General features: G+C 45.7%; 1 long non-coding RNA gene across 3 annotated transcripts; it reads right to left on the reverse strand.

Moving 5' to 3' along the window:
* Positions 1-12,030: 12,030 nt before the first annotated feature.
* LOC112444174 (uncharacterized) lies at positions 12,031-59,122 on the reverse strand. Of its 3 annotated transcripts, none has more exons than XR_009492683.1 (10): positions 58,782-59,122; positions 28,169-28,231; positions 27,791-27,891; positions 26,588-26,736; positions 25,324-25,436; positions 25,167-25,233; positions 24,843-25,000; positions 22,542-22,677; positions 14,072-14,209; positions 12,031-12,725 (listed from the first exon to the last, which is right to left on the reverse strand). It is a non-coding gene; the product is annotated as an uncharacterized lncRNA (long non-coding RNA). The 3 variants fall into 3 exon arrangements; XR_009492681.1 differs by having other exon boundaries at positions 26,535-26,736; XR_009492682.1 differs by having other exon boundaries at positions 24,843-25,003; positions 26,535-26,736.
* Positions 59,123-72,089: the final 12,967 nt, after the last annotated feature.

Here is a 72,089-nt window from a genome sequence, read left to right on the forward strand (position 1 = left end):
AATCCCACGGACAGAGGAGCCTGGCAGGTTTCAGCCCATAGGGTCGCAGAGTCGGACACGGCTGACTTAGAGTGCACACGCGGACTTTTGTGCAGGTCTCAAGTTTATAAGTTACAGCTACCTGGCCTGAGGGAGATATTGGGCCTCACTCTGCATCTTTTCTTATTTTCATAACCAGGATAGTTACTTGAGTTCTGAATGAGCAGCCTTCTCTTTCTCTCACTTGGAAGGTCTTTGTTGATTTCGCAAGACGAAACCTCCCTTTGTTTTCTTAGCCCAGATGAACATGCATTGCTGCATGCTTGCTTCTGGTTAATAGTTTGCTCTATGATGAATAGATGGCTCCATAGATACATTGACAGATAGTTTGCCATACCTATCAATCTGTATACTTGTGGGTACAATAGAAACCTTGCTGTAAGTTTATAACATGGGCCAAATAAGGTTTTCTTGGGATTTCTCACTGCAGCTAGTTTTGACTTTGCTTTCTTGAAACTCTCCCAGGAAAAATTCTTTTTACAATTGTTCCTTTGTTTGGTTTTTTGAGGGCTTTCATGGTGGGATAAAGTTTGGCGATGAGATTTGGGGAGGGTGGAGCTGTGGCTTTCTTTTGTAAAGCGAGAGAAGAGTGATTGTAAAAGCAACAGGGACAGACGTGGGAAAGCAGAGGACACACTCAAGGCATCGCATAGAAAGAGTCACTTCTGTGAAGCGGAGTGCTCACAGTTGGTGCCATATGGCCCCATCCCTGCGTGTGCTACATGGCCTTCTCTGCCGCCACCCTGCTGAAGAAGGGGGCTCCAAAAGGACTCCAGGGAGGCAGGGAGAAGCATCACGAAGCTGCTCTAGAGGAGTAAGGAGCAAGCTGGGGGTGGCTTCATTTGCAGTCAAGGTGATAAAGATCAGTGGAAACCAGGATATATGGTAAAGTCAGAGCTAAAAGAAATTACCTACAGACTGAATGGGAGGTAAGATAAGCAGAGATCAGAAGTTGTTTATGGTCGGAGCAAGAGCATGCACAGCGCTGCCCCTCACTGGACAGGAAAGGGGACGTGTGGACAGGGGAGCTGAGGACATCGATAGTTGTGTTGGCCACGTTGAGACCGAGGACTTTACTTGATGTCCAAGCATTAGGGCCATTGCATATGTTAGCCCAGAACTCGGAAATGGCGACCTTTCCGGATAGAGAATTTCAGAGTCAATTAATGCACAGGTGATACTTAAAATCAAGTGACTGAAGGACCTGGTCAAGAAAAGAGAGAAGAGGGGTCCCAAGCCCTCCATCCCCTCAGCAGGGACTGGTCGGAAAGAACAGGACACAGTAAGGGCAGAAGGGCAGGAGGCCCTGGGGTTGACGGCCGGGGGAGCTGCTCCCTGGGAGCTGAGAGGACAGGCGGACAGTGATGCTGACGCAAGCTGAAAAGCCGCTGAACAGGAGTAGACGTGGCGTGACGGCACGGCACCACGTATGCGGCTGCCCTGACAGCGAAGGACCACGTCTGGTTTCCTACCCTTCCAGGCTCGAAGCCTCGCAGAGAGACGGACACACGTGGAATTAAGCCCCACCTTCCTGACCCCGTGGGAGTGGTCAGTGAGGGGAAACTCGGCTCCCATTCTCCGGGGCAGTTAACGGCAACCTGGGTCTGAGCTAGGCTTGGAAAGCCCAGTCAAAATCTTACTGGGCTGATTTTCAGAGCAGCGTGTTTATGGAGAAAGAACAGAAACAGAAGAACACAGACATGGGAGGCGCGGTGCTAAAGACACTGGCCTGAGCAGTGATGGCGATCAGGGGAAACGGAACGTGGGGTCGGGCTGCAGGTGGAGCAAGGCCTTCTGCAATGCGCGGAGGAGACGCGACGGAAAGAGCACCCCTCCCTGCCATATGGCCTGTGGCTTGGTCTCAGCACTGACAGCGCCGGAGACACTCACCGAGGATTCCCGCGCACTCACCTCCTCACCCGTCAAGGACCCAGAGACCCGCCCAGGCCACTCTGAGCCGGGCTCGGAGGCTGACTGCAGGCGGAGGACAGGCGGGGCCAAGCACAAGCCCAGCGTTGTCTACATGGCAGGAGCACTCTGGGCGAAGTTTTGGGAGGCTCCAGGGGACTTAGGCCTCACACGCTTTTCCTCTTGTTGTTGTTCAGGCACTCAGTCGTGTCCGACTCTTTGTGACCCCATGGACCGCAGCATGCCAGGCCTCCATGTCCATCACCAGCTCCCAGAGCTTGCTCAGACTCATGTCCATGGAGTCGGTGATGCCATCCATCCGTATGTTCTCTGTCATCCCCTTCTCCTCCTGCCTTCAATGTTTCCCAGCATCAGGGCCTTTTCCAATGAATCAGTTCTTCGCATTAGGTGGCCAAAGTATTGGAGCTTCAGCATCAGTCCTTCCAATGAATATTAAGGACTGATTTCATTTAGGATGGACTGGTTGGATCTCCTTGCAGTCCAAGGGACTCTCAAGAGCCTTCTCCAACACCACAATTCAAAAGCATCAATTCTTCGGTGCTTAGCCTTCTATATGGGCCAACTCTCACATCCACACATGACTACTGGAAAAACCATAGCTTTAACTAGATGGACCTTTGTTGGCAAAGTAATGTCTCTGCTTTTTAATATGCTGTCTAGGTTGGTCATAGCTTTTTTTCCAAGGAGAAAAGTCTTTTAATTTCACGGCTAAAGTCACCATCTGCCGTGATTTTGGAGCCCAAGAAAATAAAGTCTGACACTGTTTCCATTGTTTCCCCATCTATTTGCCATGAAATGATGGCATTTCATCATCATGGGACCACATACCATGATCTTAGTCTTTTGAAGGTTGAGTTTTAAGCCAGCTTTTTCATGTTCCTCTTTACCTTCATCAAGAGGCTCTTTAGTTCATAATCTCAATGAAAACCAGAACATGTAACATATGATTCTATCATTAGGTCTTAGTTAAATCCAGACATTAAATGGTTTTCATCATTATTCGATGATTGAGCCCATGAGTAAAAATTTGTGCTTACTAAAAAGCTGGAAACAACGAATGTAACAATGAACTTGCCTTTAAAATGAAGCCTCTCAGATTCAGTTTTGAACCATGCATGTTAGGACAGACCCTTACTGTTGTCATGAAATCATGATGCACAGGTGAACTTTCTCAGGCTTCTCAGAGAGAACCAGTTAATTTGTTTTGATCATAACAGGTGTCTCAAAATGAATCCAGGAATAACTTTGGCTTTTAGCTATTTCAGAGAAATATAGGGAGAGACACAAGAGGATGAACAAGAGAGAGGGTGACAGGTGTCAGCGAATGCCAAGTGACCCAGGTGAAGCAGGCCCCGTGTAGAGCAGGGTGCTGCCCACCACCGTGTGGACACCAGCTCTCCGTGGAAGGACTGGCTTTCTGCTCCTGGTGGACAGGATGCATGTAGGTGAGTAACTGCAGCTGAAGAGTTTGCTGCTCCAATGTTCCATGCCTGCCAGCGTCCCCACTCCCTAACCTTGCAATTCCTCCCACTGAAGAAAAGCAATGTGCTTCCCCATTTCTTAGCTTTGAGCTTGACCAGTGATCTGCTCTGGTAAATTTCTGGGAAAGACAAGACCCCAAGCCTGGAGAAGCACGAGCCGTGGACTCTCCTCTCTGACCTTCATCTTCATCTGGAAGAGAGGATGCTGTGCTGGCCTCTGGGGCCCCGGGGACCCTCAATCTGACCCCCAGATGCTTGAGCTGGAGCAAATGTCAGAGTCCAGCCCAGTTCTGAGCCCCATGGGGTGATGGCTGATGAAGCTACTGAGTATCTAAGGATGCTCATAACATTAATGTCTATTATGTGATGTTTGCAGCTGTGGGTACCAGATACAGTGGCCAAGCATCAGAATATCCTTTTAGACATGAAGACAAAGCCAGCCAGGAGATGCAGTCAAGAATCACATGTTGTATATTTATGTCAATTTAATAATAAAAATTTGTAATTCTTGTAGTTTACGATGATACATCTAAATACCCAAAGGCTTCAGGAACAATGCATTTTTGCTTTGATGTAAGCTCTGTGGGTGTCAGAGGACATTCATGTTGACACTCATCAATATTTATGGATGTGTAATAGGATTTACATCAGCAGCACAGAAAACCTTCTCGATAAACGCAACTGCCTCACAGTAAAACACAAACATAGGTCAGATCTCATGCAGAAATAGTCATGAATGTGAACTTGGGCACACCTAGAATGTGTCTCATCTACCATCAGGGGACGGATTTACGTAACTTCAGTGGGAACAATAGCAATCCCTGTCTTTCCTACTACTCACAGGATTGTTAACCTGAGCTCCAAATTCTCAGAAGCATCTGTGGGTGGGCTTTGTTGTTGTTCAGTCGCTTAGTCATGTCTGACTCATTGCTACCCCAAGGACGGCAGCACACTAGGCTTCCTTGTCCTTCACCATTTTCTCCCAGACTTTGCTCAAATTCATGTCAATTGAGTCGGTGATGCCATCCAACCATCTCATCCTCTGTCGTCCCCTTCTCCTCCTGCCTTCAATCTTTCCCAGCATGAGGGTCTTTTCCAGTGAGTTGGCTCTTTGCATCAGGTGACCAAAGAACTGGAGCTTCAGCATCAGTCTTTCTAATGAGTATTCAGGGTTGATTTCTTTTAGGATTGAGTGGTCTGCTCTCCTAACAGGTTTCAATTATCCTGCTGCTGCTGCTGCTAAGTCACTTCAGTCGTGTCCCACTCTGTGCAACCCCATAGACGGAAGCCCACCAGGCTCCCCTGTCCTTGGGATTCTCCAGGAAAGAACCCTGGAGTGGGTTGCCATTTCCTTCTCCAATGCATGAAAGTGAAAAGTTAAAGGGAAGTCGCTCAGTCGTGTCTGACTCTGCCATGGTTTATGTCAAGCATTCCTTAATAAAGCTGAATTTAAAATAAAATTTTAAAAAATAGCAACTGTATGAAAAAGAAGAGAGAATGAGAGAGGCATTTGGCCTTGTGACCAGGTTGAGAGTGATGACCAAGCTTCAGGCAGCCTCCCCAGACGCCACGCTAGAGTCAGGGAGCTGGCTCTGACCCACCGTGTGACCTCTCACGGCCTCTGATCAGCCAGAAGGAGGCAGCTCACTTCTTCTGCCAGCCTAGAGGGGCTTCTCTTACCTGACATTATAGCTGCTTTGCTGCTGCTGCTGCTAAGTCACTTCAGTCGTGTCCGACTCTGTGCGGCCCCATAGACGGCAGCCCACCAGGCTCCCCCGTCCCTGGGATTCTCCAGGCAAGAACACTGGAGTGGGTTGCCATTTCCTTCTCCAATGCATGAAAGTGAAAAGTCGAAGTGAAGTCGCTCAGTCGTGTCCGACTCTTCACGACCCCACGGACTGCAGCCTACCAGGCTCCTCCGTCCATGGCATTTTCCAGGCAAGAGTACTGGAGTGGGGTGCCATTGCCTTCTCCGATAGCCGCCTTACAAGACTATATATTATGCTCCTTCAGAAACCAGTCCTATGACTTAGTATCAGTGAGAGGAGAGGGAAGGAAAAATCTTGCAGATGAAGGAGCAAAAATCTGCAGTTATTTCAAAATGAAAATACCTACTCTCCATGCATGGTCAACAGGCAGAAGACTAGAGAATAAGACACGTTATAATATCACCTCCTCCCAGCCTCTGTCCTGGGTTTATTCCACTTTGATCCTCCTAATGATATATGAAAATTCTCTGTTCCACGCAGTCCTCAGTGTGAATGCACAGAGAGAAATAGGAAAAGGAGATGCCCCACCAAGAAGATTACTCTCTCCTCCACCTCTGAGCTGAGCTCCGTGGCACTGGCTCTTTGAGAGATCTAGATAGTACATTTTCTGAAATGATAGATTTGCAGGAATGCACAGCAGAGCCTACAATTAGGAGAATAATCTGAGTCACACCACCCTGTTCTGAGTGCCATCCCCAGCCCTGCAGGAGAAAGAGTAAATTGGGTCTGAGTGGACCAGTGTGGAGGGATGCGCACCCCAAACTCGGGATGTGTCCACCCATTAGAAGCCCGGCGGCCACTGCTGCTCTGTCTGAGGGGCCAGTGTTTCCTGCAAGTCAAAAAAGTTGCTGGGGATGAAGGGAGGCTCGGCGGTGTGCTTCTGTAGGGTTTTCACGTCTGTGAAGTGCCCCAAGCCCGGGATGGCTCAGAGGCTGATGGAAGGGGAACTGGGGACGTGAACTGTCCCCACCCGTGGCTCTGTTTAGACAACCGCTCCCTGTTAGTGACCTTGGCAGCGCTCACAAGATGAATGCTTAAAAACAAAACCGTTTTGAATTGGTGCTTTGATAAATGCCAACTCCTCCAAACCTCGATAAAGTGGACTATGTAAATTAAAATAAACGAGAACAGGCTCTGCCAACTACAGTACTGTCACACCCCCAAAGCAGAGTGAGCCTCAGGAGTGGAAGGAAACGGTAGCCCCCAGACCCTGGTCATTGCAGCGCTGCCGGGAGGTGACCCCTGACAGCCGGGGCCGCTTCCCCGCTGCCTGTGCTGGCCTCACTTACGTTCACACACACAGGCCAGTCTGAGGACACCCTGGCTGACGGCTGCTGTCATGTCTGCACCACAACGGAAGAAAGCTCAAGATTTAGTAGAGGGAACTCATCTGATCCTGAGGACTAGGAATGGCTTGCTCATCAAGTAGATTTTTGGTTCTAAAGTTCTGGGTTCCCGATTTTCATTTATACTAGAAAACATTGAAAATATACTTTGTAAAAATACTGGAAAGAGATTATTATTAATAGTTCCATGGCTGAATTCACTTCTTTATTACCCTTCTTTATGTGATTTTACATTGGTGAAATCTTATTATATATAGTATATAAATTTTATTGGATGTAACACATATATTATATAAATGTAATATATAAAAAAGTAATCCTTACAAGCATCAGTTTACTGGCTCCATGGTGTCCTCCTGGTGCTCTGTTGGCTGGAAGTAAATATTGTTATCTCCAATTTACTGATGAAGTATCTCAAAGAGGCCACGGAATGGTCAAAGGCCACGTGGCCAGACCGTAACTGGCCAGGACCTGTCTCCATAGCTTGGGTACTTTCCCACCCTGTTCTCTTCCCCGGTTCTGGGGTCCCGACCTTCCATGGATCATGGCAATCACTTAAAGCCCTTCCTTGAGGTTCTCTTCCTCATCCCCTTGTGCTGAGACAGTTTAGGCGTAAATCAATCTGGACTTGGGTCCTCTGTGGAGAGTCCTGTTATTTTTCCAGAGGAAGAAAATCACGAGATATTCCTAGCAAACTGGTCACAGTCATGTTCTGATAACACGCGTACCACTCTCCACGTGGACCAGGGGTGATGCCCAGGCAGGAGGAAGCTGGACAAGGAGGTGGGTTCATCTTTGTTTTAAGCAACCAATCAGCACCTCCCTTTGTGAGCAGGTGTCACACCCCTCACAGGGTACCACTTGCTGATGGACTTCATCCCTTCTGCGCGTGAGGAGCCTGGGGGTTGCTGCTCATGCTGGAGGAATTCCGGGGGGAAAGGACAGGTGGGTGGCATCTGCAGACAGAGCCCAAAGCCTCTACCAGCTTCACCTTGGTCATCATTACGTCATGATTCATCTATCTGCATTTTCCAGACCACACGGATGGATGGCTTTCTGTGAGGAAGAGCCGTGTATGTCACTCTGCCCAGGCCACCTGGCTGGAAGGAGCTCACACATGCCCCCTGTCCCCGGGGCTCGGCTGCACCCACACCCATGCACACTCACACAGCCACACCCGAGTGGGTCCACAGCCCTGGGGCGGGACTGGTGGGATCCCCCCCTGCCAGACCATCTCTCCTGACCACAAGGTGACGACTTGGACTGACAACAGACTGACAAATTTATACTTTTCTAAAAAAAAAATTTTTTTTTAAGGTTTATTCTTCATGTCCAGGCTGGTTACATGCATTTAATCCTCACAGAAACCCCGCAAGGTTAGTCATTCTTGTCTCCAGTTTCCAGGCAGGACAGCAAGGCCCGGAGGGATCGTGTGCCTTCTCCAAGTTCCAGGGGTGGGGGGGACCAGGCAGGACCGCGTGGGAGTCCATGTTTCCAACAATGGTGTCATTTGCCTCTTGCAGCCAGTTCCTATACAACTTCTCTTACTAAAGAGGGAAAGAATCAAATATAAGCCAAGCCACAGTCAATATTCCTTATTAAAAAGCAAACCAAAAGCCTCAAATCCCCACTCATTCCCCAGTTCTCACTAAATTGTGTTGCTATAAATCACCAAGAAATACCTCTCGGGTCTAGCCCTCAGGGAAGTGTGAACGCGGAGCCTCCTCCCAGCTCCCTCCAGCAGCAGTGTGCCCTCGGATGGTTCCAGGAAGGAGCAGCAGGGGGCAGAGCCAGCCTGGGTATGGACCAGCCTCCTCTGCTGCTGCTGCTGCTAAGTCACTTCAGTCGTGTTGCTGCTTTTGTTTCAACTTTTTATTTTGTATTGAGATAAGTGGATTAACAGTGTTGTAAGTTTCAGGTGAACAGAGAAGGGACTCAGCCATACATATATATACATCTATCCGTTCCCCTCCAAACCCCACTCCCTTCCAGGCTGCACATAACACTGAGCAGAGCTCCCTGTTCTGTACAGTAGGTCCTTATTGGTCATCCATCTTAAATCTAGCAGTGTGTACGTGTCCATCCCAAACTCCCCAACCATCCCTCCTTCCCACTGCCACAACCAAAAGTTTGGTTCTAAGCCTGTGCGTATCTTTCTGTTCTGTAAGAAAGTTCATTTGTATCATTTCTTTTTAGATTCCAAATATAAGGGATATCAACCATATTTCTCCTTCTCTGTCTCCTGCAGGTTTCTGTTACAGGAAGTCTGTGATCTCCACACAAGTGATTGGGAAATTCAGTATACTAATTTGCCAAAAAAGTTTCTCTTCATACATGCAGAGATATTGATATTTACACGGATCTATACACATTTATATGCATATATATTGATGTGCATGTCTTTCTGTACAAATGGTCATGGTGGTTTAGCTGCTAAGTTGTGTCCAAGTCTTGAGATCCCATGGTCTGCAGCCCTCCAGGCTCCTCTGTCCATGGGAATTCTCCAGGCAGGAATACTGGAATGAGCTTCCATTTCCTTCTCCAGGGGATCTTCCTGACCCAGGGATCAAACCTGCATCTCTTACACTGCAGGCAGATTCTTTATCACTGAGCCACCAGGGAAGACCTCTGTACAAATAGATATAGACACATATAGATAACTAGAACCATAATAGATGGAATCATCGTTAAATTAGGGGAGTATTTGACGAGTTCTTTTAGACATAGTAATTTAAATCAGTATTTTAAATCAGTTTAGGAAATTCTGAGTTGTGTTGCGTAATTAATTGCTTGACTCATCTTTTCTTAATGTCCCAATGGAGTTCTCATGAACATGCAGACAGCATGTAAAGCTGTAATTCTGCTGGAAATCTAGTGTCAATTCATGGTTGTCCAGACGCAGGGAACAATCCCCCCAAAGCCAAGGTAACGCCCAGGGGCCCCACCGCCAAGACTGAGAGTCCTGGGGACCACCCTCCCCAGATCCATCGCCTCCAGGGTTGAGGCCCAGCTCCCAGCACCGCCCTGACCTGATTCCCCTCTCTCAGAGACTCCCCGTGACACGCCGAGCAGTCAGACCCCCCCACCTTAGAAACAAAGCCCCGGGCTCTGGGCGCTGGGAGCGGCACCCGAGAACCATGGCCGCGCGTCTGCCTTTAACCGTGGGTTCCGACGGGGCGGTCGAGGTCTGCGGTCCACACTGCCGGCTCCTCCAGCTGGGTCAGCCGCCGGGAAAAGACAGGAGCGATCAGAGTCGGGGCAGGAGTTTGACAAAGCAACTCGAGTAGAGACGGACAGAACACAGCTGGAACTATGTTCTAAGAAAAACAAAGTTCTGTTTAATTGGTAAAATTCACTTCAATCAATGTTGCTTGAGGAACTACCCTGGGCCTGGTCCGTCCCAGCTTCTGTGGACCCCGTGTTCCCGCAGGAGCTCAGTTTGTCTCTGACTCCGTCTCTGTCTCTCTCTCTCTGGATCTTTCTCTCCCTCTCGACTCTCTCTCTCCAGCTCTGTCTGTCTCTCACAATCTCTAACTGTATCTCCCTCACTGACTCTCTGTCTCTCTCCCCTTCTCTCTATCCCCGTCTCTCTGTCTCTCTCCCCCTCTCTCTGTCTCTCCCCCATCTCTCTGTCTCTCTCCCCCTCTCTCTGTCTCTCTGCCCCCTCTCTGTCTCTCTCCCTCTCTGTCTCTCCCCCTCTGTCTCTCTTCCCCTCTCTCTGTCTCTCTCCCCCTCTCTCTGTCTCTCTCCCCTCTCTGTCTCTCTCCCTCTCTGTCTCTCCCCACTCTGTCTCTCTCCCCTCTCTCTCTCCCCCTCTCTCTGTCTCTCCCCCTCTCTCTGTCTCTCTCCCCCTCTCTGACTCTCTCCCCGCTTCTCTCCCCTCTCCATCTGTATCTCTCTGTCTCTCCCCCTCTCTCTGTCTCTCTCCCCCTCTCTGTCTCTCTCCCTCTCTGTCTCTCCCCACTCTGTCTCTCTTCCCCTCTCTCTCTCTCCCCCTCTCTCTGTCTCTCCCCCTCTCTCTGTCTCTCTCCCCCTCTCTGACTCTCTCCCCGCTTCTCTCCCCCTCTCCATCTGTATCTCTCTGTCTCTCCCCTCTCTCTGTCTCTCTCCCCCTCTCTGTCTCTCTCCCCGCTTCTCTCCCCCTCTCCATCTGTATCTCTGTCTCTACCCCCCTCTGTCTCTCTCCCTGCCTCTCTCCCCCTCTCCATCTGTATCTCTCTGTCTCTCCCCCTCTTTCTGTCTCTCTCCCCCTCTCTGACTCTCTCCCCGCTTCTCTCCCCTCTCCATCTGTATCTCTCTGTCTCTCCCCCATCTCTGTCTCTCTCCCCCCCTCTATCCCCATCTCCATCTGTCTCTCTCTCTCTCTGTCTCTCTCTACCCCCTCTCTGTTTCTCCCCCTCTCTCTGTCTCTCTCCCCCTCTCTCTGTCTCTCCCCCTCTCTCTGTCTCTCTGCTTCTCTCTCCCCCTCTCCCCCTCTCTCTCCCCCTCTCCATCTGTTTCTCACTGTGTCCCTGTCCCCCCATCTGGTCCTGCCACAGGATGGCGTCATGGTCCTCAGCTTCTTCCGTGGCATTAAAGGCCCTGCAGCAAGTGTCCAGAGTCCTCCAGGGCTGGTGACCTTGAGGGAGCTTCCGGGGAAGGCAGGGTTGGTCTGACCTCACCTCTGAGTGAAGCGTCACTTTCTGTGAGATGCCAGCCTGGGGCCACCCGGGATCAGGGAGCATCTCAGAACGACCGCAGTACAGTCAGGGCTTCAGGGCTGGGACGGACCAGAGGCACCTTAGAGAGTGAGGGCGACACCCCGACAACCCCAGATAGCTATGGTCCCCGGCTTGATGGCACCCAGGCCCCAGAGTGCCCACGTTTCACCTGATCTTTCACCCACTGAACTCCTCTGAGCCAACCTAAATGTAGCAGAAAGCATAATAATAAATATATCTGACATAGAAGAGTTAGAGAATGCAGTGGCACCCTACTCCAGCACTCTTGCCTGGAAAATCCCATGGATGGAGGAGCCTGGTAGGCTGCAGTCCGTGGGGTCGTGAAGAGTTGGACACGACTGAGCGACTTCACTTTGACTTTTCACTTTCATGCATTGGAGAAGGAAATGGCAACCCACTCCAGTGTTCTTGCCTGGAGAATCCCAGGGATGGGGGAGCCTGGTGGGCTGCCGCCTATGGGGTCGCAGAGAGTCGGACACGACTGAAGCGACTTAGCAGCAGCAGCAGACATAGAAGAGTTCTAGTGTAACATGAATATTTGAGACTCAAAATGAACTAAACATCAGACAGTGTAAGTAAACATTGTAACTCTGAGTACAACACAAAATATAAATATGCTGATCAAAAGGAGAAATACAGAACAAACATAATGCTACAACTTGAGTCCCGCATCCTAATATAGGAAAACTAGGTCAGGGTTTTATCTGACACGGACGGTACGGGGAAGTTACAGCGTCACTTTGAAGTTGATCAGAACCGTGCGCTGGAGTTCGTGTCCGGCCGTGGGGACAGCGGCCGGTGGGAGAGAGGGCGGCGGGCGGGGCGGAAGGCCCCGCAGGGCTGGGTCTCAGGAGGGTGAGTGGCCCGCGTCTTGCGGGGAGGGTCCCGAGTGTGTGGTTTATAGGTCCTCACTCCAGTGTTTACAGGACTGAGTGACAATAGCCCAAACGTATAACTCGGTACAGTATAGTCTCAGGGTGAAAGCAAAGTTCTTGCTAAAATAAAACCCATGAACTCAAGTTTTATTTGACATTATTGTGGGGCACACAATTCATAGACGTGTCCCAGTTGTCAGAATTCACACTCTCTCACACACACACACACACACACAGGAACCGGTTCAGAGCCGACAGTGACTTTAATAAGAAGCACTGCGGCTCAGCCCTGGCGCTTTCTGTCTGCAGCTCATCATCAACCAGGCTGCAGAGCTGTTTGAGCTTCGGAAGACTTGACTGTAAGTCCGCAGTCTGTAGGGCCCTGCAGTGATCTTGAACATTCGGGAAGTGGGTCCTGCGAATGCTGCTGTAGTCAGGAACCTTTAGTCCAGATTCCAGAGAGGAGATGCCAGAGGATTTCTCCTGGAAACTGGACGACACACAAGCGGGACATCTGTGCATCAGCCCTGTGGAGGCTCCGCAGGTTAAACGGCGACAGCTCCAACTGCACAAGATGTAACCCAACATTCTGCAATTATGCTTCAGAACAGGCCAATCTAGAAAGCATCTTTTGCTAGAATTCTCATTTTTAATGGGAAAAATTAAATTTTACATATGGCTATTGACTGCAGCCATGAAATTAAAAGACGCTTACTCCTTGGAAGGAAAGTTACGACCAACCTAGATAGCATATTTAAAAGCAGACATTACTTTGCCAACAAAGGTCTGTCTAGTCAAGGCTATGGTTTTTCCTGTGGTCATGTATGGATGTGAGAGTTGGACTGTGAAGAAAGCTGAGCGCTGAAGAATTGATGCTTTTGAACTGTGGTGTTGGAGAAGACTCTTGAGAGTCCCTTGGACTGCAAGGAGATCCAACCAGTCCATTCTGAAGGAGATCAGCCCTGGGATTTCTTTGGAAGGAATGATGCTAAAGCTGAAACTCCAGTACTTTGGCCACCTCATGCGAAGAGCTGACTCATTGGAAAAGACTCTGATGCTGGGAGGGATTGGGGGCAGGAGGAGAAGGGGACGACAGAGGATGAGATGGCTGGATGGCATCATGGGCTCGATGGATGTGAGTCTGAGTAAACTCCGGGAGTTGGTGATGGACAGGGAGGCCCGGCGTGCTGCGATTCATGGGGTCACAAAGAGTCGGACACGACTGAGCGACTGATCTGATCTGATTCTATACTAGGTGGAATAAAATTGAAAAGATCTATGATTTTGAAATATCTAGATTTAATAAAACACTAAAAATTATAATTAGAGACAAGTTATTGAATGCACTTTGCTTCATACAAATCAGCGCCAAAAAAGGGTACTTTTCATGGGGACAAAAATATCTGCCAACACAATATTCAAGCTAAAATATTTACAATTTCAATATGAAAAACACAAAATTGAAAAAAGTTCTACTTTAAATAAACATGGTATTTCTGCACCCTACCACAATTATTTTCCTTATGGTCAATTAAAAGTGTTGAAAATGTCAGAACCTATAACCACAATACATAACTTTAAAAAGGAAACATATATTTTATACAGACATAAATTATAAGATGAAATTATAAAAAGCATATGTTTTTAGAAAGTATGAGCGATATAGGATCAGCAAGGATACAGCCAACAATTTTTAAAACTAAGTGACTATAGAATAAGAATAATAATTCTGCTTAAGTGTTTTTTAATATTCAGATAATATAAACAAGCCTTTTATATTTTGCTTTAATGTACATGAATATATAATATTCTTTCTTAAACAAATATTCAAATTACATGATCTTAATACTTTTAGCACCTTTTAAGTCTCAGCTTGTCTACCTCTGCTTAGATGACAAATTACACAGTTACCTTGGTTACAGGGCATTAGCCCAGCAACAAATGAAGTGGCATCTTTGATGTTTATATTTCTACCCTCAGGTTGAAGCCGCGACTGGGCTGAGGCCCAATTTGGATGCTCTTGGTCCTTTTCCATAATTCTCTTAGAACCTTAATTCAATTGAAAGGATAGAAATGTGAAAATGAAATTTAAAAAAAATGAGGAGGATTTTCCTTCTGGGAAGATGGAGTAGACATACTTTTCCTCTCTTCTTCTCATTAAGCATAACTAATAACCTTGGCCATAATACATAAAACAAGCATAAGCAGGCTCAGAAGGGAGGCTTCCCCAAGGGCCTCTGGATGCAAGGAATGGCACATGGTGAGGTCCCTGTGCTTCCTAGGCTTAGGGAAAAAGAGACAGGCAACCACAGATGCCACCAGGAGACCCCAGCAGAAGCCCTCTCTCTCGTGAAAGGGCCAGGACAGGAGCAGCCCCAAGACAGAGTCCTTTCAGACAGGAACCTCTGCTCCAGCCACACCACACACAGTCCCTACCCGCCAATCATCCCAGACGAGTGGGCACCCGCCTGTCCCCTGGTCCCCCAGTCACAGGACAGCGGCCCCTCCACCACCCAGCAAGTGCAGTGACGTCAGCTAGGACAGGCCAGCAACACCCAGATTCTTACTCCGTGACGCTCAAAACACCCAGCTTCCAGTCGGTACCCATGCACCGCACCAAGAAGCAGGAAGATCTCAAAGTGCATGAAGGGAGACACAAGGGAGCTGCTTCAGTCGTCTGACAAAGACCTGACAGACGCCGTCACAAGCGTGCCATCGTGAGCAAGCAGCACAGGGGACACAAATGCAGAGAACAGGAGCCCCGGCAGAGAAGTTAAAATCTCCAAGAGGGAGACAGAAGATGAAAGGAACCCAGTAGAAATGTCAGAGGCGACGATTGGAAGAACAGAGCGAGTTAGGGCAGTAATAGTCACGGACGGAGGACTCAGTCACCTCTGTTCTGTGCTTCTAAGGTCCGAAAAGAAAGGAATAAATGCAGAAGCCCACTCATCTCTAGACTCTTTAAAAAGTTTTCTAGAAGTAATTTTTATTTATTATACTTTTATTGAAGTATAGATGGTTTACACAAAGTGATTCAATTATACATACATATGTATCTTTTCTGATTCTTTTCACTTACTGATTATTACAAAATATTGAGTGTAGTTCCCTATGCTATACCCTAGGTTCTTGTGGATTATGTTTTTAAATATAGTTGGGTGTATATGTTAATCCCAAACTCCTAATTTATTCTTCCCCCTTCACCTTTCTCATTTGGTGACTGTATTTTTAAATCGCTTCCCCCGCCCGCCCCCCACTAGGGAGAATTATTTCGGGTTCTCCTCCCTGTAGGCAGTGTGTTCTTGGGTGGCCTTGGAACAGGCCCGCCAGTTCTGTTTGATGCTACATCTCATTTGTACACATGCCAAGACGCATGAACATGTAATCAGAAGCCTTTCAAACTGTTTTCACGCTTCCCCAATGGTACTATTTCACCCAATAACTTCATTTCCACATTTTTGACTCTTGCAATGACACATTTAGCACTGTGAATATCCAACGCCAGGCTGAAAAAGATGTTTGCCTCCTGTGATGAGTTACTGAATATCAGAAGGGCTTCCAAACTCCTTTCTGCCTTTCCAAAAGGAATCCAAGTGTATTTACCCAGCACTGATTTAAACACAAAGTCCTCCTGTTTAAATATTATTGATGTCTCAGTTTCCAGATGATAAATAATTACGTGTGCCAACTTCTGGTTTTTAAAGCGTCTTTCACAGGTACTGTCTCATTTCAGGGTCACAAACCCTGAGGAGGAGACGTGATAGGTAGGTGGGTGTCATCACAGACACACCGTCTGGGGGAAGAGATTGGGAATAAACATTTGCATCTGCCACTGGTCACCCACAGAGGCTTCCCTGGTGGCTCAGTGATAAAGAATCTGCCTGCAATGTGAGAGATGCAGGTTCCATCCCTGGGTCAGGAAGATCCCCTGGAGAAGGAAATGACAACTCACTCCAGTATTCTTGCCTAGAGAATCCCATGGTCAGAGGAGCATGACTGTCTACAGTCCACGGGGCCTCAAAGAGTCTGACACAACTGAGCAAGCAAGCAAGCTTCCCCAGTTGCATATTGGCCGCCTCTGACCTTGGGGTCTCATCTTCTTCTTCCAGGTTACCCACCTCTTTAAGCATCAGATCCCACCCAGAAAGTCACTATTTTGCATTCTTAGGTACTCACTCTAGATTTCCACACTTCCTTCCAGTTCCTTCTGCTAGCAAGTAAGTCATTTTTCTGCCCCTTGTCTGATCCTAAGGCTGTTTACTTTCTTCCCTATAAATGCACCTGGATCTTCCTCACCTCTGCCCACACCCACCTGCCAGGTCACCTGCCGGGGGTGCTCTTCTGACTTCTGGCTCCTTGAACTCTGCCTCCCTGAACTCTGCCTCCCAAAATGTAGTTCAAATCCTACCTCCTCCTAGAGTCCTTCCACAGGAATTGCTAAAGCAATTAATGTCAAAGTAATTCATCTGGCAGTGAGTCTAAAAAAGAATCTTGTGATATATTGTTATTTTACTCATCATGGATTTATATCTTGTTTCTTAGACTCAATTATAATCTTTTTATCAGCAGGAAAGTTCTTAAATATTCTTTGTATTTTTATAATGACTGTGTGTGTGCTTAGTCACTCAGTCGTGTCTGACTCTCTGCTGCCCCATGGACTGTAGCCTGCCAGGTTCCTCTGTCCACGGGATTTCCCAGGCAAGAATACTGGAATGTATAACAAATCACAGAAAAGGTGTTCCATAGGTCTCTGTTGGTTTCATTTGACCTGGAAATAAAATTTTCTCACTAGAAATACCATTTCCTAATAGAATGTTATCATGGTTTTATTAAAAAAAAAAAAACTCTTCTAAAACTGTCTAATGACAGATGCTGATGCTGATGCTGATGCTAAGTCGCTTCAGTCGTGTCCGACTCTGCGACCCCCACAGACAGCAGCCCATTAGGCTCCTCTGTCCCTGGGATTCTCCAGGCAAGAATATTGGAGTGGGTTGCCATTTCCTTCTCCAATGCATGAAAGTAAAAAGTGAAAGTGAAGTCGCTCAGTCGTGTCCAACTCTTAGCAACCCCATGGACTGCAGCCTACCAGGCTCCTCCGTCCATGGGATTTTCCAGGCAAGAGTACTGGAGTGGGGTGCCATTGCCTTTTCCGCTAATGACAGATAACTCGACACAATTATCTAGAAGAGGAAAAAGAGCATTTCTTTTCAAAAACGCTCCAGTTTTAAAATGTTCAGTAAAAGGAAATCTTTGTACGCAAAATGCCACAATTAGAAATGAAACCATAGAGAATCTTATATGTGGTTGTTGTGGGGTGAAAGCTTTCAGCAGACGGTCAGAGTGAACGGAGAAGGCAAAATGAAGGCATTTGGGGGTCATATGGTACCTTCATCTTACACGGAGGCTACTCTAGAGGATGGAGCCTAGCCTGAGAGCTGGCGGGGGTCTGGCGAGATCCCTTGCACCATCAGGACCCTCCAGGAGTCCCTGGGATGCTGGACGGGAGGGGACCGTACCAGGAGGCCTGCCCAACACAGGCCTGGAAGCGGGGCCGGGGCTCCTGCTCCTGTCTGTTCAGCCCGGAGGGTTGGCAACCCGGAGCCTGCATGCCCGGATTAGAGTCCACGCCACGTGGATGGGACTCGCTGGAGAGACTTAAGGAAAAGGGCAGCTGACTGGGTTTTATACTATATTTTAAAATAATCACCTTTGCTGTTGTGGAGAGAACGGTCTGGTCAGGAGTGAGCAGAAAATTTAGAGATGAGTTAGGAGACAGTTGTGAGAGTCTAAACAGGAAATGATGGCAGCTTGGGTTGGATTTAACAGGCCTCTGTGGAGGAAAGACTTGATGCAAGACGTGGATTCAAGATATGAGATGGATGGAAGAGATATAGGGATTGGAGATGTGTTTTACCCCAGATCATTTCTAAGTTTGGGGCTTAAGTAGTCAGGTGGATGATATGCTAGCTAACTGAACTATGAGTAATATATATTCTAGGGCAAAATATATCCCAGGAAGTGTCCTCACGGACCAAGTGGGAGTCTTCCCTTTTTATAAAAACACAGCTGAAGTACAGGTAATGAAGTGCTTTACTCCGAGCATCACAAAGACAGAACGAAAACTTAAAACATCTATAATGCCACAATCTGTACTTTTTACCCTCTCATGGGGCTTCCCTGGTGGCTCAGTGGTAAAGAATCCACCTGCAATGCTGGAAACCCGGGTTCCATCCCTGGGTCAGGAAGATCCCCTGGAGGAGGAAAGGGCAACCCACTCCAGTATTCTTGCCTGGAGAATCCCATGGACAGAGGAGCCCGGCGGGCTACAGTCCAGGACTCAAAGAGTGGGACACAAATGAGCGACACACACCCACACGGAAAGGTAACTAATGCTCAGAAATAGGGAGTTTCCTCCAAGTAAATGCTTTGCTATGCTATGCTAAGTCACTTCAGTCGTGTCCGACTCTGTTTGACCCCATGGACGGCAGCCCACCAGGCTCCCCTGTCCCTGGGATTCTCCAGGCAAGAACACTGGAGTGGGTTGCCATTTCCTTCTCCAATGCAGGAAAGTGAAAAGTGAAAGTGAAGTCGCTCAGTCGTGTCCGACTCTTAGCGACCCCATGGACTGCAGCCCACCAGGCTCCTCCGTCCATGGGATTTTCCAGGCAAGAGTACTGGAGTGGGGTGCCATTGCCTCCTCAAAGTAAAGGAAAATCCCAAACCCAGGATGACGACCCTTAGCCCGCCCTCGCGGTGGAAGCTCCTTCCTCCTCCAGACACAGGTGTGGTGACGTCACTGGGGGCGGGGTCTCTGGGGAAGCGCTCCTGACCCCCACCCGCCCGGCTCCTGCGCTCTAGGCTGAGGGGCGCCTCCAGCAGGAGCGCTGACATTCCCCTGGCACTGCCCGCCCGCAGACCCCATGCCCGTCCCTGGAGGAGTCCAGTCAGTGGATTTCCAGACCAACTCCTAACCCTGAAGGAAGCAGGGAAGGAGAGAGGAAAGAAGAAACATTTTCTGTTTAAAAACCTGTTTGATTAGAAGAGGCTTTTCCCCTGGTAAGTGAATTCACATGATAAAGCCCAATCTTGTCAGTTGTACATCTGACTCTGCGCTATTTCATTACACTTTTAGTTTGGGAGGACAGTTTCTTTTGATCATCTCAAATTGTTTCAACTACACAAAACAGGAAAAGAAAAGTTTGAGGAGGGGTCCAGGAACCCTGTGTCTAGGGCAGCGGTGAGACTCCAACTGAGACAGCAAGGACCTAGCTTTGCGAGGAGTGTGAATTCCAGGGCGGCCCCTAGGGACACTCACGTCTGCCACCTCGCCTGCCTCCTCTCACTCCTTCCTGCTGTCATGAAGCTTAAACCCTGGTCTACAAAGAAGAGTTTTCTCTACAGAAAATGAATACTGAGTTTTAGTAAAGCATTTGGATTCAGCTTCCAAGCAGTGAAAAGATGAGGGGAAAAATGAAAAAGGAGGCAGGAGGAAAGAGAGGAGTCTTCTTTGCATTCAGGACATCTGGGAATTTTGCAACTGACACAGACTCAGCCTTCAGGACATGAAGGGTCAGTGACTACCTGCCTTTCTCCTTTCTCCACACTCTCCCCTCCTCAGGCTGGGTGCCCTAACTCTTGACTAACAGAAGGTCCACGGGAGCTGCAACGGGAGATGCTTTGCGGGCTTGGAGGGTACGCTGTTGACATGGCAACTACCGGGAGTCAGAACAAGTCTCAACAGGCTCTGGGTCAGAGAGCGGAAGGCAACCTCGCCCGGCTTCCTCAGCCCTTCATCAGCTTCTGTGACTTCCCTCCAGGTGACCAGCTGCAGGTCCTGCCCCCCATGCCTGGCCAGGCTCCATCGCTGACTCCTGCTCTGTTAACGGTCACTGGCTATTTACGGATCCCCTCACATTAAGAAGGCCCCTCGGGGAGCAGGTAAAGCTATGGTCTTGGAAGCAGGATGCCAGAGCCTGGGTCCTGACTCACGGCTGTGAGTTTGAACCTGCATTAGTGATCTAATGCCCCCGTGCGCATCTCACTTCATCCACAAAGGGGAGGGGACATCAGTCACCTGATGACATCAGGGCCCCCTTCCTAAGGCTGTGAGCACTGAGGGCTGCTTATGAGACACTTAGAACACTGCTCGAACCACAGCATGTCAGAGTCAGAACAAACTGAATGTGATCTAAGAATAGAAGCTATTGCCTTATGATCCTAGGGTTGTGTAAAAACAAAATGCATACGGTTTCTACCATGTCATCAGGACCAGCTACAGAACAAGTGACTTGGGCCCACTGCTCGCCGGGGCCCAGGCACTGGAGTGAGCACTTTGCCTGTGTGTTTTTAATTCTCACTTGTTTCCTGTCGTTCTAGTTCATTTGCAAGAGGAGATGTTCCCGCTGCTCCCACACACACACTTACTGAACTGGGGATCCCAGAACAAACATGGTCCTCATTACAGGGACCACAGACACCCACCTCCACATGGTTTAGCCAAAGTGAGTTTACATTTGTAATCAACAAACACTGTGAGCTGATTATAAGAAATACAAGAGGTTGGAAGTTCAGCATAACCAAGTTCTGAGCATATTTAAACAAAGAAATCGATAGTGTTGCTGTGAATGCTCTTGAGGCTTATCTAAAGGTTAATTCTTTTTTTTTTTTTTTCTGCACTGTGTGGCCTGTGGGATCTTAGTTCACCAGTCAAGGATTGAACCCATGCACCCTGAAGTGGAAGCATGGACTGCTAACCACTGGGCTTCTGGAAAGTGAAGTCGCTCAGTCGTGTCCAACTCTTTGTGACCCCATGGACTGTAGCCTACCAGGCTCCTCTGTCCATGGGATTTTCCAGGCAATAGTACTGGAATGGATTGCCATTTCCTTCTCCAGCAGATCTTCCCGACCCAGGGATGGAACCCAGGTCTCCCGCATTGTAAACAGACACTTGACTGTCTGAGCTACCAGGGAAGCCCTTAATTCGCTTTTAATAGACTTTGAAATTTCAGTGGTTTTAGAAGGTCTGAGGAAGAGGATGTGAGGGAAGGACATGGGAAGTTGATGGACTTCATTGCCCGTGAGAATCAATGGTGTTATTATAACCCTCTACCGACGTCTATAGGCTTCCCTGGTGGCTCAGATGGTAAAGCGTCTGCCTGCAGTGCGGGAGACCTGGGTTCAATCCCTGGGTTGAGAAGATCCCCTGGAGAAGGAAATGGCAACCCACTCCAGAACTCTTGCCTGGAAAATTCCATGGACTGAGGAGCCTGGTGGGCTACAGTCCATGGGGTCACAAAGAGTCGGACACGACTGAGCCACCTGACTTCACTTCTTCCACATCTACAGTTCTCAACTTTTCGTGAGTTTAAGAAACAGAAGACCCAGATTGACTTTCCCTTAGCCTGGGAAACGTAAGGGATATTTTTAAAATAATTATAGACTAGAAACAGATTAGCTGGTTCCGGGGAAAAGCTCAGGTGAGAACTGCTGGTCTCATATTATGCTCACAGTGGGCTGGTCTTAGCCTTCATCCCACTCAGGCAAGTTCCCTCTGCTCCTGTTTTATTTCAGACTTTTTATTAGAAATGGATGCTGAATTATAATCTATGCTTTCGGCCACCTATAGATATAATTACAATCTTCCCCCCTTTAATTTGGCAGTCACTAAGCATTATTATGTTTTCTTATATATAAAAAAAGTACTCTTGCCTTCCAGTCAAATCTGCCATCCAGTGGGTCCAAAATTTCTGTGATCACCTCTCCTTTTGTCTGGGACATGCTTCCTCCATCATGAAATCAGACAAGTCAAGTGTGAATCCCAGTTCCAATGGGACAACAGGAGTGTTACTCATGATGAGATGCAATGTCGTGTATACGGAGTGTGGGCAGTGCCTGGCACACAGCCGGACCACAGTAAAGGGTGGTACCGTCAGCATCTCTGTCGGGGGTGTGCTTCTCCAGGAAACCCTGGTCCCCGCATCAGGACCACCTCCCTCTTCCCGGTGCTTCCTCTGAGGTCCCCATCTGCCCCCACCCCCACCACTGACCTCGGCACAGCAGGAGGCGGGGGCTGCCCTGGGGCTCAGCACAAACCCTGCTGGTGCAGACAGGCTCCTGTCCAGCCCTGGAGAGCAGGCCCAGCAGGTAGGTGAGAGCCACCAGCCCTGGGCTGAAGAATGGCATGCCGGTCACCAGGCAGAGGAATTTGCTGGAAATGGAACCTAAGACTGAATATGCCCTGGAGTGGACAAGGCTGGAAAGACACTGCAGTTCCTCAAACTGAGAAAAGCAGCACTTTTGTGTGGAGAGGGCTCTGTACGCAACGTGCCCACAGGAAACTGGGGCGTGTCATTTCTGAAAATATCAAGTCTTAAGTTCTTACATTTTACCGCAGTTGTTAAGAAGCATATTATTTTCTCCTGACAAGTTCAAAGGACTTTTACAGGCCGTTCAGGAGGGAATTATTCAGCATACTTGTTCACTTTGCTCTCTTCACTCAAAGTCATGCCCATTAGATTCTGAAAAAAAAAAATAATAATAGCAGCATCATTTTGGTTCTAACACTTTCACCGTCACCTGTTTGCTGTATTTGTCATTTGCCACAAACTTTCATTAGCACTGCGGGTCAAACCCACAGGCAGCAAATGCATTTTGAGAAGTGCAGTTAGATGTGCAAGGTTTTAGCTATTTATAATTCCTGTGACTTACAGTCTAATGTAAGAGATTATATCTGTATTTTTCCATATTAGCCATAATGAGACTTTCATAGAGTAAATAGATATTGTACTTATTTTTGGCAATCACATCACAGATATATAACCAATGGAGAGCTGGCTCTCTGTAAGACCTTGATTTCCAATTTGTTCAAAACACCAGAAATCTTGTACAAATTTTTTCATGCACTTTCTGCATTAAAGTTCACTAAAGAACACAATGTATGCATATTCATAAAGGCCAGATGTTACTGGGTGAAACAGATTCCCCAAGCAATTATGTTTTTGGCAGGCGTGAGTCGACTGTCCTCAGATGCTCAGAGCTTCCCAAAGAACTTGAATGTGTTGGTCAGATCTCATGTACCAACAATGAAGCAATCACTAATTCTTTGGGCATTTGAGAACTGAAAGCTCAGACACAACTCAGGGGGCTTTGAGACTCTAGTCTATTTTCTTTCCTGCATGCTAAGGTCGTTTCTCAGTGACAAGGGGGAGAGAAATTCTCCATCACGTGGGGACCTGGCTGAGGCTCCCTTTTTGACAGTTTCCATCTCTTCCATGTTCTGTGTTCCCCGAAATCCTGGCTCTAGATCAGGAGGGTCAGCTGGGAGACAAGCTGGGGAGGAGGTGGGAGGAATCCTCTCTCTGCTTCACTTGACGTCAGAGTTCTGCCTCGAGAATCCGTCCTCGGAATTCACTACACAGTAGTCAGTGGGGCCATTTCTGTTTTGATTCTTAAACCTGCCTTCTTGCTCCACGTGTCTGAGGAGCTTCAGGGCTCTGAGAATGGTCCATCCCAAGATGACAATTTCTTTCATGTTTTTATGTATGTAAAATGTCAGCTACTTCAGATAAAATGTGATCATACTTACCCCATGCATTTAGGTAATCAAACTATGATCTTAACATGAAAAGTTACCTACTTTACTATACATAATTAGAATTTTTGTGTATGCTCATTTCCACGGAAAAAATAAACAGGTTCTCAAAAAATGGGTGACTATTTTAAGTGTTTCAGAAACAAAAGCACTAAGACTAAGATGGGAAAGGAGCAACAGTCTCTTTGAAAGAGGCGGCCGCGGCTGCTCTTTGGTGGCAAGCTCTGAGAGATGCTTCTAGCAGGGCCCTCAGGGGGGAGTGACAGATGGGGGTGAGCCTCCACCGAGGCCCAGAGTTTCCCGGGCAGGGCGCCTTCCTGAAGGTTCTTGGTTCACTTTCATAACCTTCCAGAAAATGCCCCTCCCTGGTCAAACCTCCTCCCTTGACCCGCTCTCTCATTCCTGGGAAAATTATCCAGAAGCCGGGTATAGCCTCCTCCAGTGGAATTCAATCCAGTGGTGATCTTCAGCAGCACCTGATGCGTGAAGACAGTGGAAGGTGCAGGAGAGCCTCGGGGGTCCTGGAGCTGACGTCTCCCCGGAAGGAAGGAGCAGACTCCCTGAGTAAACTGCTCAGGACTCACACACACAACCCCCACCCCTCAGCCTGGGGGCCTCCTGCCGACTCCAGGCTCCACCCTCCCTCCTGCACAGCTCTGCCTGCTCATCCCGGTCTCTGCAGAGTCCTGCCCCTTCCTATTCTCACAGTGACTTCCTCTAAACGTGTGTTCTGACAGCTCCTGATGCTCTACATGTCAAGACCGGAGAGAAGTCAGGGCAGAAGGTACTAGAACGAGCACCCTCCAAAGTGCAGTCAGCCCCCAGCCCTCGGATGGTTGTACCTCTGCCCTGTGAAAATCCAGACACAGTGATTCTCACCAATTTCTTGCTCTGGGGACCTGTTATCACTCACGTCGAGCAGAACTTCAGGCCTGGGCGATCCATCCGTTATCTTTTGGAGGAGTGCCCTGACTGGGAAAGACGTCCCCGCAAAGCTTGGGGGTCCTTGCTAACGCCTGCTCCCCAGGCTCAGTGCCCCAGGCTCCCTGGTGGCCATGAGGCCCCCTCGCCACCCTCCCAGCTTGTCGTCACCTGCTCTCTGGGCCCTGTACCAGCTGATGCGCTCAAACTCTTCATTTCAAGATCCAGAGGGGATGAGTCGACAGTGGGTTCTGCACGGAGGCTGGGACGCTCCCTGCCCGGATTCTCCAGGTCGCCCTCGAGCTCCCCACGGCGTCACGCACTGCCCCCTGCTGGTCATAGAGTCGTAGCGTCACGGAGAGCGATGTATTTTACACTCGCTGTTTGCAGGAAGCTATTCCGGAAGCATTTTCATGCCGGTCCCTTTTTACTTCTGTAAACCCATCTTGGTATCGCTGGATCAACAGCCATCTTGTGGCACCTGGCTCACCCTACCTGTGGCATTGCTGGAGACCGTGTTTGATGTAAAGGTTATTCCCCTTTACAGGTGGCGCGTTTGTTCCTGGAGGAAGAAGGGTCGTTATCAAGAACCATTGGGCCAGAATGGACTGGCTGTTCTTGTGGAACTGCCTGATGACATAGAGCTACGTACTCAGATGACACAATTTTCCTCCAAGCTGGTCTCAGAAGTGTCCCCAGATTTGACTGGGCTATGCAGACTGATGTCTCCAGTCTCCAAAGTGTCCCCTGTCTTTATCTTCATTCCTAGGAAATAGAAATGAGAGTCCCTTGGACTGCAAGGAGATCCAACCAGCCCATCCTAAAGGAGATCAGTCCTGGGTGTTCACTGGAAGGACTGATGCTGAAGCTGAAACTCCAATATTTGGCCACCTGATGCGAAGAGCTGACTCACTGGAAAAGACCCTGATGCTGGGAGGAATTGAGGGCAGGAGGAGAAGGGGATGACAGAGAATGAGATGGCTGGATGGCATCACCAACTCGAAGGACATGGGTTCGGGTGGACTCCGGGAGTTGGTGATGGACAGGGAGGCCTGGCGTGCTGCGGTTCGTGGGGTCGCAAAGAGTCAGACACAGACTGAGCGACTGAACTGAACCGAGGTGAGAGAAGAGTGACAGGAGCCATCCTGAAGACGTGACTGACTGCTTCTGTGACATACAGGAGCCCCTTCACACCCTCATATTCACAAAGGGGCGGATCTCACAGGCAGTGGCATGGTTCGAAGTAATGAATTTTCTGAAAAGAACAGACTTCAGAAATAAGAATGTGATTTACACCCAAAAACCACAGGTTTCACTTTTGCAGTAGACCATCTAAGGGAAGTAAGAACCTGGATGCTTTCCATGACTTCACGGTGGCATCACGGTGGCACACCCTGACAACACGCCACAGACAGAGCGGCGCCTTCTCCTTGGGGCCTTTCCCAAGGAAAAGCACTCCACGTCCCCAGTATCCCATGGACGCCCTCCCCTCTCTGTCCCCTGATACCCCATGGATGCCCTCCCCTCACTGACCCTGACACCCCGTGGACGCCCTCCCCTCACTGTCCCCTGATACCCAGTGGACGCCCTCCCCTCAGTGTCCCCCGACATCCCGTGGACGCCCTGCCCTCAATGTCACCTGACGCCCTGTGGACGCCCTCCCCACACTGTTCCCTCATGCCCTGTGGACGCCCTCCCCTCACTGTCCCCTGACGCCCTGTGGACGCCCTCCCCACACTGTTCCCTCATGCCCTGTGGATGCCCTCCCCTCACTGTCCCTGAGAACAGCCTGCAGCTCTGGCACCAGAGCGGTGGGACAGAGGCTGCACTCCTTCCATCAAGGGGAGAGGACCTCTTCCTTACAGGGCCGACTGTCCTTCCACTTGCAAGTCTGAGCTCGGGGTCCTGGTGCTCACACTGCTCTCCACGCTGTGCCGACGCCCGCGCAGCCCTGCAGTGCGCCTGCTCGTCCATCTGTGCCGTCTGGCTCAGCGGTGGTTTATACTCGTCATTGTCATCCTTGTGCTTGCAGGAAATGATACTTGCTGGACGGGAGATCGTCGGACTTGCCCGTTACAGTCACGTTTAAATGCAAAGAAAAATGAGTAAGATTCTAAAGTTCACAGGGGAAAAACCCAGCGGACATTTTGAAAATGTTCTAAGGCTTTGTAAACTGAGATGCAAATTTGTATGACTGTGTCAAATACTTCTTACAACCGTCACCATTTGTTAATGATATTTTGCACTTAGTTTTGTGGGGAAAAGCTACACACGGGCTTCCCAGATGGCACAGTGGTAAAGAATCCACTTGCCAATGCAGGAGACCCAAATTTGATCCCTGGGTCGGGAAGATCCCCTGAAGTAGAAAATGGCAACCCACTCCAGTATTCTTGCCTGGAAAATCCCATGGACAGAGGAGCCTAAAGGTTCACAGGGTCACAAAGAGTCAGACATGACTGAGCACACGCGTACACATATATAACACTGTGGACACACACAATTTTCTTTTTAATCTCTGAATGCTAATTTCAACACTGTAGCAGGGAGTGATATCTGTGACATAACTAACTCAGCAGGAGGATTAGCAAACAATCAACAGGCTGTTAGCAGACAAGATATACACAAGATGCTTTTAAAGGCCCAGTGCTGCTTCCTAACAAACTCCCAGATGGGAGGCAGCGCTGGGGTTCCTGAGCACCGGCCCGGATCAAGCTCTGGCACTTACCACGGAGGCGACGGCCCTTCCTCCCAGCTCCCTCTTGGCCCTGCCCCAGACTCCTCTGGGTGCCAGCCAAACCCTTGCATCCTTCCTTAAGACAGAGGACAGACACCCCTCATCCTGAACTGAGCAAACATTTTGATAGGAAGCCCTTAGTTATTCACAGTCTTGGCATTTAACCTTGCACTGACCTAGACATCAGAAAACCATCCTGCCCTTCTCTCCTGCAGAAATGAGACCTGGACAGGCTCAGAAACCTTAGTTTAAATTTTTAAAGCTAAGAATTCACAGTTTCACTCTTCATTTCTGCATAACTTTGCATGTTTAGAGCCTCTTTACAGCTTATTGGCAGGTGTAGTTTTTCTGCATTAAAAGTCATTTTAAAAGGTAAGTCACTTACCTTTACCTTTTTAAAGGGAAGCATAGAAAGAAGAACGTTCTGATTTTGCCATCAGAAGCTCACTTTTGAAGTTGTGCCGGATTGAAACTTTTCTTTTTAGCCTGCCACAAAAAGGAAGGTTACTGTATTTTCTGCATGTGCATGGGTGTCTAGCTTCAGACAGTAAATCAGCAACAAAACTTGCAGACAGGGCCATCACGGTTTAACCTACATTATTCAACGCTTGTGGCCTTAACAAACCCTGTTTTTAAAACCAAATTGGCCACACAAAAATGAATCCTTTTTTAATGACAGTGACGGATCTCTCTTATTCCTAGCCCCAGGCTCCCTCTCTCGTTAGTTAGTAAAAGATAAACCCTCTTTTGACCAATCGCTCACCTAAGTATTCCTGTCACTGGGGGTCAATGGAAAATCAAGCAAGCCGGCAGCACCAGTCTCCTTCTGAAGCAAAAAAGCAAAGGGTGGTCACTGTCTCTACTCAGCTGGAGCCCTACAACCACTCTAATTTTATTTTGCCCTAAGGGAAGTGCTGGTCAGAGGAGCAGGCCGTCTGGGGCAATTAGAAGTCTTTGGCTGGTGAGGAAACCTGCCAGCTCACTCCTGCCTTGAGCCAGCCTCAAACGCTGTTTCTAGCTCTGTGTCCTCTTGGCACAGGGGCCTTCTCCTTAATCTCATCTTTGTTTGCTGGACGGTGGTTTCCACCCAGTGGCGGTGGACACAGGCCATGAGCTGGACTCTCTCTCACAGAGCCGGCTCTTCAGAAAGTTCTGGTCTCCGCAGCTCTCCATTAGTACACCACTTCCACCAGGAGACTTCTGACCAGTGCACCTACTGAAGGCCGGTCTGTTTAACTCCTCCTCCAAGGCGGCTTCAGTCCTGCCCTGGGGCTACTCATCAGTTACAGACCCTTCCTTCTTTTTAAGGTGGTTATCTTTTTAACCTTTTTTTCCCCCTTAATAAAAGAGGTTGCTAATTTAAACGTCTCTCTTCTGGTTATATTTGGAAACACAAAATAGGTTAACAATCAGGATTGCCTTTGTCCTGGGTAAGAGAGAAGCGCTGTACTTTTACTCCAAGGTGTTGGTAATGTAGCTGGATCCCCACTGCTTCCAGCTTCTCTGGGCTCCTTGGCTCAAAGTCTGACTTTAGTGGAGTGTTCTCTTTAGCCCTCTGAAACCTGTAAAGGGAGAACTCTTCCTTTTTAAAATATGTCTTCTTTTAGTTGTTAAAAAAAAGTGTTTAAGATAAAGCGCAAATTCTTTTTTAGTGCCTAGAATTCATAAACACAGAACCTGAGACAGTTCACTTGTTCTAAGAATTAGAAATGCTGCTGCTGCTGCTGCTAAATCGCTTCAGTCACGTCCGACTCTGTGCAACCCCAGAGACGGCAGCCCCCGAGGCTCCCCTGGCCTTGGGATTCTCCAGGCAAGAACACTGGAGTGGGTTGCCATTTCCTTCTCCAATGGAGGAAAGTGAAAAGGGAAAGTGAAGTCGCTCAGTCGTGACCAACTCTTCGCGACCCCATGGACTGCAGCCTACCAGGCTCCTCCATCCATGGGATTTTCCAGGCAAGAGTACTGGAGTGGGGTGCCATTGCCTTCTCCAAGAATTAGAAATAGTAACTTCAAAAGGAAAACAGTTGCTTTTTTGGTTTTTGGTATGTTTTGTTTTGTGGTTTTGTTGGGGGGGGCGCGTTTTGTTTGTTCTTATTTTGGGAAGTGAAAGTGAACGAGTCAGTTGCTCGGCCGTGTCCGACTTTTCACTACTCCATGGACTGTAGCCCACCAGGCTCCTCTGTCCATGGGATTCTCCAGGCAAGAATACTGGAGTGGGGTGCCATTTCCTTCTCCAGGGGATCTTCTCAACCCAGGGATCCAAGTCAGGTCTCCTCCATTGCAGGTACTTTCTTTACTGACCGAGCACCCGAGGTTACATTCAAGGGGGGGTGGGGTTGCAATAAGACTTCTTTGAAAATTGTATTTATTTGTATTTTCCTACACCACTTCTTCTCTTATTTAAAGAACTATACGGTCCATGATTTGGACTCTAAAACTGATCCCAAAGTGTCAGGTAGAGGTTAATGTCACTTCAGCCCTGCACTTGGCCTCAGGAACGCTCCCCTTCCCCACCTCACTCTCACTCTGAACTCAGCAGCCCTGGTCTGGCTGCACTGCGACCCTCACCTCCTACTTAAAGCCCTTTTCTGTGAATCGAAAGTAAACTCAACAGAGTTTGAAATGTTTCCAGTGCTGTATGACCACTTGCTGGACTTCCCTGGTGACTCGGACAGTAAAGGATCTGCCTGAAATGCAGACCTGGGTTTGATCTCTGGGTCCCCTCCAGATCCCCAGGAGAAGGAAGTAGCAACCTACTCCAATATTCTTGCCTGGAGAATCCCATGGACGCAGGAACCTGGCAGGCTATAGTGTATGGGGTGGCAAAGAGTCAGACACAACTGAGCAAATAACACAATACACAATGTGTCCGCTTGTTACATCTTCCCATTCAGAAACGTTTTAAACAAAGTGAGTGTGGTTTATATGGGATGTGAGTGCAGTCCCTCAGTCGTGTCCAACTCTTTGTGACCCCATGAACTGCAGCATGCCAGGCTTCCCTGTCCATCACCAACTCCTGGAGTTTATTCACACTCCTGTCCATTGAGTCAGTGATGCCATCCAGCCATCTCATCCTCTGTCATCCCCTTCTCCTCCTGCCCTCAATCTTTCCCAGCATCAGGGACTTTTCTAAGGAGTCAGTTCTTCACATCAGCTGGCCAAAGTACTGGAGTTTCAGCTTCAGCATGAGTCCTTCCAATGAATATTCAGGACTGACTTCCTTTAGGATGGACTGGTTGGATCTCCTTGCAGTCCAAGGGACTCTCAAGAGTCTTCTCCAACACCACAGTTCAAAAGCATCAGTTCTTCAGTGCTCAGCTTTCTTTATAGTCCAATTCTCACATCCATACATGACTACTGGAAAATCCAAAGCTTTAACTAGATGGACCTTTGCTGGCAAAGTAATGTCTCTGCTTTTTAATATGCTGCCTAGGTTGGTCATAGATTTTCTTACAAGGAGCAAGCATCTTTTAATTTCATGGTTGCAGTCACCATCTGCAGTGATTTTGGAGCACAAGAAAATAAAGTCTGTCACTGTTTCCACTGTTTCCCCATCTAGTTGCCATTAAGCGATGGGACCAGATGCCATGATCTTAGTTTTCTGAATGTTGAGCTTTAAGCCAACTTTTTCACTCTCCTCTTTCATTTCATCAAACGGCTCTTTAGCTCTTCTTCTCTTTCTGCCATAAGGGTGGTTTCATCTGCATATCTGAGGTTATTGGTATTTCTCCCAGCAATCTTGATTCCAGTTTGTGCTTCATCCAGCCTGGCATTTCACATCATGTAGTGACAATATACAGCCTTGACTTAGTCCTTTCCCAATTTTGAACCAGTCTGTTGTTCCATGTCCAGTTCTAACTGTTGCTTCCTGATCTGTATGCAGAAATCTGCATACAGATTTCTCAGGAGGCAGGTCAGGTGGTCTAGTATTCTGAAGAATTTTCCACAGTTTGTTATGATCCACACAGTCAAAAGCTTTGGCATAGTCAATAAAGCAGAAATAGATGTTTTTCTGGAACTCTCTTGCTTTTTCAATGATCCAGTGGATGTTGGTAATTTGATCTCTGGTTCCTCTGCCTTTTCTAAACCCAGCTTGAACATCTGAAACATCTTGATTCACGTACTGTTGAAGCCGCTCTTGGAGAATTTTGGGCATTATTTGGCTAGCATGTGAAATGAGTGCAGTTGTGCAGTAGTTTGAACATTCTTTGGCATTGCCCTTCTTGGGTTTAGAATGAAAGCTGGCCTCTTCCAGTCCTGTGGCCTCTGCTGATGGGATGTGAACCATCACACTGAAACTAAGAGCTCACGCAGAAGGGCACTGAGCAGGCCGCCAGCTTCCCACCAGGCCCGCGTGAGGACATGAGCCAAAATAATCGTGAAACTCAGCAGAAGAACATGGAGAAAGAGCAAAAGAACCATAAACGTCAGAGCCCATAACTGAAAGCTCTTAGCAAAATCCTTCCTTGTTTGTTAGGCTACTATTAGCTGGCTGTGAACCTCTATGGATCCTCTGGTTCACAGATTCTTGGCCGATCGTTACCCCAGACTTCTTATTCCTAGGGGTGGAGAGCAAGCTTGCTCTCCAGGGGGCTGATTATAAAAGTTTAAACAGTAAAGAGAAAAGGATGGGAGTCTTGTGACTGAGAAAGACAGGGCATAAGACTCAGGAAGTGAATCTCCACTGCCCAGCGACCTACCTTTTAGGAGGCTGGGAATCCTAGCCACATGTAGGAAATATGTTTCAGTCTTAACTGTGTATCACCTGAAACCCACAGCACACACCTCATTGTAATGAGAGGACGGGGTGTATTATTCTTGATGGAATCTTGTTGTTATTGCCAATTTACAGAAAATCACAGATTCAAAAAAGTGCTAATTTTAATAGCGTTATACAAGTAGGCTTCACTGAAATCGTAAAGCCATTGTAAAATCAAATAATACTTCCAGGGAGAGACCACAGTACACATTCAAAAAGTATTCCCATTTTATTTCTAAAACAACAAACTCTGAATCAACACAAGACTTTCAGTGCACTATTCCATACGGGTAAACTCTTCAACTGACAAATATCAGTGCCTCGAATGATTAGAATAGTCAGTCAAGCAGAAATTTTTATACAACAAAATCAATAGGTGTCACTAAAATTGTTTTTTAGTTGTAAGAAATGATCTAGGATATTCAGACCATTCATAATGCATGTCATGAAAAAATGTTCAATAACATCACACCCACGCTTCCTAATCCATCACCGGGACTGACGGCTTGAGATTCATGCTTTGTGCTGTCAGATGGGTCTCAGCAACAGTCACACTGAATTTGCTTTGTAGCATGACATTATATGCAGCATCACGATGGATTACAAAAGGCTTTATCAAATCATAAAGTTCATAACATGCTTTAATATGAAATTATTTATGAAAATAAGAATACAGTTTAGCATTGAAACATTGTGATATTGACTAGTTCATCAACTTCTAAATCTATAATCTTATTATACCTATGTGTTATGCCAATGATTTGTTCTTTGGAAAAGTAGACTAGAGGGCTCTAATGCATCATTGTTTAAATAGCACAGCATGTATGAAAGTATTTTGTTGATATAATCAGAACACAGGTATCTTTCTCACTGATATAAAGAATAGTCTGTGGTATTTTTTGGTCACAATTGAACCTCTGGTGGCAATGATATGGGTGACTGCAGACAATCGCACAAGTGATGTCCTTTAAGGGTGAGAAGGCGGGCAATGCCCGTGACCAGGACAAAGCCAGGAGGGAACAGAGCACACTTAGACCTCTGCTTCCTGTTCAAACAAGGGGCACTCAGGTCTCAGCAAAATGCACATTTATGCAGTTCTTCCAATTAGCACAAGCTAATATCCAACAGCAATGCCAAAGAATGCTCAAATGCACAATTGCACTCATCTCACACGCCAGTAAAGTCATGCTCAAAATTCTCCAAGCCAGGCTTCAGCAATACGTGAACCGTGAACTTCCAGATGTTCAAGCTGGTTGTAGAAAAGGCAGAGGAACCAGAGATCAAATTGCCAACATCTGCTGGATCATCAAAAAAGCAAGAGAGTTCCAGAAAAACATCTATTTCTGCTTTATTGACTATGCCAAAGCCTTTGACTGTGTGGATCATAACAAACTGTGGAAAATTCTTCAAATGATGGGATTATCAGACCACCTGACCTGCCTCTTGAGAAACCTTTATGCAGATCAGGAAGCAACAGTTAAAACTGGACATGGAACAACAGACTGGTTCCAAATAGGAAAAGGAGTACGTCAAGGCTGTATATTGTCACCCTCCTTATTTAACTTCTATGCAGAGTACATCATGAGAAAAACTGGGCTGGAAGAAGCACAAGCTGGAATCAAGATTGCCAGGAGAAATATCAATAACCTCAGATATGCAGATGACACCACCTTTATGGCAGAAAGTGAAGAGGAACTAAAAAGCCTCTTGATGAAAGTGAAGGAGGAGAATGAAAAAGTTGGCTTAAAACTCAACATTCAGAAAACTAAGATCATGGCATCTGGTCCCATCACTTCATGGGAAATGGATGGGGAAACAGTGGAAATAGTGTCAGACTTTATTTTGGGGGGGCTCCAAAATCACTGCAGATGGTGACTGCAGCCATGAAATTAAAAGACGCTTACTCCTTGGAAGAAAAGTTATGACCAACCTAGAGAGCGTATTAAAAAGCCGAGACATTACTTTGCTAACAAAGGTCCGTCTAGTCAAGGCTATGGTTCTTCCAATGGTCATGTATGGATGTGAGAGTTTGACTGTGGAGAAAGCTGAGCACCAAAGAATTGATGCTTTTGAACTGTGGTGTTGGAGAAGACTCTTGAGAGTGCCTTGGACTGCAGGGATATCCAAACAGTCCATCCTAAAGCAGATCAGTCCTGGGTGTTCATTGGAAGGACTGATGCTGAAGCTGAAACTCCAATACTTTGGCCACCTCATGCAAAGAGTTGACTCATTGGAAAAGACCCTGATGCAGAGAAGGATTGGGGGCAGGGGGAGAAGGGGCCGATAGAGGATAAGATGGCTGGATGGCATCACCAACTTGATGGACATGAGTTTAGGTAAACTCCGGGAGTTGGTGATAGACAGGGAGGCCTGACGTACTGCAATTCATGGGGTAGCAAAGAGTCGGACATGACAGGGCAACTGAACTGAACTGAACTGAATATCCAATGTCTAAACAAGTTACTTGCAAGTGGTTAAGAGAGGAAGTGAAAGTAAAGCACAGGTAAGGTGGGAATACAGACTGCAAAATCAGAAAAATGTCAGGTACATCTGACCTTATTTTCCATACCTTGTAGGCAACAAATAATACCTTCATTGTTGTTTATTTAAAAGCTAAAAGTCCTCATGAAGATGAACTGATCTTCCCCAAACCATAATTGAAGAATGATGGTCTGCTCTCTCTCCTGGAGTAATTTCATCCTACTTTCTTTGACACATTCTTCCTACAGAAAAGTCTTCAAGATTCAGGGAACAAGAGCTTGACATTCTATCACTTACTGCTGTTTAGTCAGTAAGTCGCGTCTGACTCTCCGTGACCCCATGGACTGCAGCCCGCCAGGCTCCTCTGTCCATGGGACTCTCCAGGCAAGAATACTGGAGTGGGTTGCCATGCCCTCCTCCAGGGGATCTTCCCGACCCAGGGATTGAACCCCCATCTCTTACATCTCCTGCATTGGCAGATGGGTTCATTACCACTGTACTCCCTGTCTCTGGGTTGGTAATTCTTGTAGTCTCTCAGATTTGTCCTCCTTATTATATTTTCTGTGGTGATCTGTGGTCAGTGATCCTTGATGCCACGGTTGTAATTATTTGGGGCACCACAAACCCCACCCACACAAGCCATTGAACTTAATCCTGAGCTTTCTGCCTGGCCTCTGAAGTCCAGTGGACTTGCAGGTACATGGACTTGTTAAAGATAGTTGAACATCAAATGAAGTGTTTAATAGTGTTTTTAGAAGAGAAGAGTACTAAGCATGAACACAGTTTGGCCTTCTAAGCATCAGTGAGGCAGAAGTCAAAACAATACTAAAAACCAGAGAACAAACGTGTGTCACGTTAAACACAGCAAGAGGGTAAGGACAGGAAACGTTCAAAGAGCAAAGAGAGGTCAACTCACTTTAAATCCAAATTAATGCAGCAGGAAAGAAAAGACTAAAATTAAATTCTGAAATGCTCTAATCGTATAGTGATATAAAGCTTGCATGAGGGTCACTGATGATAAGGGGCTTTTGAAAAGTATGTTCTGAGCTGGTGGCTTATTGTAGGTGTAACGCTGACGTTGCAAGTCCAAGGGAACATGAGCCAGGGACCACGCTGAGGAGACAGCCCAGCAAGTGGAGGCCTGGGCGGGGAGTGGTCGGGAGGACTCCCTGGGACAACCACTTGGAGTCTTAAGAATAGGTCTGGGGGCTCCCCTGGTGGTTCAGTGGTTAAGAATCACCTTGCAATGCAGGGGATGTGGGTTCAACCCCTGGTTCAGGGGAACTAAGATCCCACATGTCTCAGAGCAATGAAGCCTTCCTGCCAAAATGACTGGAGCCCCTGAGCCACATCCAGAGAGTTCATGCAAGCCACCCAACCCCCATGGGACACCGTGAAGGTGCCCAGGGAAGCAGGGTGCCCAGTGCAGATGACCCACAGTGAAGGTGCCAAGACTAAGACCCTATGCAGCCAATAAATAACAAAGTTTAAAAAACGGAACGAGTCTGGGTGCAGGATGAGGAGTGGGGATACTCTGAGAGGAGGGTCAGCAAAACAGACCCACCCATGATGGACACAGGGCACCCGAGGTCCTCGGGACCAGGGGATGTGAGGGGGAGGTCAGGGGTCCACCGGAGGGGCACTAGCGACCGTGCAGGCCTCCCTGGAACAGTGAGTCAGGGCATCTGTTAGGTCACAGATGACCTAGTGAGGCTACAGAGTCTGAGGATTCCTGGGTTACTTCCTCTCTATCAAGGACTTGTTTACCGCGGAGCCCTGAGAATCCTGTCCATACATTTAACATCCAGCGGCTCTCCTAAGATGCTCAGTAGGAATTGATCTTGGACTCTTGGCTCCTTAGAGCACCATCTGTCCTTTAAATCTTGTGACCCGATCTCCCATTTTTAAAGGACTGTCACAGATCTTTTGCACGTTTTTGTTTGGGCCTTGCTTTGTCCCCTCGTCCAGAAACACAACAGGCTTCTGTTGTAAGGGCTCCACTCTTCTGCCCACCATCTACCCTTAATTATTCTGCACATGCTTTTGTTCTTTCTTCTTTTCTCACGACCCCTTTCCTGTCCCGACTGTGTGGTCAGCAAACTGCCCCCTCCACACGTCCTCCTGACCTTCATGTTGATGCTTTTTCTCCCCAACTGTTTTCCTGGTTTCTGCAGCTCACTTTTCATCTCGTCCTGCTGTCTGAGAAGGACTTGTGTGATCGCATGGAGAAACCAGTCTCCAAAGAGGCCCCACGTGTGCCCTTCATACAAGAAGTGCAGCATGGAACCCCCTCTGAGCCCCTGACCAGCGAGCGGCCCCCAGACACGGGGCCACTTCTGCTTCCTCACTCTTGAAAAACAAACACATCACCACCTAGGTTACTGTCTATGCCCTGATTTTACTTCCTTAAATAACATATTAAAAAAATAGATATCAAAAATATAGTCCTTTCAATAGTGTCTAAAGGAAAGAAAATACGTGCTTTTATCTATTGTGAGTTTTTCTCTTGAGTTCATTTCAAATGAAAAAGCATCAAAGACTCTGTAAGAGGACTGATATGCATTTACACCAAGGGCTGCAGTTTCCAGACTCTTCCAGGTGAAGGCTCCATAGCAATTGCTTCAAACATTTTGCCCCAGATGCCGGAGGAATGCTCACTTCCCCCAGGAGTTTTGACTCTCGCAAGGGCAGGAAGGGGCAGCGTGGGTCCAGGTGGGGGATGACGTCCTGGGTGTGGGGTGGTAGACGTTCCCGGACTGCTGGCCAGGCCCCTGCGCTTCACGAACCGTGGCTGACTGGACAAATCCACACTGCTTTTACCCATCGTAGAGTCAGAAATCTAGACAAATACCGAAGTCAGTAATTTTCATTGCCTTTCTCTCTACTTTGCTATTTGTGAGATAAATCACTCTAGGGAATTTTGTGTTGTCAGAGGTCGAGGTGTCAGAGGTCGTGGGAGAAGTCCCACCCACACTCAGTTCAAGATCAGGCCAACAGTTCGAGGATCCTGACGACAGCTGTTCAATCCCTTTTTAAGCACAGTGATTTGCAAACAGAAAGAGGAAGTATTCTAAATTAATTTAGCAAAAGCTGTGGTTCGCAACCTCTGAAGAAGCACCACTTATGGGAGCTGTTTCCAGGACCGCAGTGGAGATTGCGTCTGAACCCAGACACCGGATTTTAAACAAACCTTAAGTAGCGACCCACTGCTGACATAACCCAGAAAACTGCGTTTTTCATGCAGGACAATTTATAATAATAACTCCTCAGAATTCTTTTCTCAAATAAAATGAATTTTGCTGATCCATGTAAAGTAAGCCATCATCCTATTACTGATTTTTCCACCAACATTTGCACAAAAATCTCCAATTCTAGAAATGTTGCTCTTTAGACCTTCTGATGGTGTGGGGTTTACCCCATTACATAGGTTTTTATGTATTTCCGAGTGCAATAAGCAATGGTTCCTATGCAGATAGCATCTATGTAAACAGGAGCATCCGGTTTGCTTCCTGGACTTGCCTGGGAGCAGAGCTCAGCAGTTCTCTTCCTCTTCAAAGGGAAAATCCACTCCTGCAAGATACTACTGAGAAATTATTCTTTTACTAGCAATTTTAGTGGGGAGATCAAAGAGGGAACAAATGATGCTGTAGAACACAGATTCCCTACTAAATGCACCATTCCTCCAGAATTCTCTGATGAGAGCTCCCTGGTCACCTTCAAACAGCTGCTGCAAGTTATCTCTGAGAAGGGGAGGCAGGCTGGACTTAATCTTGTCACTCTGGCACTGGCTTTGAGGTTTATGACTTTATTCTGCAATTATCTACTGGATATATTTTTTTCTTCTATTTTTTAAGAAGAACATAAACATAATTTCCCAGGCCCACGAAAGAAGACAGAGGACGGTTATCTCTGAAAGTCTGGGAAATGTTGAACTAGATGGTATTTCCCGTCATTAATTCTCAAGGGAAAAATGCACAAAATGAACAAATACTCCTGACTGAACTTGCACTGGTTTTTATACAGCACCTAATAGTTTGTTTTCTTAATTTCTCCTTGACCACAAACATTTTCCCAGTTTCCATATATCCCACAAACATTTTTCTCTTAAGGCTATGTCTGCAGAGAAGGATGTTTCGGCAGGCGTCAGCCAAGCACAGGGTTGGCCTCTGGTACATTACACCATTTCATGACTTGCCTTTTTCTTCTCTGTGACATTTATAAAAAGGTGCTTCTAGCACAAAGTGCTTCACAGGAGAAATATCAAGAGTGAAAGAGAGTGTGTACAACCCCCAGGACAAAGGGTTCCCCGTGTGCACGGCTCCTCCACGGCTGAGGGCTGCCGGCCCTTCAGCCCGCTGTCATGGGGGCTCCACCTTGCGTCCAGGTGTGGGGATGCGAGGCTGGATGGTCAGAGCAGGTGGGAGACGATCCAAGAGGGATGTCACAACAGACGAGGCTTTCTGTGAACACTGAAGGGTTGGAATCTAACACGGGCGCTCTGTGAAGGGCTGCAGAAATTCTAACGAGGTAGCCTTGTCTTACACAAGCCCCTAGACTCCTCACGGGGGACGGGGCACAGTTCTGGAGACATGAGCCCTGTGTTCCCCTCTCTGCCAGCTGAGGATTAAAGCCAGCTATTTCTACTTTTCATTCGGCTTTGGTGGGCAGGGAAAGCCAAGATTCTGGCCTGCTACAAGGTTACCTGCTCACAGTCTGCCTTCATCCTGCCTTTGTGTAGCTCACGCCTAGCTTCCTTTGGAATTTATAGGGATCTTGTAAAGCAAGGATGCGTGGGAATCATTCTTAGTGGGGAAACCAGCTCTGGTTTGGTTGACCTCTGAATTCTCTTAGTTAAAAGCAGAGCTGACAGGAATCTGAGGTTTCTGGGCAACAATGCTGTCCTGGCCCAAGTTCAAGACCACAAGGGGTTCTGCCCGTCAGGGAGGGCAGACTCTGGCCCGTGTGCTGCATTTCCCGTCCTAGCCCCCAGGTCGCTGGGCTGAGGAGTTATTTGGGACTGGATCACATCCCAGTCCTCAGCTTAGGTTCCCGGCTGCCTTCCTACTAACAGAAATTGACCCAAGATTGTTTAAAATGAAAACAAAAAAGTTAGGGAAAATGTATTGACGTGACAAGTTTAGGAGGTAAGGGGAACATGTAAAATGACAGAAGGCATCCATCCCACGCAGTTGTCTTTAAACAGCATTTGCGATTTGCCAGTATTAAGCTGAGAAAGGCTGGGGAAATACCTGCCTGGCAGCGAGCTAGTTCTGCACAGTCTCTTCTTTGGCCACCTGATGCGAAGAGCCGATTCGTTGGAAAAGACCCTGATGCTGGGAAAGATTGAGGGCAGGAGGAGAAGGGGGCGACAGAGGATGAGATGGTTGGACGGCATCACTGACTCAATGGACATGAGTTTGAGCAAGCTCCAGGAGATAGTGAAGGACAGGGAAGCTTGGCGTGCTGCAGTCCATGGGGTCATGAAGAGTCGGACACAACTGAGTGACTGTACAACAAGTTTCTTCTTGGTCATGCTCAGCACGGGCTTGCAGGGGTCAGTTTTCAGTGAACAGACCATTTCCACTGAAAGGGCACAACCTTTGCTGGTGGACATTGGGGGCCTCCGTCTTGGACATACAACCCATTTCTCCTTCCCTGACGGTTCCACCCTTGTCTATGGCAGAGTCAAGGGCATTTCCTGGGCATTGACCCCAGTGGGTTTCCCCTGAAGCAGGATTAAGACCACTTCAAGGGTGCAGGCAAGGTTGGGAAATAAAATTAAAAACAGTTAAGTTGTATTTAACTCTTTTTGACCCCATGGACTGTAGCCCACCAGGCTTCTCTGTCCATGGAATCCTCCAGGCAATAATACTGGAGTGTGTTGCCATTCCTTTCTCCAGGGGATCTTCCCTGTCCAAGGACTGAACCCCGGTCTTCTGCACTGGCAGGTGGATTCTTTACCTCTGAGCCACCTGGGAAGCCCCAAATTAAAAACAGAATCTCCCAACCCAGAAGCCCTCCCCGTGAAGGTAATAGAGAAAGAAAACAGGTTTACCATCGAGACAGAGTTAAACCAACGCATGACACACGTTGCAGGTCACCTGTAGAGTGGCGCCAAGGCACAGCGGGCTCTCCCTCTGGTCCAGCTGGGCAGACCTGACCTCTGCACACGTGGTCTCTGGGTGCAGCTGGTCCTCAGCGTCTAATAGCATACAATTCATCCTGAGTCTATCTGGTAGTCAGGGTAACATCTGTGCAAGTGAATCAGCTTTATGGAAAGGACAGATAAGCTTCTCACGCTTATCTTACGACAGGAGGTCATCCTGGAACTTGGAGTCAGGCCCCACTGATGCTGGGCTGCTCCCTGACCCTCCAGGAAAGTGGGAGATAGGGGGCTCATCACCGCGATGTTAATTCCCAAGAGATGAGCCACATCCTTGAGGAAGATGGTCCTGGTCATGAAGTTCAAGGGGCTTCTTCAGTTTTTACAGAGGTGTAATACATGTCACAAAGGTGAAGACCCAGGACAGGGCTTCTAAGGTCCAAGGGCGGAGTGGGACCTTTTCTCATCTTTCCAGGGGGAAGATGATTAGATTTTCTTTGGACCCCTTTTCCTCCAGTTCTCAAACTAGCCTGAGACTGGTGAGCAGCCCCACTCCCACTCAGGGCGAGGGATCCCTCTGGGCAGGTCTCCCAGATGTCAGCCTCCCAGGGGGCTGATTCAGAATCCTGCCTGCACCCCTGGTTCACAAGGGCCACGTGCATCTCACGTACAAAGAATGCCTATTGGGTCAGTTCCTGCCCAACCCCTTGCACTGATGCAGTGAAACTGCATGGGCTGCTGAATTATCTTCATGCTTCTGATACCTTATCATTCCATCAATCCATCAGTCTATCCATCCATCCATCCATCCATCTATCCATCCATCCATCACCCCTCCATCCATCCATCCATTCCATCGAATACTTGCCACATGCCAGACCCTGGTGTGGACGCTAAGATTTCACAAGCAAACAAAACCACTCTAGTTCTCATCCTCAGAGAAACCTCTACTCATCTCAGGGCTGAGTGAACTTGTCTTTGCTTCTACTGAAGCAAAGCACATATGTGAACCATCCAATAAACCAGACCTGTCCATCTGTTACATCATCCAAGAATTCTTCAAGTTAAATGATACCTTATTGTAACAATTCAAGCTGTACTAATGTGGTTTGAGATGAGTTTTATTTGTGTTCTTACAATACATCACAGCTCTATTCTCATAGAATTGGACAGTCTTACCACTGGGACAGCCTCGAAAACAGTGGGTCATATTCAGGCACTTAAATATAAACAGAACTCCGTGTTTTAAACAACCCACTTAAAGCGCTCCCCTACCGTGGGAGAGACAGCACAACCCTCATCACTTGTGTTTAATCGAGAGCAGAAATGTGACTCTTGTAATTCAATTTCAAAAGCTTGTTCAGTTCCCTCCGAGAATTATTACATTAAAGAGAAGAGAGACTATTAATCATTCCTGGCCGGGAGGTTGCATTTAAGTATTAGTGGGGAATTAGAAATCCCAGGAAAAGATGTTTGCAACCGCTCTGGTGCTTCACTGAGTCATCCAGGGTCCCCTAACTGTGCAGTCACGTTGTGCTAATCTGTGGAGCTCTTCTTTATGGACGTTATTTTGCATCTTATTGAAATTTCAGATAGAGTATCAATTCCAGCGAGGTGCTCATCAAAGGAGAGAAACTGAACGTTGCGCACACGGTGTTACCAACAGAGCGCAATAATGGGTTTGCAGATTCCTTTTACGCCAGATCTTATTCTGTGCATAAACATAATATAATTGGTGATCCATTGCATTTAACCACATGAATAGTCACAAGCTTTATTTCTGCTATAATATAAAAAGCGTTCATTTTGTTTCTGTCTGTCTCATTTATATTTTTCAGCCTCCAGATTGTGTATAAATAATGTAGCTTCTTCCTAACTCCTTCCTTCACCTTTGTAAATTCCTCTCTTCAGTAATTCATCTCCCTTGGTGTGTATAAGTTGTGTATGTATTTTCTTCTGTCAGATTATTAACTTATAGATGACATTAACAGTATCCTATTAATGTCAATATTCAGTGATAAGTATTATTGAAATATAAAATGCCCTTCACATTATAGACATTTAATAAAACTTGTTTAAAAAAAAAAGGAAAAAAGCTCTTAGGTGAGTGAATTATCACTTATAAAAAGAAAATATCCCTTGGCAGAACAGTTATCAACACTCTTTAAACTGTAAATTGACCCAGTTGAGAAGGAAAAATATCATTTGATGAGTCGTGCGATTAGTTCCTTTAATGATGCAACTCTAGTGATGGAACAGCTGGCCCAGCATCTAGACCGAGCTCGAAAGCAAACATACTCATCGGTGCCTGGGTATATTTACCTATGTGTGAGCTCTTGTGGGCAGTTAAGTTCTTAGATTTGTACTCCTGAGTCTGGTTCCTGCTTTTGCGGTCACTTAATAGACTTCATTAAGAGAATCTCAGAGTCCGTGAACCTCCCAGGTTTAGAGAGATGGAGCTGAAACATAAATAACAAGTGGGATATTTGGTCCTAAGATCTGTATAACCACTGTGCTTTATATTTTGAGCTTCCTTCTTGCCCATTTGATGTATGTGAATGGACCCTGTGTGTCTCTCTCTCCCACATACAGATCTGGCCAAAACTGCGATCCTGAGAATGTGATACTTCTTAATGTTTGTTATCATCCTGCCAGATTCTAAGGCTTTACAGCAATTTCACATGCAGGATGTTAGGTCTTGACTGAATAAAACTAAATGCCTATTTGGCAAAAAAAAGAAAGGACCTGAGACCAATGCCTCATGGGAAGTAGGGAATCTCATCCCAGGTCAGTGGGAGCCACGGGCTCCCTAGCACTGCCCCCGGCACCACCCCCAGTCGCGGGCGGAACCCTTAGGACTGGGAGGCCGGCCTGGTGTCGGGGCCCCTGGGACATTTTCATGCTTTGTTCTCATGTTGTCTTCCCAGTCACTCTGTGCAGTAAGCAAAGCCTGCCCTGAACAGTCTCAGAGTCACCAACTCATCTGAGGTCACAGGCTGCTATTGACCAAATTGTGCCCCAAATTCACCTGTTGAAGCTCTAACCCCCACGTGGCTATGTTCTGAGATAAGGCTTTCAGGAGCCAATCAAAGTTAAATGAATCATAAGAGGGGGTCCCGGGTCCAAGAGGATCCATGGCCTCATCACAAGAAGACCTCTGTGTGTGTGTCTCTGCCGTATGAAGACCCAGAGAGAAGGCACCATCTACAAGCCAGGAAGCTGGTTTCCACCTCAAATGGAATTGCCCAGCAGCTGGATCCCCAATTCCTGGCTTGAGCAGAGAGACAGCGCACAGCCCTGGTGAAGTGAGACCCAGCGCTTCTCCAAGACCAAGGCTCTGAACTGCCTTTTGGTAAGAGGAGGCACCAGCCCTTTCTTGAGACATTTCGAGAAGACGTCTGCTCTTCTGCCCTGTACCTTTTATCTCATCTTTTAAAGAGATTTAAATATGTTATAGTGAATCACACAGGAGCTGTCTGGGCTATGGTTGCCAGATTCTCATCTTTCCACTGAGCTCCAGACGACTCGGGGAGGTCTAAGCGTGTGAGTGTCCCTCCAGTTCGATGCCTTCTCTTCCTCCTCTCTGACAAGGAAAGGCAGCTGCCAGCCACTCCTGAGAGGCTTTTGTGTTACACGTGCTTAGACTGTGAAAGGTGTGTGCTTGTGACTAACACACCTTCAGCTGAGAAATTCCGTCTCAAAACATTGAATAAAAAAACCATCTTACACAACTTTTCTGCCAATTTTGGATACATAACATAATATTCGTGTCAAATTTCAAATTAGTCAATGTGTTTCCTTCCCTGTGTGTGGCAGGGTGGTAAGTAAAACTAGTAGAAGTTAAGGGAAAGGTCCTTTCTGGCTTAGAGAGTTTGTGTGGATTCCCAGGAAGAAATAAAATATTTGTATCATGAGGTAGCAAAATAGCAAATTAGAACTTCCAAATGCTCATCAGTCCAACCAGTTAATTTCAATAAATAATGATGGAAGTTAGTGTTCCCCTTCAGGTGGGTATCTGTATAAAGACACTTCTGTGAATAGAACATATCTTCTTTGACTTCGATCATGTAGCAACTTATTTTCCTGCGTTCTTCATGGGGATTTTGCCATTTTCATTATAAAGCTAAGGCATGATGAAATTAAATGTCTGATTTAAATCTAATGAGAAAGTTATTTTTAATTCTCTTTCCGACAGATTAGTGTCAACGTTTAAAAATAAACAGAGTTCATAACAAGTAATCAGAACTGAGAGCATGGTCCTGTCAGACAAATCACCTCCTCTTTATTCAGAGTCTGAAATGCTCAGTTAAAATGTCCACATCACCAGTTTTTTAGACCACTTTCACAGATAAATATAACCAAAATACTTGAAAGCTTTTTTATGTGTTCAGTGGTTATAAAAAGTCATAGGGTTGCTAAGATCTTGGAAACATTTCTTAAGTAATTAATAGTTTTTGTCCTAGCTCTCTAAAGATACCACCATCATCAACAACGGTCACATCATTGGCCCTCCTCTCCTATGGCTCTCCTGCTGCCCATAAAATAAAGCCCACAGGTCTTATCCTGGTCTGGGGTCCCTGAGGGACGCGGCCTGCCATCCTCTCCAGACCCTGGTCTCCACGTCGTCCTTCTTTCTGTTTCAGAAGACCTGGGTTTATTTCCATTCCCTTCCAGTGTCCGCCCATCGTCCCATCTGACCGTTAGCATCACATGCACCTGCTTCCTGGACCACTGTCTACGCTTGCTCTGGACTTTCCTCCTAAGCCCATGGCTCTGAGACCAGACCATCCATCAGAGTCATCCTACCTGGACAGAACAACCCGGTTCACTGGCCCCATCCTACGGCTCCTCAGCCTCTTGGCGGACAGATGTGTGCAGATGCTCACCGTGGCTATGACGTGTCTGTGGACCCTGACAACCCAGCGGACCAGCAGGAGAGCAAACGTGGGTGCAGAAACACAGGGAGCCTTGGTGCACGTGCCCAGCCATGCCACCAGCCCAGTGTGGAGAAAAGGTTCAGCTCCTTAGTTTCTCCTTCTCCAGGATATAATTTTGAATTTGCTGTGTATCCTTCCTTTTATATTCTATTTTACTAAATCTACTCCCGGAGCAACTCAGACTAAGTTTCTAAAGAAAGGGCCAGTCATCACACCACCTGAGACAGACACCCCAACGCTCAAGTTGTGTGTTCAGTCGCTCGGTCCTGTCCCACTCTTTGCAACCCCGTGGGCTGAAGCACACCAGGCTTCCCCGTACTTCACCATCTCCTGGAGCTTGATCAAACTCATGTCCATCGAGTCAGCAATGCCATCCAACCATCTCATCCTCTGCCGCCCTCTTCTTCTCCTGCCTCCAATATTTCCCAGCATCAGGATCTTTTCTAACGCGTTGGCTCTTTGCATCAGGTGGCCAAAGTACTGGGGCTTCAACCTCAGCATCAGTCCTTCCCGTGACTATTCAGGGTTGGTTTCCTTTAGGACTGACTGGTTCGCTCTCCATTCAAGCGCCAGCACTACCAGCATCGGCGGCCACATGGGTGAGAGCGTGAGGTGAGAGCCCACAGCAGCACCCTCACTCCCTTCCCTGTTTCCCAGTGTTCAGTTTCACAGTTTGGGGGTCTTTACCAACTCTTGGAGGCTACGGCCACCTGTGAACCGAATTGGAGTCTTGTTTCTTTGAAGAGTTCTCTGTGGCCTGAGAAGTGAATGTCTTTTCAACATATTTACCTCCAACTTGCCATGGAAAATTCAAAGAAAGGAAAAAAAACAAACCCTAGGCTAGACCGTTTGGTTCTTGATGGCAGGACTTAAGTCCTATTAAAATCTATATCCCCATTACTCAGAGCAATGAACCACATGGAGGGAACACCCTGAGCTCTTCTGAACAAGCTGGCTGAACGGTACGGTTGCACACATTATTCCCTGGGTGTTTCTAATAAGCCATGGGGTCTCCGTGGAGACTTGGCAAATTAATGACTGAATGAGTAACTGTTGCACAGTGTTTGCAGAGGCACAAAAAATTTGCAGGGCATTTAGAAGGGATGAATTTACTCAGCTCTATTAGAAATGTACTGACTTGTTCCCATATGAAAATTTTTATAAAATCATGCTTGTGTTTATGTAGAACTCAAGATTTGGATTTTAAAGGGAGGTGAGATATCAATCTATTTATGCAAATGTTCATAATGCATTATAATTATTTGTTTTTTCTTCTTCCTAGAGAATAAAAGCAGAGATATAGTCATTTTATCTTGAAATAACTTGGAGCCCAAAGCTCCAAGTATATCATAAATCAAGACAAACTGTAGTTATTAACATTACTTGGTCCAAACAAAGTTCCATTCTATTCAGTTTTTCTCCTTAAATAAGTTAGAGTAGTTCATTTAGGGGTAATTAGATCCTCACATATTTTATTGGATCTTCGGAGGATATAAAATCATAAGAGATAAGCATGCTTCTGCTGGCATAAGCTTCTTTTGGGGAGAGGAAAGGAAGATGCAAGAGATGGGCGTGTGGTGTGCAGAGGGTCCTGGTCTCCCACTGGAGTAGCTGTGAGCTCCTCTCACTTAACAGGTGAGCACAAGACAGACTCAGAGCCGGGAGCCCGGCCCCAGGCTGCTTCCGGTCCAGGAGAGGCTGCGCATGTCACTTTTGTTTTTCCGCATTTCCCTCTTACCTGCAGCGGGGACCGGCTGTGTCAAGGAGATGGGTGACTTGCTTTTACCCTAGACCACTCTTTCCCTGTGGTTAGAAGGTCATAATGTCCTTTTCTTCTTAATCCCACCCACTGTCTTCACTTCCTCTGCTGTGTCTCTGCCCTGATATGTGCAAAGACCTCTGCATTTTTTGCACGACTGTCCCTTTCCCAAGGCTGTTTTCAAGCTTTGAGCACTCAGATATTTACTTTTTAATGAAAACCTACCGACATCATTTCTCTGCTTCCTACATTTCGTGGGCTCCATGATGCAGATTGAGGACGCAGATCGTTGGCGGACCCTCCAGCTTCTGCAGTCAGTTTCTCCCAAACTCTCAGGCAGCTCCCCGACCTGCCCCTCCCCCTGGAATACCGGTCTTCACACGCTCAGACAGGCCACTTCATTTCTTCTTCAGAGATGCGGGCATGCCTAGCCCAACACCTCAATTCTTCCCCTTCCCCAATCTTCCCGTCTCACATTTCCATGCAAGGTCACCCCTCCAGAAGATGCCGCCTCGCCACTCAGGAAGGAGAGGGCTCAGCTCTCCTTGACACCTTGTCACTCCCCCCACATCCAGCCTCAAGGCTTATTTCCACAATCATTTGTCGCTTGTCCGGCACCCGCATCACTACAGGAGGACCTGGGTCGCCATCCACCTCTGCCCCTTCTGCCCCATCTCCGCAAACAGCCCAGTGCTGGGCACCTCAATGGTAAACATTTGTTGAGTGATTGGAAGAAAGAAAGATCTTTGCCATGTTAAGTGTCTGGGTCCAAGTGTTCTTTTCTATCAGATTTGTGGACATGAAAATGCAGATAAGAATGGGCTGTCGTGACTTTGCAAACTAATGGAGAGGCCAAGCAGTGACAGTGCCTTAGAGCAGAAAGCATCAGAGCACGACAGGAAACGTGCACGAGGGCCACGCGCGTTCTCCCGATGCAGAACCGCAGCGTCTCCTTCAACTTTTAAGGTCAAACAATGCATCATTCTAAGACCTTTAAAGTGTATCTTTAGTAAAGTCTCCATTCCAGTTAATACTAAAAATTAGGGTTCAAAATATTTGCTATTTATATTTGAGGCGATTACTTCACTAGCATCTACCAAAACATCTTGTTAACGACTTTTCTAAGAAATCTAACTGTTCTGCAGCCCTTGTAAATATTGTCAACCTAACCTCCCACAGGGTGTCTGCACAGTCAGAGTTGGTGTCCCCATGGTTTTTCCAAAGAATGCTTTATATAAATCAGTTTATTATCATTGCTGTCTTAGATGGTGTTGGGGAGAGGGAATGTTTCCTTCTAGCCCATTTGGTTCTTTTGGCTGCTCTCATAATTAAATTGACAAAAGACAGATTAACAGGAGAAAAAACATTAATTTGTGTGCACAAAGATCTCCAATAAATAAGAACAAAGATGGGGCCAAAGTAGCCAGCTTTTCTACATTTTAGAAAAAGGAGGATGAAATGTGTGAGGAATTTACAGAACAAAGAAATTTAGGCTTGGGTGCTTAATTTATATTAAAAAAAAAAAAGAGTTTGGCCTTGGGGTCATAAAAGAGCAAAGAAATAACAGGTTTCTCTATGCGACCTTCTTGGCCCTAAATTCCCATCTCTGGTAATAAAGGTGCTTCTCTGCCCACTTTTAGAGAGAGAGAGAGACTTTCACATGGGAGATCCATTTCCTGTTCTCAGAGAGATGGAGGGGATGAGAGGCAGCTGTTTCTCTAGTAATTTACATCCAAAATAATCAATATTCCTCCTGCCATCTTGGGGGTGGCCTGCCCTGAGCCCACACAACAGTCAAGGAATTTTTAGTTGCTATTGTTTTTTAAATGGAAATCACTGTTTCTTTTATCTCTTCATTTGAGCTTGTTGAGTGGCGACTCATTAACTGATCAGGAGCAAGGCTGTATGTTCATATCAACAGTACTTTTCATTCATAACTAAATGAGCATTTTGACTCATAAAATAGCTACATGGAGTTATATGGGCCATGCAAAACCATCCATTCTCTGAGTGCTAAAAATTGATGCATCCGTAATCCAACCTCCCTTTCTTTCTACTTGTCAAATGAGGACTCACTACTGTCACTAATGTATTTTTCCATTCAGAGTGAAGCAGCTGGGGTCGGCAATCCACAGCCTCTCCTTCCTGACCTAGAGGTTAATTTTCTAAGGAAAGAAACAATGGCAGCCCCTGCTTTATCCACCAGAGGTCTGGCTTTCAGGATTATATAACGCATGGCTCCACATCTTTCCTAAATCAGCATAATGAATAAAATAATTAAGCACAGATAATGTTTGCAGAATTCAATCAGGATGTTAGTGTTTACATTGTAAGGACTAACATGAGGTTCAGCTCTTTGCAGAGAGACAGTAAGAAAGTCAAGGAAATGAAGGGCTTCCCTGGTGTCCCAGTGGTAAAGAATCTGCCTGTGAGAGCAGGAGACATGGGTTCCATCCCTGATCCAGGAAGATCCCACCTGCTGTGGAGCAGCTAAGCCAGTTAGCCACCGCAACTGAGCCTGTGCTCTAGAACCTGGGAACCACAACTCAAGCCAGCACACCCTAGAGCCCATGCTCTACAATGAGAAGTCACCCCGGTGAGAAGCCGGCGCCCTGCAACGAAGAGTAGCCTCCACTCCCACAACTAGAGCAAGCCTGGGCAGCGACAAAGACCCAGCACAGCCAAAAATAAAGCAAAATGCAAACAGCACTAAAAGGTTGAATCATAAGCAGCCGGAGGTTTGTCATCCCTGGGTCTGTTGGTGTGGTTCTGGCAGTGGGTCATTTCCTGTTTTGGAGCTGGGGACACTGCAGCATTTTCCGAAGGGAGGCTGTGGGTCCGCCCATCTGCATTTGGACAGGAATTATTTAAATGCATCTGAAGTCAACCAGAGCCCACATCCTAGAACAACATGCAGAGCAGCATCAACCACGACAGTGGAAAACCACAACTGCTGCTGGAAACTTTCCAAAATCACTTGTTCAGCGACCCTTGGCTTTTTAATGGTAAAAGAAGAGAGGAGTCAGCATTTCAAAATTCAAGCATTAGCATCCACTGGGGGGTTAAAGGACAAACACAGATTATGAGCCTAAAGACAATGATCCCATAATGTCAGGAACAGTTTTGAACTATCCCAGAGAAAAACACAAATCAACGACTTCTTTTTTTTGAGCAGAATTTAGTCACCTGTTCAAGTAAGCCACAAGCGGAAATTGTTAGACTAATCAGATCCTGGAATCTTACTATATAAATGGACATAATAAAGATGATGTTGATTAAAAGAGGTTTATGTTGCTATGTCTCTCACCTTTCTTTAATTTCAAAGTGGTTCCTTGTATAAAAATATTGAGATTAAGAAATAGCATTAATGTGTGCAAGTGTTCTCTAAGAGACACAAGTACACCTATTTTAAACCAATTTGTTCTTTTATGATGAAAGAGTAATTATCAAAACTGAAGTCGGGAATGCAGAAACCTAAGAGTAATATGAAGAGAATGAAACAGACAGGGCATTTTTAACTGTGATTAAGAGTTAAGAGCCTCAGCCTATTGTATTTTTTAGATTTCACACATAAGTGAGGTCGTACAGCATTTGTCTATGTCTGATTTATTTCACTTGGCATAATGCCCTCCACGTCTATCCATGTTGCTGCAAATGGCAAGTTTTTGTTCTTTTTTATGGCTGAGTAGTATTCCATTGGGCTTCCCAGATGGCATCAGTGGTAAAGAACCAAGCTGCCAATGCAAGAAACATGAGACACAGGTTTGATTCCCGGGTTGGGGAGATCCTCTGGAGGAGGGCATGGCAACCCACTCCAGTATTCTTGCCGATAATGCCATGGACAGAGTAGCCTGGGTGGGCTACAGTGCATGGGGCCACTAAGAGTCAGACACAAATGAAGTGACTTAGCATGCACACACTTACCTCTCCTGGGGCTTACTTGAGAAGAGCCAACAGAGAATATTCCTCAGGCTTCGAGGTGCATAAAAATGCATGGGGGCTTGTTAACCTATCTCTGGGGATTCTGGGTCAGCAGGTCTACTTTTGACATTTGTAACCAGCATGTCAGATGGTTCTGGAACAAGGTATCGGGTTAAGAAAAAACTACAATAACATTACTTCCAGCAATCTGCATGTTCTTTGCACATCATGGAAAGAGATCTTACTTAATTTTAGCTTGTACATTCATCTTAGGTACAGATTGGTGCAACATGCACAAAGTACATGTATTTAGCAATGGCTATAGAAGCCCAGGAAGAATGAAGGATGGAGCCAAAGCAAAAGAATACCCAGCTGTGGATGTGACTGCTGACAGAAGCAAGGCCCGATGCTATGAAGAGCAATGTTGCATAGGAACCTGGAATGTCAGGTCCATGAATCAAGGCAAATTGGAAGTGGGCAAACAGGAGATGGCAAGAGTGAACGTTGACATTCTAGGAATCAGCGAACTAAGATGGACTGGAATGGGTGAACTTAAGTCAGATGAATTTTAGTCAGATCTACTACTGTGGGCAGGAATCCCTTAGAAGAAATGGAGTAGCCATCATGGTCACAAGAGTCCAAAATGCAGTACTTGGATGCAATCTCAAAAATGACAGAATGATCTCTGTTCATTTCCAAGGCAAAAAATTCAATTTCATGGTAATCCAGGCCTATGCCCCAACCAGTAACACTGAAGAAGCTGAAGTGGAACGGTTCTATGAAGACCTACAAGACCTTTTAGAACTAACACCCCAAAAAGATGTCCTTTTCATTATAGGGGACTGGAATGCAAAAGTAGGAAGTCAAGAAACACCTGGAGTAACAGGCAAATTTGGCCTTGGAGTACGGAATGAAGCAGGGCAAAGGTTATTAGAGTTTTGCCAAGAGAACGCACTGGTCATAGCAAACACCCTCTTCCAACAACACAAGAGAAGACTCCACATGGACATCACAAGATGGTCAATGCCGAAATCCGATTGATTATATTCTTTGCAGCCAAAGATGGAGAAGCTCTATACAGTCAGCAAAAACAAGACCAGGAGCTGACTGTGGTTCAGATCATCAACTTCTTATTGCCAAATTCAGACTTAAATTGAAGAAAGTGGGGAAAACCACTAGACCATTCAGGTATGACCTAAATCAAGTCCCTTACAATTATACAGTGGAAGTGAGAAATAGATTTAAGGGACTAGATCTGATAGAGTACCTGATGAACTATGGACTGAGGTTCGTGACATTGTACAGGAGACAGGGATCAGGACCATCCCCATGGAAAAGAAATGCAAAAAAGCAAAATGGCTGTCTGAGGAGGCCTTACAAATAGCTGTGAAAGAAGAGAAGCAAAAAGCAAAAGAGCAAAGGAAAGATATAAGCATCTGAATGCAGAGTTCCAAAGAGTAGCAAGGAGAGATAAGAAAGCCTTCCTCAGAAATCAATGCAAAGAAATAGAGGAAAACAACAGAGTGGGAAAGACTAGAGATCTCTCCAAGAAAATTAGAGATACCAAGGGAATACTTCATGCAAAGATGGACTCGATAAAGGACAGAAATGGTATGGACCTAACAGAAGCAGAAGATATTAAGAAGAGGTGGCAAGAATACACAGAAGAACTGTACAAAAGAGCGTCACAACCCAGATAATCATGATGGTGTGATCACTCACCTAGAGGCAGACATCCCAGAATGTGAAGTCAAGTGGGCCTTAGAAAGCATCACTACGAACAAAGCTAGTGGAGGTGATGGAATTCCAGTTGAGCTATTTCAAACCCTAAAAGATGATGCTGTGAAAGTGTTGCACTCAATATGACAGCAAATTTGGAAAACTCAGCAGTGGCCACAGGACTGGAAAAGGTCAGTTTTCACTCCAATCCCAAAGAAAGGCAATGCCAAAGAATGCTCAAACTACCGCACAATTGTACTCATCTCACACACTAGTAAAGTAATGCTCAAAATTCTCCAAGCCAGGCTTCAGCAGTACGTGAACCATGATCGTCCAGATGTTCAAGCTGGTTTTAGAAAAGGCAGAAGAACCAGAGATCAAATTGCCAACATCTGTTGAATCATCGAGAAAGCAAGAGAGTCCCAGAAAAACATCTATTTCTGCTTTATTGACTATGCCAAAGCCTTTGACTGTGTGAACCACGATAAACTGTGGAAAATTCTGAAAGAGATGGGATACCAGACTACCTGACCTGCCTCTTGAGAAACCTATATGCAGGTCAGGAAGCAACAGTTAGAACTGGACATGGAACAACAGACTGGTTCCAAATTGGGAAAGGACTAAGTCAAGGCTGTATATTGTCACCTTGCTTATTTAACTTATATGCAGAGTACATCATGAGAAACACTGGGCTGGAATCAAGATTGCCGGGAGAAATATCAATAACCTCAGATATGCATATGACACCACTCTTATGGCAGAAAGGGAAGAGGAACTAAAAAGCCTCTTGATGAAAGTGAAAGAGGAGAGTGAAAAAGTTGGCTTAAAGCTCAACATTCAGAAAACAAAGATCATGGCATCTGGTCCCATCACTTCATGGCAAATAGATGGGGAAACAGTGGAAACAGTGTCAGACTTATTTTTTGGGGCTCCAAAATCACTGTAGATGGTGACTGCAGCCATGAAATTAAAAGATGCTTACTCCTTGGAAGGAAAGTTATGACCAACCTAGATAGCAGATTCAAAAGCAGAGACCTTTCCAACAAAGGTCCATCTAGTCAAGGCTATGGTTTTTCCAGTGGTCATGTATGGATGTGAGAGTTGGACTGTGAAGAAAGCTGAGCACTGAAGAATCGATGCTTTTGAACTGTGGTGTTGGAGAAGACTCTTGAGAGTCCCTTGGACTGCAAGGAGACCCAACCAGTCCATCCTAAAGGAGATCAGTTCTGGGTGTTCATTGGAAGGACTGATGCTAAAGCTGAAACTCCAGTACTTTGGCCACCTCATGCAAAGAGTTGACTCATTGGAAAAGACCCTGATGCTGGGAGGGATTGGGGCCACGAGGAGAAGGGGATGACAGAGGATGAGATGGCTGGATGGTATCACCGACTCGATGGACGTGAGTCTGAGTGAACTCCGGGAGTTGGTGATGGACAGGGAGGCCTGGTGTGCTGTGATTCATGGGGTCGCAAAGAGTCAGACACGACTGAGCGACTGAACTGAACTGAACTGATAGAAACCCATCAGCACACGCCTGTGGACACACTGCCTACTGCACCCTTACCCTCACTCCCTGAGTAGTCAGGCCACTCTCTCCTTGTTTAGTCTCTAGTAAACAATATTTAAAATATTCTACAGCCTGCATTGCTAAAACAGTGTTTTTTTCTTTCTTCCAGTCCCCATGATAAGACTGATTAAACTCTTTTTCAAGTAATATGAAACATTCTCTCAAGGGTCTGTAATTTCTGCCTTTGACTCTTTATAATCTTTAAATTTGCAAAAAGTGAAGTATACATTAATGAACATGAATTAGCTGTGTTCAGCTACATTCTCAGTGAGACGGTCAGGTGCTCGGACCATATCACCAAAAGAAATGAAAGATGATTACAGAGAAGTGTTCTCTGTAGATGACATCATAGTAGTGTTATTATTATTATTTTGAGAATCTGAGTGCTTGGAGGGATGGCAAGAGAAAAAGAAAGAAATTTAAATTTAATTTTTAAATATATAAGGCTTGTGATTTTTTTTATTTAATATTCAAAACAATCTTAATATGCTGATATTATCACTAACATTTCTAAAATAAAAAATATTGACACTGAAGGTTTAAGATCAGCCAATTCACACAGCTGTGATGAAATTGGGCTTCATGTCCCCCAAGCCTTTCTGACTCTAACCTCTGTGCCTCCTTTGGGCAACATGTGTGCTAAGTTGCTTTAGTTATGTCCCACTCTTTGCAACCCCATGGACCATACCCCACCAGGCTCCTCTGTCCATGGGATTCTCCAGGCAAAAATACTGGAGCGGGTAGCCATACCCTTCTCCAGGGGATCTTCCCGACCCAGGGATCAAACTCAGGTCTCCTGCATTTCAGGCAGATTCTTTACTATCTGAGCCATCAGGGAAGCCCAATGTAATACAAGACACTAAGTAACACTGTTTTGTTCAATCTTCAGCAATTTTTCTTCAAAATAACTTGTTCATAGAATCACAACAATTTAGTACTTGGTGAAATTACCAAAGCTTTATATAGTCAATGATCTTTTGCCATTGCCATTGCTAAGTCGCTTCAGTTGTGTCCGACTCTTTGAGACCCCATGGACTATAGCCCACCAGGCTCCTATGTCCATGGGATTCTCCAGGCAAGAATACTGGAGTGGGTTGCCATGCCCTTCTCCAGGGATCTTCCTGACCCAGGGATCGAACCCATGTCTCTTGTAGCTCCTGCATTGCAGGCAGATTCTTTACCACTGAGCCACCAGGGAAGAGCTTTATATAGTCAACGATCTTAGAATCCAACAATTATTCCAAAGAAGAGATCCTCAGAATGTAAGAGTCCACTGGAAAAAATTCTAAGAGTACTTAAGAATTGGGTAAGTGAGTTTGTCTTTTTGAGAATGTTCATAAAAAACTGCATGAAATGTGGATATGCATTGTGTGTGAATGTAACAATTCGTGCATCAAGAGTACACTTACATACAATATATGCTCACATGTGCAAGGAAAGAAATCGAAGTCTACACAAGTGATTGCTAGCAACCTTCCTTTGAAGGTGGGCCAGGCAGTCACCACTTAACAGCTGTTTCTCGCAGCCCCTTGGGTGTGCAGCTGTCCTGCAGGAGGCCGTGGGGAGCTCCACTTTGAAGAGGCCTCTCTGTCTGGAGTGTCTTTCTCTGCCGACAGTGGCCTTTCATTCTGGAGCTCAGCCAATCTCCTTGCCCGAGATCACCATTGTGATCAGGAACAGTAATGCTTCAAGCTCTGAGTGTGTTTTGAAATACGTATTTTTTCTGGAGTTGAGCTGTAGGAGTTGCTTGTATATTTTTGAGATTAGTTGTTTGTCGGTTGCTTCATTTGCTATCATTTTCTCCCATTCTGAAGGCTGTCTTTTCACCTTGCTAATAGTTTCCTTTGATGTGCAAAAGCTTTTAAGTTTAATTAGGTCCCATTTGTTTATTTTTGCTTTTATTTCCAATATTCTGGGAGGTGGGTCATAGAGGATCCTGCTGTGATGTATGTCAGAGAGTGTTTTGCCTATGTTCTCCTCTAGGAGTTTTATAGTTTCTGGTCTTACGTTGAGATCTTTAATCCATTTTGAGTTTATTTTTGTATATGGTGTTAGAAAGTGTTCTAGTTTCATTCTTTTACAAGTGGTTGACCAGATTTCCCAGCACCACTTGACCAGAAAAATAAATGACCCAATCAAAAAATGGGCCAAAGATCTAAATAGACATTTCTCCAAAGAAGACATACAGATGGCTAACAAACACATGAAAAGATGCTCAACATCACTCATTATCAGAGAAATGCAAATCAAAACCACTATGAGGTACCATTTCACACCAGTCAGAATGGCTGCAATCCAAAAGTCTACAAATAATAAATGCTGGAGAGGGTGTGGAGAAAAGGGAACCCTCTTACACTGTTAGTGGGAATGCAAACTAGTACAGCCACTATGGAGAACAGTGTGGAGATTCCTTAAAAAACTGGAAATAGAACTGCCTTATGATCCAGCAATCCCACTGCTGGGCATACACACTGAGGAAACCAGAAGGGAAAGAGACACGTGTACCCCAATGTTCATCGCAGCACTGTTTATAATAGCCAGGACATGGAAGCAACCTAGATGTCCATCAGCAGATGAATGGATAAGAAAGCTGTGGTACATATACACAATGGAGTATTACTCAGCCATTAAAAAGAATACATTTGAATCAGTTCTAATGAGGTGGATGAAACTGGAGCCTATTATACAGAGTGAAGTAAGCCAGAAGGAAAAACACCAATACAGTATACTAACGCATATATATGGAATTTAGAAAGATGGTAACAATAACCCTGTATACGAGACAGCAAAAGAGACACTGACGTGTAGAACAGTCTTATGGACTCTGTGGGAGAGGGAGAGGGTGGGAAGATTTGGGAGAATGGCATTGAAACATGTAAAATATCATGTATGAAACGAGATGCCAGTCCAGGTTCAATGCACGATACTGGATGCTTGGGGCTGGTGCACTGGGACGACCCAGAGGGATGGTATGGGGAGGGAGGAGGGAGGAGGGTTCAGGATGGGGAACACATGTATACCCGTGGTGGATTCATTTTGATATTTGGCAAAACTAAGACAATTATGTAAAGTTTAAAAATAAAATAAAATTAATTAAAAAAAAACCCATAAAAAAAAAAAGAAATAATTCTATTTAAATTACTGCCAAGGTTCCATATCTTGTTTGACATGGAAGGTTCACAGGTGCTTATTAAATTATTATAAAGTAATTAAAAGATTCCCAAGTAGCAAGTATAAAGTTTTCCTTCTTGCCATAAACTGCAAAACTGAGCAGAAGGGATGACACAATCACTTTAGGGCATGACACAGATTGAAATTCTTAAGAAACAACCACAATTTAAAAAAAATAAATAAAAAAAAAGAAAAAAAATGAAATACATATTTTTTAAAGTGTTGACATGATATGGGTGAGAGGAAAAATAAAGTGTAAAATATTTCTCTCTGAAATGCATTATCCTTATCAAAAATTGCTAATGGGAATTTGTGATATTTCAGAGTTCTAGGTGGTAGCTACAATTTTCTATTTAGCATCAGAAAAACCAGAGTTGCACCTGAAAGGAGCCCCAAATAAACCACAACACATCAGTCTTTTAAAAATGAAGATTCTGAAAATGTGTTCTGCTAAATGAACAGAACCAATAAGTCAATCTGAGCAACTCGCTGGATTGGAGAAGAAGGGAAACCGAGGAGCCCCTTGGGCAGACTCGCATCTCATTAGATAGAAGGGAATTGCTGTGCTATGTCACAAAGTGCTCATTATAGATGGATCATTGAACATGCACAGTCTTTCAGAAACTTTCCAAAAGCTACAAGAAAATCAGACATACTGACTACGGAAGAAAATTTTCAAGAACTATTGTTTTATGGTATCACAAAGATGGTTGAAAATTATCATTTAAAAAAAAGAAAGTAGCATTTCTATTTTATCATAACACATTTTCTTAAGATCCCATGAAAAAGAAATTTCCCCTGCATACAGCAGAGGTGTCCTCATAGGGTGAAAGGGCAAATTTTGAACTTATACCTCTTAAAATAGCATTATTGAGATATAATTAACATACTATAATACTTGTTCATTTAAAGTGTTTGATTCTATGGGTTGTAGCATATTTAAAAGGAATTATACTTACAGAATATCATCACAATCTAATTTCAGGAAAGCCATCATCCCAAACTGGACAAAGTTGATGTCAAATAAAGGAAGTATCTATTCATGGAAAGATCTCCAGTCTGGCTTCATTTAGGGTCCGTTTGGTTATTAGGGGCCCCTGCCTTACTTCCATGTACTGTAGGCCTACTAGGCGGTTATGAGATCATAATCACCAGGTTATGAGGCTCAGGGAGGGACTGGCGCAGGAAGGTTGGCGAGGGGGTTGGTTGAGTCCAGTTTGCTGTGTTCCTAGGGAACAGAAGAGGCACGGATGAACTGATTCAATCTGGAGCCTCTCGTTCCACTGATCGGTCTCTGGGCTCTTCATCTCTCCTGTGCCCTGGAAACCATCTACCAACCACTCTGAGCCCCGGGTCGGGAAGACCCCCTGGAGAAGGAAATGGCAACCACTCCAGTATTCTTGCCTGGGAAATCCCATGGACAGAGGAGCCTGGCGGGCTACAGCCCGTGGGGCCACAGAGTTGGACATGACTGAGCAACCAGCACTTTCACTTTCATTCTTTCTTAACTAAAACTTCATAAAAATCAAAGATAAAGGGCATCTTTAACCTAAAAAAAAAAATGTTTTCTACAGCAGCTTTAGTCAGCAATGAGAAAAGTTAAAAGTAGTTTTAAGTTTTCTATAAGCACTCAAATGATTAAATACTAAATTACTTTCAAAGTATATGAACTCCAAGGCTCATATAATTTTACTAAGTGCTCTGTTTACATCTTACTTTAGATGAGTCAACTAGGGAACCTTTCCAACAGAGGCTGCAAAGCTAGTGACATTCCCCCGCAGAAATGACCAAGATGCTAAGAAGACTCTGTAGCACCTCTGTTTTGTAAGCAGAGAGTAGGTGAGACAATGCAAAATCATTCAGGGTGAATTCTGCAGGGTGATGACAGACTGTCTGCCGGCTCACTTCAGGTCTGTCCTAAAGGACCTTAGTGACGGGGACCTCAGTGTTCGTGTGGAGCTTTATTCCTGCCATGGGCAACATTCCAGGGTGTTTTTCCTCCGGGGCATGCATTTGTTTGCAGACACAGTGAAGAAATGTAGGGTGTTTACTGAGGTCTTTTGAAGTGAATGTGGTCCTCTGGAGAAGGGAATGGCAAACCACTTCAGTATTCTTCCCTTGAGAACCCCGTGAGCAGTTTGCCTCATGAAAAGGCAAAAAAATAGGACACTGAAAGATGACCTCCCCAGGCCGGTAGGTGCCCAGTATGCTACTGGAGATCGGTGGACAATAACCCCAGAAAGAATGAAGAGATGGAGCCAAAGCAAAAACAACACCCAGCTGTGGATGTGACTGGTGATAGAAGCAAGGCCCGATGCTGTAAAGAGCAATATTGCATAGGAACCTGGAATGTCAGGTCCATGAATCAAGGCAAATTGAAAGTGGTCAAACAGGATGATGGCAAGAGTGAACATCGTTTTAGGAATCAGCGAACTAAAATGGACTGAATGGGTGAATTTAACTTAGATAACCATTATATCTACTACTGTGGGCAAGAATCCTTTAGAAGAAATGCAGTAGCCATCATGGTCAACAAAAGAGTCTGAAGTGCAGTACTTGGGTGCAGTCTCAAAAATGACAAAATGATCTTTGTTCATTTCCAAGCAAACCATTCAATATCACAGTAATCCAAGTCTATGCCCCAACAAGTAATGCTGAAGAAGCTAAAGTTGAACGGTTTTATGAGGACCTACAAGAACTTCTAGAACTAACACCCAAAAAAGATGTCCTTTTCATTATAGGGGACTGGAATGCAAAAGTAAGAAGTCAAGAGATACCTGAAGTAACAGGCAAATTTGGCCTTGGAGTACAGAATGAAGCAGGGCAAAGGCTAATAAAACTTTGCCAAGAGACCATACTGGTCATAACAAACACCCTCTTTCAACAACACAAGAGAAGACTCTACACATGGACATCAGCAGATGGTCAACACCGAAATCCAATTGATTATATTCTTTGCAGCCAAAGATGGAGAAACTCTATACAGTCAGCAAAAACAAGACCAGGAGCTGACTGTGGCTCAGATCATGAACTCCTTATTGCCAAATTCAGACTTAAATTGAAGAAAGTGGGGAAAACCACTAGACCATTCAGGTATGACCTAAATCAAATCCCTTACAATTATACAGTGGAAGTGGGAAATAGATTTAAGAGACTAGATCTGATAGAGTGCCTGATGAACTATGGATGGAGGTTCGTGACATTGTACAGGAGGCAGGGATCAAGACCATCCCCGTGGAAAAGAAATGCAAAAAAGCACAATGGCTGTCAGAGGAGGCCTTACAAATAGCTGTGAAAAGAAGAGAAGCCAAAACCAAAGAAGAAAAGGAAAGATATACCCATTTGAATGCAGAGTTCCAAAGAATAACAAGGAGAGATAAGACAGCCTTCCTCAGTGATCAATGCAAAGAAATAGAGGAAAACAACAGAATGGGAAAGACTAGAGATCTCTTCAAGAAAATTAGAGATATCAAGGAAACATTTCATGCAAAGATGGGCTCGATAAAGGACAGAAATACTATGGACCTAACAGAAGCCTAAGATATTAAGAAGAGGTAGCAAGACTACACAGAAGAACTGTACAAAAAAGATCTTCACAACCCAGATAATCACGATGGTGTGATCACTCACCTAGAGTCAGACATCCTGGAATGTGAAGCCAAGTGGGCCTTAGGAAGCATCACTACAAACAAAGCTAGTGGAGGTGATGGAATTCCAGTTGAGCTATTTCAAATGCTGAAAGATGATGCTGTGAAAGGGCTGCACTCAATATGCCAGCAAATTTGGAAAACTCAGCAGTGGCCACAGGCCTGGGAAAGGTCAGTTTTAATTCCAATCCTAAAGAAAGGCAATGCCAAAAAATGCTCAAACTACTGCAGAATTACACTCATCTCACACGCTAGTAAAGTAATGCTATAAATTCTCCAAGCCAGGCTTCAACAGTACGTGAACTGTGAACTTCCAGATGCTGAAGCTGGTTTTAGAAAAGGCAGAAGAACCAGAGATCAAATTGCCAACATCCGCTGGATCATGGAGAAAGCAAGAGAGTTCCAGAAAAACATCTATTTCTGCTTTATTGATTATGCCAAAGCCTTTGATTGTGTGGATCACAACAAACTGTGGAAAATTCTGAAAGAGATGGGAATACCAGACCATCTGACCTGCCTCTTGGGAAATCTGAATGCAGGTCAAGAAGCAACTGTTAGAACTGGACATGGAACAACAGACTGGTTCCAAATCGGGAAAGGAGTATGTCAAGGCTGTATATTGTCACCCTGCTTATTTAACTTCTATGCAGAGTACATCATGAGAAATGCTGGGCTGGATGAAGCACAAGCTGGAATCAAGATTGCCGGGAGAAATATCAATAACTTCAGTTATGCCGATGACACCACCCTTATGGCAGAAAGCAAAGAAGAACTAAAGAGCCTCTTGATGAAAGTGAAAGAGGAGAGTGAAAAAATTGGCTTAAAGCTCAACATTCAGAAAACGAAGATCATGGCATCTGGTCCCATCACTTCATGGCAAATAGATGGGGAAACAGTGGAAACAGTGGCAGGCTTTATTTTGGGGGGGCTCCAAAATCACTGCAGATGGTGACTGCAGCCATGAAATTACAAGACACTAGCTTCCTGGAAGAAAAGCTGTGACCAACCTAGACCTCATATTAAAAAGCAGAGACATTACTTTGCCAACAGTGGTCCACCTAGTCAAGGCTCTGATTTTTCCAGTGATCCTATATGGATGTGAGAGTTGAACTATAAAGAAAGCCGAGCGCCAAAGAATTGATGCTTTTGAATTGTGGTGTTGGTGGAGACTCTGGGAGTCCCTTGGACTGCAAGGAGATCCAACCAGTCCATCCTAAAGGAAATCAGTCCTGGATATTCATCAGAAGGACTGATGTTGAAGCTGAAACTCCAATACTTTGGCCACCTGATGTGAAGAACTGATTCATTGGAAAAGACCCTGATGTTGGAAAAGTTTGAAGGCGGGAGGAGAAGGGGACAACAGAGGATGAGATGGTTGGATGGCATTATCAACTGAATGGACATGAGTTTTAGTAAACTCCAGGAGCTGGTGATGGACAGGGAGGCCTGGTGTGCTGCAGTCCATGGGGTCTCAAAGAGTCAGACACGACTGAGTGACTGGACCAAACTGAACTGAACTTTGAAGTGAAGACAACCTCTAAAGATTTAAGTCACTCATCCTTCCTCCACAAGGAAGTCTTTCCAGAAGGAGAAAATCAGTCTAAGAACATGATAACCACTCCTCATTCTTGTGTGGGACTGGGATCAGGATGTGAGGTGTACCTGGAAGACTCAGCTCCCTTTCCCTGAAGGAAGACACTGCCACTGCTTCTCATCATATTGTCGTTGTTCAGTCGCTCAGTCGTGTCTGACTCTTGGCGACCCCATGGACTGCAGCACGCCAGACTTCCCTATCCTTCACTATCTCCCAGAGTTTCCTCAAACTCATGTCTATTGAGTCAGTGATGCCTTCAAACTTTCCCAGCAACAGGGTCTTTTCCAAAGAATTGGCTCTTTGAATCAGGTGGTCAAAGTATTGGATCTTCAGCTTCAGCATTAGTCCTTTCAGTGCGTATTCAGGGGTTGATTTCCTTTAGGATGGACTGGTTGGATCTCCCTGGAGATCTCCCTGGAGTCTCCAAGGGACTCTCAAGAGTCTTATCCAGTATCACAGTTCGAAAGTATAAATTCTTCCACACTCGGCCTTCTTTATGGCTCACCATGAGCTCATCTCATCATAAGGGCAGGAACCTCATTTGTGAGTGCCTCATGACCTATCACCTTCCAACAGTCCCCTTCCCTCGTTCTGTCACCTTGGGGGTTGGAATTTTAACAAACAATTTTGCTGGGAATCGTTCAGTCCAGAGCAACAGCAAGGTAGAGTGTGTGATTCTGAAATGAGTCAGCTTATTCTAAATGAATACGTTTATCCAGGACATTAGTCATCTATGATACATCTGTATCTTCGCCAGAGCTGATGAGAAGGAAGTGACAAGAGGTTTTCAGAAATATCTGAGCTGAGTGTCCCTGTCCCTGTGACCGGCATGAGCCTGGGGCTGAGGCGGTCTGTGGAAGCAGTGCCCAGGCCTCTTCACCCTCCCCACCTCACTGCCAGCGGTGAGCTTGCCTCTCCCCACAGAAACCCTGAGCCTTTGGCTCCACCCTTTGGAAACAGCCATGCTTAGTCAAGCCCAACTCTCTGTCTACACGACTCTCCGTGCATGAACACTGGAGTGGGTAGCCATGCCCTTCTTCAGGAGATCTTGTTGACCCAGGGATAGAACCCATGTCTCCCACAGCTCCTGCATTGCAGGCAGATTCTTTACTGCTGGGCAAACGGGGAAGCCCAGCTCTGCCCTCTATACCACTCCATGGACATCTTATCTGGGTGTCTCCTGGCTGACGTTATTTCCTCCTTGTTTCTTTTCCCACAGGAAAGTTATGACCAACCTAGACAGTGTGTTAAAAAGCAGAGACATTACTTTGCCAACAAAGGTTCATCTAGTCAAGGCTATGGTTTTTTCCAGTGGTCATGTATGGATATGAGAGTTGGACTGTGAAGAAGGCTGAGAGCTGAAGAATTGATGCTTTTGAACTGTGGTGTTGGAGAAGACTCTTGAGAGTCCCTTGGACTGCAAGGAGATCCAACCAGTCCATCCTAAAGGAGATCAGTCCTGGGTGTTCATTGGAAGGACTGATATTGAAGCTGAAACTCCAGTACTTTGGCTACCTGATATGAAAAGCTGACTCATTTTAAAAGATCCTGATGCTGGGAAAGATTGAGAGCAGGAGGGGAAGGGGACCACAGAGGATGAGATGGTTGGATGGCATCACCGACTCGATGGACATGGGTTTGGGTGCACTCCGGGAGTTGGTGATGGACAGGGAGGCCTGGCGTGCTGTGATTCATGGGGTCGCAAAGAGCCGGACACGACTGAGGGACTGAACTGAACTGAAACTTTTTCCCACTCAGCTTTCCAGCCAGCCATGCTGTAGAGTCTTTGAACCCTGCCGCCAGCATCATTGGGCCACCGGATTCCATTCCACTTTCCAAAGTCCAGAGCTATAAACATTTTCCACTAACAGCCGCACTTATGCATTCAGGAGCATGGCTCACTGGCTAGCTCAAATGCCTACTCTTTGTCCTAAATTATCCCCATTTGCCCTCTCCCACAATATGTAAGACACAAACTAAATTTGTTTTGTAACTAATAAACTTCAGATGAAGTTCCCCTTTAATCACTCTCAAGAAGAAACCAAACATTTTGCCCCAGAGCATCATTCATCTCATAATTTATTCAAAGATTAGGGGCAACCTAGCACTAACATTTTGATAATTTAGTAGGGAAATTAACAGTTGCCATCTATTCATCACTCCTTATTCCATCTGAAAAATGGAGAATTTCCTGCCATATTAACCAACAGAGATGGCACCGCCGTGAGCGGTTCATCCAGCCCTCCAGTGTGAACTCTGAGCCAGGAGGGCGTCCAGGAAGAACACTGCCTGCTCTCTGGCGGCTTCCACTCCTCAGGGGGAGCACTGAGGAGCTGGTGTGCGGGAGAGGGTGTGAAAAACACGGGTTGGGCCCCAGGTAGCTGAAGTGCTTATGAAAGGAATGGTTTCAGTGAGCGCAGACGCTTGCAGCTTCCCATACACAGAAAAGCTGCAAATTCCTTAACTTGGGATATCTACTTTTCTTTAATTAACAATAGTCTTTCGATGACCTGCCCTTTGTTGTAAAACTTCTATATAACCTGACTCCTCCCCTGCAATTCTTGGAACAGTTCTCTCCGGCTACTCGAGATGCTGCCTCCCAGGCTTGAAGCCCGAAAAGAAGTTAGTCAAAGTGTTAGTCACTCAATCATAGCCGACTCATTGCGACCCATGGACTGTGGCCCACCAGGCTCCTTTGTTCATGGAATTCTCAAGGCAAGAATCCTGGAGTGAGGAGCCATTCCCTTCTCCAGGGAATCTTCCCAACCCAGGGATCAAACCCCGGGTCTCCTCGATTGGCAGGCAGACTCTTTACCATCTAAGCCACCATTCCTTACCAGCTGAGCCAATGTTTAGGGACGCCCTAAAAATTCCCACCAAGTAAAACATAACTCTCAACTTCTAGGTTATGACTATTGTTTTTTCAGTTGATACTTCATTACAAAAAAAGTCACATACGGTCCATTTCTCCAGTCCATTTCCCTTTGTAATGTGTAAGTTCTTAAGGCTAAATTGTGGATTCTACTTTCTTTGAAGTGTGTACTTGTATCCTCTTAAAACTCGGTGGTTTAGAACAATGAATGCACAGCAGTATTAGTTGACCCACAGTGAAAGTTCAAATCATCATTTCATTTCTCTTTATTGTTGCTCACATTATGAATGCTTCACATCCATGGGTACAATTTTTGTTTCTGGTTATTTGTTGCCTGTGTTTTTCTCTTTAGTCTTCCTTAAAAAATTACAGAAAACAGTAAAAACAGAGCTCATCAGTTTGTATTGTTCACAGTCAGATTAAAACTGGAGTGCTATATTCATCTACTAGCCTAACAGTGTCTGCTAAAAAAGTTACCTCTTTATTCCCACGCTTTTCCTACAATTTTCCACCCTGGTAATTCTAACTGACTCACTGCATCATTTTTGAAGACCGTCTTCTTCAGAGTTCTTCTGTTTAACTTGCTCCCTTTCTCTGTCTCCCAATTCAACGTGACCTAAAAACCAAACTAATACAATGGCTAAGTAAAATATTTTTGTCACTGTCTTAAAAGGTTTTTTCCCTCAAGTCTGCTATTGGTAGTAATTACAGACTCTCTTTCAAAGATGAATGCATGTAATGTAGCTTTAAGAAGTTAATGTGCATTTGGTTTGATAAACGCTCCTTGCTTTTTTCACAAACTTGTTTGCTGAGATCACAGCAATCCGAACTGCGCGCCTGAACATTATGTGGCTGTTCCAGGGCACTCCCTGCGGATGAGGTAGCCTGGGACCAAGGGCAGCACCCTGTGTGCCAGGAGACCCTGTTAGGGTCTAAGGTTAGGTTGGGTCTCTAACCTAACCCTGTTAGGTTAGAACAGGTGGGGGCGCTCCTGAGAAGGCCTGAGTCACGGAGCTGTTAAACACAGCCACTTAAAGCTTCCCAGGAGGACAAGAGTAACCCAAGGATGCTGAAGAACTACGATCGAGGTTGAGCATCTTCACTAGGGAACACACATCACAGCAACAGAGACCCATTTCTCATATGTCAGACTGCTAAGAGTTAAAACCAAATACGACCCTGAATTCTCTTAGCAAATATGAACACACACCACTGGCCAGAATGCAAATCAGCACAACCCGCTTTTCAGATTTGTCTCCTAATGGAAATAAAAACACAGAGGGAACCTCATTAAACGTAAAGGTTTTTGCACAGCAAAAGAAACCATAAAAAAATGAAAAGACAGCCTCCAAAATGGAAGAAGGCACTTGCAAATGATATGATCGACAAGGGATTAGTCTCCAAAATGCACGAATAGCTCATGCAACTCAATGTCAAAAACCAAAACACACAGGCAGAAGCAACGTGATCATAGGCTGGGCCAGTCTGGGGCGCGGGGATACTGAATGACCTGCCATCAATACACAGAAGACTTTTGACACTGAGCCTTCTGCTCTTTGTGATCTTGTGCCATTGCAATGGGAAATAATGGTCACTAATCATGACTAAATTCCCACAGTGAGATAGTAATAGAGAGATGTCCCCATGTTTAACAGTAGATTGTAACCTTCTGAACTGATCTTTGCTGCTATCTGACAATAGGGAAATATTAATTTAGAACATTGTTCTATAATTAGCTTGAGATAATTAGAATACCTCTGAATTACTTTGCTTTGGTTAATAATTTATGTAGAGAAGTCCTAAAACATTGATTAAGCATTTTAAAGGTATTCATTTGGCCTGCTTTCTTTTTCAGGCAAACATCAGTTACTTGTGTGTAAGAAACCCTTTAGGACAGATAACATTCTATTGTCAAAACATGAAGGATTTTATTCCATTCAAACAGCAGCTGGCACTTTGTTTATCTTGCCAAAGGACTCAGTTCACCAAGATAATTCTCAAATATGCTCAGTGCCAGAAACAAGCATCAAAGTCATCATCTGACCAGTGAATGAGTCCAGATCACCTGTTTCTCCACCTGAGTGGTTCATCCACTTGGGAAGTAGGAAAGTAAAGAGGTCTTGGAATTGAGTAAAAGATTAGTCAAAATTAGAATGTATTTAAGGGGAAATACTAAACTTTTCCCATATAGACCTTAGAACACTAGAAAGAAGAATAATTATTTGCTGCTTTTACTAGTTACTGAGCTAGGTATCCTAGTTGAAAGAACTTAAACTTTTTAAACATCCTAGTTGCAAACTTTGAGTAGCAGAGACTTCAAACTTTAAATAGCATCCCACATATGCTGCAAGCGGTCATGACACACCATCCTTGAAGATTTGGTGCCGGGAGTGTTAGCTCGGCTCATTGAATTTTACTCCTCTTTTATTTTGGTTTTGAATGTCCTTCAGAAACCATGGAAAGACATCACAGGGATTTCTTCTTGAATTTGTGTGCTTATCTGTAATCCCCAAAAACAGCCCCCAGAGTGATTTCCAAATGAGTTCTGGGGTTGTTAGCTGTGCATGCTGTGGCCATGGATGGATATAGATTTCTAAGTGACAGTGTTAGTCACTCAGTCATGTCTGACTCTTTGTGACCCCAGGGACTGTAGGCTGCCAAGCTCCTCTGTGCATGGGATTCTCCGTGCATGGGATTCTCCATTCAGGGATCCCATTTCCTTCTCCAGGGGATCTTCCCTACCCAGGGATCGAACCCAGGTCTCCAGCATTGACAGACAGATTCTTTACCATCTGAGCCACCAGGGAAAATCCAGAGTCTAGGTGGCTTAACTAAAAAAGAACTGTCAATGTTCTTAAAAGTAAGAAAAGAAAAGGATCAAGCAAACAAGAAACACCAGCTTATTGAACAGGATAGTGTGCTGGGTTGAATGTTCACGTCCACCCAGAACCTCAGAATATGACCATATTTAGAAGTAGGGTCTTTGCATATGTAATCAGTTAAAGATCTCAGGAGGAAACCATCCTCCATTCAGGGTGGCCCTAAATTCACTGACAAGAGTAGGAAAGGACACAGAGGGACAAGCAGAGGAGGAGAAGCCATGTGAGCACGGAGGCAGAGAGTGGAGTTTCACAATCACAAGCCAAGAGATGAAGATAACAGAAGCTGGAGAGGCAGGAGGGACCCTCCGGAACCCTCCGAAGGCACACAGCCCTGCCACCTCCTGGATTTTGCACTTATGACCTCCAAAACAGTGAAGAAATAAATTTTCTGATTTTCTAGCCACCAGATTTATGGTAATTTGTCTTTGCAGCCCTGGGAGACTAATGCAGCTGAAAAACATCTCAATGAAATTTCAAACCCAAGGCTAAGGGACTGTGGTGTTGAAGACTCTTGAGAGCCCCTTAGACTGCAGGGAGATCAAACCAGTCAATCCTAAAGGAAATGAATCCTGAATATTCATTGGAAGGACTAATGCTGAAGCTGAAGCTCCAATACTTTGGCTACCTGATGCTGGGAAAGATTGAGGGCACAATACTGTAAAACAATTATTCTTCGATTAAAAATAAATAAATTTTTAAAAAGAAAAAGGATAAAAAGCCTCTCTAAGAACAACTCTGAGATACTTTGATGAGTGTAAAATGAATCAAGGTTAACCTAAATCATTCCTAGAAAACGTAACATAATTGAAGAGCAGAAAGGGTACTAAAAAGCCCGAAAGAGTGAACGCCACTCAGTCTTTTTAAAGAATCAAACCAGGAAAACAATATCCTGTTTTTCTGAATTTTCTTACCATTTCCCACTTCAGTTACCTCTGTGTGACATTTACCACATCCTTTATAAAAGTCAGCCCAAAGAATGGTGGCATGTTTACAGCACAGAAAACAATCTTCTCAAGTGAATTCAGTATTTGAGTCAGAGCAACAACATATCTTTGCATTTCAGTACCTGAAATGTTTGTTTTGCTGCTCTATAAATATTGTTGTAATCTTGAGAAACTTTCAGTTTGCCTGAGGGCTGTTGCGGTGGGTTCTCAACACCGTCTGACAATGTGTGATAAATCTTTAGAGCTTTTTCTGCACAGATCAGTGACTTCCTCTCACCTTCTGCAAGATATGGAACTTGAGAAAAGCTTTTATTGAGTTGTCAGAATTATCATTTACTTGGCAGTACAATGACCCCATTACGGGGAGTCTCCATACTCCATGTTAAAGACAATTGGTAATGAACGAGGGTAGCACTGAATGAGAGCAGCCCCAGCTTCCTGGTTTATAACCAGGAAAGGGGGAGATTTGCATTCTGGAGTCAGGGGAGAGTCCTACAACTGCTGGTGTAATTAGAGCCGTGGTTGTCGTTTTGTTGCTAAGTCTTGTTTGACTCTTTGTGACCCCATGGACTTGCAGGGATTTCTCAGGCAAGAAAACTGGAGCTGGTTGCCATTTCCTTCTCCAGGGGATCTTCCTGACCCAGGAATTGAACCTGAGTCTTCTGCGTTGGCACTGAGCCACCTGGGAAGACCCAGTTAGAGCTGTTATCTTCCCCACCCCACCTCCCAACAAAAAACAAAAAACAACTGAAGTCAGACAGAAAACTCCACTGCAGGGAACGTTCCTGTCTGCCACCAGAAATGGAGGAGGCGAGCTTATTCACTTGGTGGTATTTCATCTGCCCCCTAAGTGTCTCCTACATCATCGTTCTCTCTGGTTTTTCCTTCAAGGCAGATAAAATAGATTTACCACCAGTGAATCCTAGTTCCATTCTCAAGCTGTTCTAAGCATCTTCTGAAACATGATAACCAAAAGCGACCTTCCCACCCCTGAGCTCTAAGGTGTGGCATCCCTGCTCCGTCCTTCTCTTGGCAGGACAGAGCCCCCAGCCTCAGCCTGCTCTCCAGGCCCTTTTCCATAGAAATGTCTCTTTCCAGTGAATGGAAAAGTCCAGCCAGCCATAGCCTGCTCCAAACACTTAATCATTTGGAAAACGGCCTTTGAATGTTTAGGACTGTGTGGACCGGAACTACAAACACAAGACACTTTCACAGGTGTGTGTTTCAATGTCTTACCATTCTCATTCAGTTCAAAATTGGAAGACCCACATGGAAGCAAAGTCAAAGAATTTGTTGAGAAGAGATAAAATTTTAGAAGCTCTAGTGTTTAGGAGAAGTAATATAAAAAGCATGCTTTTTGGACAAGGAAATAGCTTAAAAGCTCAGTTAACAACTATTGTTTTTAATCAGCAAGGAGCCCCACATTGAGAAGAAGGAGGGAAAAGTGAATACAGCACATGAACATGATCCTGGTCAGAAGCAAAGTGTCCTTTCAGCTGATGTCAGATGTGGCTGCGAGTGTTAATTGCAGATGGAAATATAACTTAATAACCAAGGTAGCCTCTAAACATGGCTCCCATGGCAACACAGTCATGCCTGGCAACCGACTTCACTTCCTTAGTGATAGATGAATCAACTGCTTTATTTTTCATGGTGCCGCCAGTTCAGTGGAGGAAGTCACATTGTCTTTAGGAGCACACAGTTAGATGGGTGTGGGGTCATCAGGCAGTAGGCGCGTGTGTGCACGCTAAGTCACTTCAGTTGTGTCCGACTCTTTGCAATCCCATGGACTGCAGCTCTCTAGCCTCATCAGTCCATGGGATTCTAGAGGCAAGAATACTGGAGTGGGTTGCCATGCCCTCCTCCAGGGGATCTCCCCAGCCCACAAATTGAGCCCAGGTCACATGTCTCCAGCACTGGCAGGAGGGTTTTTTATCACCAGTTCCCCCTGGGAAGCCCAAGCAGAAGGTGGTCCTTCCTAAGTCAGTCACTTCACTGTCTAGACAGCAAGCCATCTAGTACATTTCTACCACTGACATTGGTAGGAAGTCCAATTCAATCAATGCATGTACATTTTTAATTCTCATTCTTTAAGGCATATGTTAAACGTCTATTTAATATTTACAATGTCTCAACACTTAAGAAATGAAAAGAAAAATAGGTTCAATGCAGACTTCTTTGAGGAAAGACACTTCTTTTTCTCTAAGACCATCTCAGAGTCGGTTCAAAGTTTCCCTTTACCTAAGGTAAACTTGAACATTTTTGTTCTTTTTGGAGCAAAAAAACGTCTTATTTTATCTCTTCTCTGTGGATGATATTTACCTAGAG

This window comes from Bos taurus, chromosome 24 (assembly GCF_002263795.3).
Source record: "Bos taurus isolate L1 Dominette 01449 registration number 42190680 breed Hereford chromosome 24, ARS-UCD2.0, whole genome shotgun sequence".
NCBI lineage: Eukaryota > Metazoa > Chordata > Mammalia > Artiodactyla > Bovidae > Bos > Bos taurus.